General features: G+C 37.4%; 1 protein-coding gene across 5 annotated transcripts; it reads right to left on the reverse strand.

Moving 5' to 3' along the window:
• Positions 1-17,602: 17,602 nt before the first annotated feature.
• On the reverse strand, positions 17,603-59,276 carry Pabp2 (poly(A) binding protein nuclear 1). Of its 5 annotated transcripts, none has more exons than XM_067774398.1 (6): positions 59,121-59,276; positions 42,980-43,209; positions 42,389-42,784; positions 37,320-37,453; positions 37,190-37,257; positions 17,603-18,504 (listed from the first exon to the last, which is right to left on the reverse strand). In XM_067774398.1, the coding sequence occupies exons 2-5, from the start codon at positions 43,076-43,078 to the stop codon at positions 37,215-37,217; spliced, it is 672 nt and encodes a 223-aa protein (XP_067630499.1). In that variant the 5' UTR covers positions 43,079-43,209; positions 59,121-59,276; the 3' UTR covers positions 17,603-18,504; positions 37,190-37,214. The 5 variants fall into 5 exon arrangements, with proteins under 5 accessions (XP_067630499.1, XP_067630500.1, XP_067630498.1 ...); XM_067774399.1 differs by having other exon boundaries at positions 17,603-18,486; positions 37,190-37,254; positions 42,389-42,787; XM_067774397.1 differs by having other exon boundaries at positions 37,190-37,254; positions 42,389-42,787.
• Between the last annotated feature and the right edge of the window lie 1,672 nt (positions 59,277-60,948).

Raw genomic sequence — 60,948 nt, forward strand, 5'->3', positions numbered from 1 at the left:
CCCGCCGGCATACGCCGGTGCTCTTACTTTAAAAAGCTTAGTTTTTCTATTTAAAAAAAATTATATTTAGGAAAGACTTTGTATGAATTTAAGGAAATCAACGTGTTGGCCATTTCGGAAAGATCCGGGTTTTTGCTTCAAAATCTCGCAGATCGTGCAAAAATTTTCAGGAGTAGCTCCTTGCGGAGGGATTGTCCCTCGTTCACTTACTCGAGAGATGTTTCGAGCCTAACCTCGGTCTTTGGAATTGGTACTGCTGCGTCTGCTGAAAAGAAATAGAGATACATAAAATGGTCACACTTTTGTTTGTATATCTCGTGTTAACTCCTAATAATCGTCGCGAAAACAAATTCCTTAAAACTATTTGTGGCTCCTTGGCTGTCACGCACAAAGGCGGCTTACGGTTGCTATTAATGGTCTATTAATACTCATGACTCTTGTGGCAGAGGGCGCCTCCAGTTTTTTCACCTTGAAACGTTAGGGAGTGACTAATCGGCCAAGGATGCCGCCCTCGAAATCATAAGCAGTCTAAGTGGATGTCATTGCGTAATGGGTGAAAATCGGATAATCCTCGGCGCATCTACATAATTAAAATTTTACAGGGACCCTGGATAAAATTTTTAAATGTAGACCAAAGTTTGCAGATATTGTGTTCAGAACATTGATTTCAATAGCCTTCGTTAAATCAAAACGATATTTTAGAATTAAAGTCGACCGATTTTAAGTTGAAAGATGTTAACTGCTGTTTTCCGGCCGTATGATATAAGAGCTCATTATGGATGACCGCGTAGCTTCAGACTAGTTCGACTGTCCATTACATTGGGGTAGTAGCACACACGGTCATTAGTTCGACTGTCTTGGGAAAGCTTTTGTTTCACCACTTTGAGTGTTCTTGCGAAGGACACCGCCTCACCTGGTAAATATATGTACCTACGTATTCACATTTGTACAAGGACCGCAAACTTTAGGAAATGTCAAACCGGGAGTCTTGGCTGTTGAAGGATGAAGTGCGAAAATCAAAATTAACATTTCAGACGCTTTGTATAGTTTCGCAAATAAACAACAGATGTTTGAATGTAAGCCCAAGTGATTTTTCAAACTCTTCTCATACGTACAATAAACAGTCTTAAACGAGTAGAAAATACAGTAACGCGCCGAAGGCCGCCGCCGCGCCGATATTTTTGACATTCGGCGGCGGCGGCGTATATCTCTAATTCACAGCAACTAACAGAGTATACAGACCATTGATCGAATTTTTGTATTAATTTTCTTGTTTACAATAAGCGTCGTAACTTAAACATTTATCAACCGATTTTGATAATCCATTACTTTTCTTACTCCGGATAAATAGTTCATTGAGAATGAATGTAAAAAAATTATTTTTTTTATGATAAAAAAAAAAAAAAAAACAAAATACGATACATAAAAAAGACGTCAAACTGTGAAAAACGGGGCAAAAAATGGTAAATCGTAGATAACGTTTGGAAAATGTCGCAATTTTTTTGTATAAAGTATAAACAAATATATATCAGCTTAAAGCCTGAATCTTCTTCTTTCCGAACCCGTAAAGCCATCGAAAATCGGTTAAAACATGACGACGTTATGATTGTTAGAGTGCGCGCAGTAGACGAAAAACGGTTTTTAGTCAATAACTTGAAAATTTGGGGGTGTTAGACAATTTTGAAACACATTATCATGCTGTACTCGTCAAGGCCTACAACGTACACTAGGTCACTTGAAAAGTGCAAAATCACTGTAGCACTGTGTTATCAATGGGGTTTATGTCAGGTTACTGTGGCAGGCATTCCATGACGTTGATCTGGCTTTCCTTAAACAATCTTTCTGCTGCTTTGTTCGTATATTTCGGGTCGTTGTCTTGCCGGAATGTTCGAACAAATGGCATTTCATCCCTGACATATGACAGCATAATTTCCTTGACCTAATGAATGGGTTCCACGCGTAGCCAAGAAAAGCATTCCCAATAATGATGAAACCTTCATGCTGTTTTTGCTGTATACTTCGAATGGTATTAGGTAGTCGGCTTACATATTGGCGTAACCTATTTCCACCATACATGACAATCTTCGAATTCAAATGTTGATTGACAAATCAACGACTGTACTTTTCTTGGAATGTGGGCACCCAGGTCGTGCTCACGCGGACGCTGACGAACAGTCTCAACGCTTGAAGACAATTTTAAGGCATATTTGATCTCAGTAGCAGCCGCAAAAAACTGCTTTGAGTATCTGACGACGAACTTCAACTTCTCTTACCGACATTACTGGCTTTCTTCGACGCTTTTTGCCACTTGGTTTGCACTTGACGGCATAACGTACCATTGTGCGTGAACAGCCAATGATATTGTGACGAATATTAGCAACACTAAGGGATACTATTGGCGGCCACCGTGGTGTGATGGTAGCGTGCTCCGCCTACCACACCGAGGATCCTGGGTTCAGGCCCCGGGCAAAGCAACATCAAAATTTTAGAAATAAAGTTTTTCAATTAGAAGAAAAATTTTCTAAACAGCGTCGCCCCTCGGCAGTGTCTGACAAGCACTCTGAGTGTATTTCTGTCATGAAAAGCTCTCAGTGAAAAATCATCTGCTTTGCAGATGCCGTTCGGAGTCGGCATAAAACAAGTAGGTCCCCTCCCGACAATTTGTAGGAAAAATTAAAAAAGGAGCACGACGCAAATTGGAAGAGAAGCTGGTATGTACATAAACAAATCAATCATTATGTCTACACATATGTACATACAAGCAGCGGAGAGATATGCACAAACACATGCATATATCTGAGATACTCACAAAAGTATGCAATCATCGGTGGAAGTATTACTCACATATACACGCGAATATGGCTACGCGAGAGGCTATAAACGTGCATCTGTAGTTTACCTATAGCTGGTAACTAAGTAGTAAATTCTAGAAGAAGAAACGCCTAGAAGTATGCGAACGAGACAGCAGAGAGTATAAGAGGAGTGAAAGCTGAGTAAGCAGCAATCAGTTTGATTTAAGCACGCTATCAGTTGCGAAGTATAAGAGTTACTGTGAAGTATTTTCAAAGTAATCTAATAAAGGCCATTTTGCATTATTGAATATTGGAGTTATTTAGTTTAGCGGTACGAACGTTAGCAGAAGGTTGCAAAAAAGCGGAATTGCACTAAATTCGTTACAATAGTTTGCCATCAGCAATCAATTTTCTAATGAGGGCGCGCTGCTCAGGTGTGCAATTCATCTTTCTCGACATTACTGAATAAGGAGTAATGAAAATGTGACCCTTAGTTATAGAATATCAATTAAATAAACTAACCTCACTGTTCCTTTTGAATTTTTCACAAAGATGGTGGCGATATTATTTTTTTACACATTGAGCTTCGATTTTGAAAATGGAATAATCGATTAGTCGTTAAGATCCGATTATTCTAATAAAAATGTAAATAAATCAAATATTCGAAGAGTGTAGTTCGATCAATAATCGCACAAAAATCTAAAATCGAATACTCGGTTAATCAAACTATTACGTACAAATTGGCGGTTGCCAAACTTTCAGTGAAAAAAAACTAGACTGGGACTTCTACTGAACCATATCAACAAAAACCAATAGACTTACTTTTGCAAGAATACATCTTTACCGTCAAAATTAGAAAAATGTCCTGCGGTCTGATAAGCCCTGAATGGTATGTAAAGCGCTAAATAAGCACATTAAGAACACAATCTTCGGCTTTGATGGAAAAGATGTATTTTGGTAACAGCAAGTATGTTTGTTTTTGTTTATAAGGCTCAGTAAAAGTCCCATTCTAGATTTTCTGACTGAAAGTTTGGCACCGGCCAATCTGTACATAATGGTTCCATTCTGTTTTCAGAGGACCAGGGTGAGCTTTGCACTGGTGAATTGCATTCCTTTCATAATTTTTCGATTTCTACCTCGTGTTTTTGTTTTTTTTTTTTTTCGCTGAGGAAGGGACTACTTCCTTTTTGAAACAATTCGCCATACTGCTATCTAATTATCTTTTTTCTTAGACTTATTGAATTCTCATTTTTTGTGCAGTGTTTAGCTTTTCTAATTATATTTTATGATTCAATAATCTATATTATTATTTAAATTTATTTAAAATGCATTAAATACTGTAACGAATTTAGGGAAATTGCGCTTATTTGAAATCTTCTGCTAACGTTCGAATCGCTAAACTGTTGTATAAATCACTCCAATATTCTGTATTGCAAAATGGTCTTTATTAGACTAGTACAATTATACTTCACAATTTCACTTCGCAACTGATAGCGTGTTAAATCAAACTGATTACTGATTACTCAGCTTGCGCTGCTTTTATACTCTCCGTTGCTTCGTTCGCATATTTCTCCGAAGGTCTAGACGTTTCTCTGTATCGTCTCCTTGGTTACCATCTATAAACATGAATATTTGTAGTTTATATTTATCTTGTAGCCATATGCGGGTGTATGTGCGAATAACTACTGCGGCTGATGATTACATGTGTTTGTGAGTACCTCTTCGTTGCCTTGTATGTATGTGTGTATGATTGATTTGTTCATGTACACAAGAGTGGCAGCTTGCTTTATTGTTGTTGTGCCTTTATTTACTAACAACATAGTGATGCTAACATTCGCCACAATACATTATAAGCTTCAACAACGAACTTTTTCGCAACAACAACCTTTAACTGTTATTTTTATAGGGTGGACCATGCCAAGAAAGATATGTATAATGTATAATCACCCCTATTCTGCATTTCGATCACGTTCCCGTTCTACGCTCCGCTTTAATCGAAGTTTGGTATTCTGCATTACGACGGAATCGTAAAGAGAAGAGGAAGAGCAAATGATTTTTCGAAATCAGCTGTTGGTACGGAATGTGTGAACATTGGAACAAAATAAATTAAAGAAAATTTGTAAAAAAACACTGAAAAACGTTTATATTTTATTGTCCACGCCATTTTGTACAAAAAAAAGCAATAGAATATATTGCCGCAGTGTTATATTTTTTGAGTGAAGTGCTTTCGTAATTGTAAGTGTGTTTTTGTCGTTCTTTTGGCCAATTCCCTGCCGTGGCCACCGAGTTTTGTTAAAACGGATTCCTGCACGAATATAGTTGACATTTTCTGAATTTTAAGGATGCTAATTTCATTACACTGGCCTAAATTACTTTATAAATGTTTATTTATTCTTTCCGCAAGGATTGTTTGCGTTTTCGCTTCACCTTCCTCTACGCCGGCAGCTTGCTTTGGCATATAACTGGACCCAACGAACAGACACAAATTATAGCTGTCTATTATAATGGAATCAATAGCCGCGGCGTTATTTGTGGAGTTGGAAAGCAACGCATACGAAAATGGCCAGGCGAGAATGGAAAGGCAAATACTGTGAGATTTGTGTAATCTATTTGAGATGAGTGACGAATTGTAAGAAATTGAACTTAAAAGTGGTAAAGTTTAATGACATATTTTCTTATCTAGGTTCAAAAAAAACTTTCGACTTAACAAGGATGCTTTCAAGTATGTGTTAGATACTTTTCCGGGGCAAATACGTCCAAGGACTTCGACATCGACATGTTGTTTTTGACCTGGAAACATATAAAAAAACAATCATCATCAAGCCTTCTACGTTTCTTAACAAGTTTTACTTACATTTTTGTTAAAATTCTGTTATAAATTAATAAAAAAATAAAAAGAAAATATTTTTCCGCCAACTAATTTGCAACTTAGAAAAACGGAACTACGATCGAAATGCAGAATACAAAAAATCGAACGATTCGAAGTTGGATCGAAAGAGATTGGAACACAGAATACCAAAATTGCCAAATCGAAAAAATTCCAACACAAGTCGAAATGCAGAATAGGGCTGAATGTATAACTTATTCAGTCTATGATTAGAATAATCTTACAGACTAGAATACAAAAGTAAATTAAACAACTTAAAACAAATTATCAACTGAAAACCACAACGAATAACGTAAGTAACATGACTAGCGAAAACAAAAAACAAGTTAAGATTATAGGTACTCTTGCAGAGTTGACTTGAAGATGTTTCTCGACAAAGAAAGTCTGGTTATATAATTGATTTAATGTTTGGCAGCAATTCGTCTTTAATTTTTTTCCATCATTGTATGTTCCGCAGCATGGTTGAACAACCAGGGGAAGTAAGCCGTCAATTGTCTCGCTCTAAATTCTTCTTTGTTCTGTCATTCAGCTATCTGAAATATTTGCACCAATGTTGTCCCGGAAAAGTGTTGTTTTTTGCATTTTTTAGGAGTAAAATATGGTAGTTTTAGTACGATGGACCTTTACTGGATTTAATTACAGAGATTCATTATTTGGGTATCTTTGGTGTTGGCTTCCATAAGTAAGGCTGTGCTAAACTATTACTTTCATATTGTTGATGTTTCCATTATATATGTATGTTTAATTTGTTCCAAAAAAACTTGAAACAGGTCTTTGTTAAAACAAACTATTCTTATTCACGTCATATCCATCTAAGGATTTTCGCTAAAACAATGGATTTATAAACATAGTTACAAAAAATTTCAACTCACTGTTGTTGTTTTGCCCTAAAAAACAGACCACTAAGATAAGCGGAATGTTGCAGTTATGGATTGTAATTTAGAATATATGCATCCGGCTCGATTTCATCAGCATCATCTGGTTCTAAGCCGACTGCCGCGAGGCTATAATGTCCCCTGATATATTTTAGTTAATAATAACTTGGTAACATTAGTAATACATCATGAATTCAACTGATCAAATTTGTATGATATATTAGAAGGACATATGTTTTACTTCCGAATCTTAACGACAAATCAACAGAGCAGATGAAAATAACAATGGATTTTTAGGAATGGAAACACATTTAAAAATATTACGATCACTTCCAAGTGTGACTGTAAAACTTTTCATCAAACCCGAAACCGATTTAAGTGCGCAAGGTTACTGTAGTTCAACTAAATAATGGACAACACCTCTTCCTTTTATGTCCGGTTTTTCGATGAAAGCTTCAACTGCAGTTGTAGTTGAATCAGTTTACTTTAGACGCATTATTGAATTATATTGCGTCATCAGTTTAGGTTTTTTATTTTTATTCGATCACAAAAATAATATAAGCTCGTACTGGTCTTGTGTATCCCCTTTTGCATTGGCGTTAGGTGATGTGCGGAAAAAAAGTTTCTGTAAGAGCTTTCGTATTTATTTTTCTACTCCTATTTTTTCAAAGCTGGTGAAAATGTTACCCTCTTCTGACCGTTTAAAATACATCCCTGCTGTTTCAGATAGCGTACATCTTCTGCCTTTTTTTATTTACTTCACCATGGTTCCGCAGAATTTATCTGTGTCATGTCTCATTTCAGGTAGGTAGGTAGGTGAAATGGCTGCGACCCTGGTCGCCCAAGTAGCTATTTAAAGCCGCTTTAATGCCATGTAACTCGTCTAAAACCTACGGAATGTTACGGTCAATGTATTACAACCAGCGAGAGTTGTTGATAAAATTAAGAATATTCGGGATTGCTATCACAGATAAACCTCTGAGGTCTTCTAGAAACGGGGTTCCAAGGAACCTTAGTCGGGCTCTAGTTAGACCCGGGCATTTACACATAAAGTGTTCTACTGTCTCCCTGACATTTGGATCTTTGCAGCTTCTGCAGTAGTCGTTATACGGAATGCCCATCTTTTCCGCATGCGTAGCTACTGCCCAATGACCGGTGCAGACTGCTATCAGTTTGCGTGTGTTGGCCCTGGATTTGTTCATAAGACTTCTCGTCTTCTTTCCATCATAGTTTGGCCAAATGGATTTTGATATTGCACAGGTGGTGATGTTATTCCACTTTGTGTGTGCTTTCTTCAAGTAGAAGCTTTGGATATTCCCCTTGGCTACTGCTAAGGGTACGCCTACTTCGACACTGGTTATATCCTCGCTCATCTCCGATGAGCCCCTGCGTGCCAGACCGTCGGCCTTCTCTTTACCCTCTATCCCGCTATGACCCGGGGCCCAGATAACGCATAGTTATAGATTGGTGGATAACTGGGATATGAGTCGCTTACAAGCCCACACTAATATTGAGTTAATGTGTGGCGAGGAAAGCGCTTTTATCGCTGCTTGGCTATCCTACAGGATGCAAACTTTACCAGCTCTCCAGTGATTTGCAGGTTTGCCAAATCGCGAGGATTTCTGCTTGAAACACGCTGCAGTGCGATGGGAGTCTGAATGATCTAGGGACTCAGGGTAGATTCCGGCCCCCACTCCCGATTCCATCTTGGAGCCGTCAGTGTAGATTTGGATGTCGTCGACCCTTATGCCCGGGTTTCTCTTCCACTCGTTCCTGCTTGGAATGGCGGTATTACAACCGTACTCAAACTTCAGTTTGTGAGGGTAGTAATCTGTGTCAGTACTACATCTACCAATCTCATTTCAAAAAAATACAATTTTTTTTGCAAAATTGCCGTTGAACAGTGCAAGTTTGATCAGTTGAACTAGTCTATCACGAGAACTCGAAAAACAACGATTAGCTCGAGTCGTTTATAAATTTGATTACCATTTGTTTGTTTGTTTTTGGACGACAAAATAAAATAGAGGCAGAGGTGAATGATTTAAGAAGGGGATCAGCTGCGAACGAGTGCTGGTGGAGAAGAGTTGACAATACCACCAATATCGAAAATAATTTATTTTAGATTATCATTTGTTCCATTGACAAAAAATCCGACCCATCAAACAAAACGTATTCGATTTTTTACTTCATTAGGTATTCAACAAAACAATAATGATATAATAAGAAATTCCATATATAAGGAAGATTGATTAGATTGATTAGATTGATTTGATTGATTGAGATTAAGTTCTTTAATGCACACCTTTTCCAGTTTAAATTCAGAAAATTACAATTCAATTTCAGAATTTCTTATTTAAATTCAGAAATTTACAATTCAAGTTCAGATAATTACGATTCAAGTTCAGAAAATTACAATTCAAGTTCAGGTTTGTCAGGAACTTTTTCTTTCATGCAATGGCAATTAAAGTATGTAAGATGGTAAATGTTAGCGCTAATAATCTGATACAAGGATATGAAGGCTTACTCTCTGTTAAGGAAGCATTGGACTTCTTAAACCATTTAAATCAGTTTTGCTCACATGAAGGAGATAGCGAAGAAAAACCGTCTCCTCTCTTCTTTTTCCTCCTCTCATAAGAGGTCAGTTACAAAAACATCCAGCTATATTCTATGTAAAGGTCACAAGCATTGATCTGCATTGAGTATGACGAAATCAGCGGAGCGTCCAGAATCCCACAAGTAACGTATAAGTACTGTGTGCACAGATCAAGTCTTCATACACCTGCCTCTCGCAACTCTGTGGAAGTCCCCCCCCCCGCCCCCCCCCCCGTCCACTTACTTTCTTGGCCGGAGCGTCCTCATGCACTTGTTGCAAAGACTTATCCACCGTTTGATTTCTTAGCTCGGGATGTACACGCCTTGGAGAAATCTTGGGGTACAGTATATCCAAGCCACTATTGTCAACGAAGCATCAACAATTCCGCAAATAACATATAAGTATTACATTACGTAATATGAATTGGAATAACTTTTGAAGAATAACACCCTACTTATAATTTTCTGAACTTGAAATGCAATTTTCTGAACTTTAATTGTAATTTTCTGAACTTGAATTGTAAATTTCTGAATTTAAATTGGAATTTCTGAACTTGAATTGGAATTACTGATCATGAATTGTAATTTTCTGAACTTAAATTGTAATTTTCTGAACTTGAATTGTAATTTTCTGAACTTGAATTGCAATGTTCTGAACTTGAATTGTAAATTTCTGAACTTACAACTGGAAAGGGTGTAGAAAGCTTAACTAATTATTTCAGTGAAATTGGTATTACATAAACTTCATATATAGATGTATGTATAAGCGAATATGAGATGTAGATAAATGAGAGGAAATAGGTAACGCATCCGGAAGGCTGTTCGCGAAAAGTCTAGACCCTGGGAGAAATAGACTAACGAGGAAACCGAGAGTAGAAAAGCGGCGCAGTCAGTAATGGCTAATCACTTTGATTTTACCACGTTAAAAGTGAAGTACGCGAATACATTGTACAGAACATTTGAGAACATTTATTTGACAGTTCTTAAGATTCGCTACAAAATAGAAAGCTATAAACATTATTTCTTAAGGAAGGTTTTAAAAGTTATTACGAGTGATAGCAGCGTTTCCAGCTTGTAAAGTAAATGAAAACAAAAATCGATTCACACCTAGCTCTGCTTATAGCAAGGACTCTGTCAACACCGTAAGGAATATTTGTTTTTGTTTTATCGGCCTATTGATTATTGTTTTTTTAATTTTTCCATAATTGAAAATTTTTATTTTGTTTTTGGAATAGTAAGTAGAAAATTTTTCAGACAACCTGCCATAGCTGCGCAGATAGATCCATTTCGAAGGGTGCTAAGCTTTCATCATCAGTACGCTTTAGGCACGCTGCGCTAACCATTTAGCTATACAGCGGTAGTTTGATTGACTGACAAATTTGAATGAAATGAAAATTTTCTACTTACTATTCCAAAAACAAAATAAAATTTTTCAAAAAATTTTCTACTTACTATTCCAAAAACAAAATAAAATTTTTCAAAAATTTTCTACTTACTATTCCAAAAACAAAATAAAATTTTTCAATTATAGAAAAATTAAAAAAACGATAATCATTACAAAAAATTATTGTTCTGGCCCATGATTCAATTACTAGAGGTTTGTTCTTCAATGATGAAAGGTCTTTGACACTCCCAAATTGAAAAATCTGGACGGGTTGCTTTTACGAAGTAAGGAAAACGGTGAATAATTCAATCCCCTTCAGTGAAAATGTAGTTGACAAGTATCTTTAGTAGTATATTAGGTTAGGTTGGGTGGTAGCTTCCCTGATAGAGGAAGCTCACTTGAACAACATGACGGTCCGTTGTGATACCACATATAATAAACTAAACTAACGGTGACGTAGATATAACTACTTAGAGAATCGTTGGGTAGCAACGATAAAGTTCCGAATGATCCCGATCTCAACCTTGGATAGCTCCTCGGGAGATCCAAGTGAGTCACGACCGAAATACTTTCGCCTAGTTCTGGCAAAAGCTGGGCAGTCAAGCATAAAGTGATTTGGTGATTCCACCTCATCATCCTCCATACAGCTGCAGCAGGATGGAGTTTCCAATATATTGAGACGTACCGCATGGATACCCATGGGACAGTGCCCTGTCAAAACCCCAATGACCATTGATAGGTGAGCCTTAGTGAACCCAATTATTTCAGCAGACCTCCTGCCATCCACTTTCGGCCAGAAAGATCTTGATATCCTACAAGACGTAGTGTCCGCCCAACGTTTGCTGAGCTTACTCGAGACCCAGCTATGGAAGAGCAATCCACAGGTGGCTAGCGGAATCCCGAAATCCCTACAGCCATCTTCATCCGGTTCAGTTGTACCGATTCGGGCTAAGAGATCCGCTTGACAGTTACCCGGAATATCACTATGGCCCGGGACCCAGATAATCTTAATTGTAAAATAATTCGATGCAATCGCAAGTGTGGTCAGGCACTCCCAGACCACCCTCGATCGCACTGTAGTTGAGCTCAAGGCCTTTATAGCCGCTTGGCTATCAGAGTAGATGTTAAATTCCCTAACCGTAGTAGCGCTGGATAGCATTTCATCCACCGCATCCTTAATCGCAGCAACTTCCGCTTGGAATACACTGCAGTGATCAGCCAACTTAAACTTGCGGCTTACATTTAGCTCTTGACAAAAGACCCCCCCGCCAACCTTTCCGTCCAACTTCGACCCATCCGTGAACAAGTTAACCGGTCCCATGCCCCAGATAATTCCTCTTCTCCACTCCTCCCTCGGGGGAATGACTGGGGTGAAGGTTGTATAGGGAGCGGCCACCGGCATGCAATAGTCCGTCCTGTCCGGGATAAAGTCGAAACTAGTAAGAAGGCTAGAGTGTCCGAAATCAGAAAGCATATAACCCATATCACGAAGCCTGACCAACGACCGGGCCGCGGCTGCCTTTCCCGCAATATCTACTGGATGTATATTCAGCATGACATTCAGTGCCAGGTAGGTGTTGTTCTCATAGCGCCACTGATACCGATAAGCGCCGTCCGTTGCACTGACACTAGCATTTTGGAGGTGCTCGCCGTGTCCAGTGCTTTCCACCAGACCAGCACCCCATATAGCAGAATCGGTTTGACCACCATCTCATAAAGCCAGTGTACTACTCCTGGCGAGAGCCCCCATCTCTTTCCGATAGCCCCCCCTGCAGCAGTACAAGGCAACCGCGGCCTTCCTGGCCCTATCTTCCACATTGGGCCTCCAGGACAGCTTCTTGTCCAGAACAATTCCCAAATATTTAATGCCCCTATTACGGTATACAACTCAACTTAGTTGGGTTGTAATTAAAACAACTCAACTTTCAGACAACTCAACGCCTGTTTGGTATTACGAATTACAACTTATTTGAGTTGAAGTTGAATTGGTGCTGCCAACTTAAAAAAGTGATGATTTGACAGATAAATGAACAGTTGATCAATTTATGGCGAAAATTTAAGCATTTGCAAAAGTGATTTTGTTATTACAGATATTATATGATATGAAATCTATTTTATAATGGCGAAAATGTTGGTGATTAACATGTCGCGAATACGGAAAACATTCGCGTGATCATACCAATCCCTTGGAACTACCAAGCACCAAGTAAGAAACTGTTTAAGTGACAAATGATGAGCTTCAAATAAAGTTATTTTGCAGATTTGAAAGGAAGCATTTTACTCATTACTACACAAAATTAAGGACCATTTCCATAAACGCTTTCGGGGAAAGGATTTACCCCTATTTTAAAATTATGCGCCACAATCAGATTCCTTGCTGATGGCAGCTATCAAATATGCTGTGGAAATGATTTTGGTGTTGGACTGGTTATTATTGATGAGCATATTTGTGCGAAGTGGATTAAAACCCAAACAGCAAAAATTGTATTTTACTCTAAAACATGATGCCCAGGAGTAGTGATTAGTATCAATGGGACTCACGTTCGCATAATTTCACCTACATCCGAACTGCGGCCAGCGGAATGTCGCTCCATAAATTCAAAAAGTTATTCAATGTAATCCTTCGTTTAAACGTTGTTTTTTCAATAAATGTGCACAAAATTGTTGATTATTGTTTGGTTAAAAAATATTTAACTACCGGATCTAAATTTTTTGTTTTTTTTGGTAACATTTTATGAGCCCGTGCACCATCTAACTCTTATCAAAGGTGGTATCAAAAGACGCGTTTCGATCTCAGTTTTTAGGATTCGAAAGCGGAAATTAAAATATTTATTTCTGTCGCAAAATATTTACAAAAACCCACAAAATGGCCCAGAGAGGGTCCGAAATATGAGACCCGATCCAATTTTTTTTTTGCATAGAAGACCTTTCTGTGTTGGCGGCCTTTGGCCGCGATTAGTAAAAATAACCCTGGGTGCATCCAACACCTTTCTGCATTAGTGTGTACAAAAAATTGGCAAAATACAACCATATGAAAATTTGAACCGAAATGATATGATAGAAATTTAATTTTTAATTTTTGTTTCCGGATTCTTAAATCGGAGGTCGAAACGCGTCTTTTGATACCAACTTTGAAAATTTTTGTTAAAAACTAGGTGGTGAACTGTCTCTAAACGTTACATTTTTTCAAAACAACTGCAAAATTGTATAAGACAACTGCCAGTAATCAGTTGTAAGATTTTGACGTCTTTGACAACTACACTAACACAAGGTTGTAAACGGTAATGCCACAAAAAGTTGTTAGACTAGACAACTCAACCGATATTTTTTTTGACAGATTGAGTTGTAATCTGTAATACCAAATTGCGAAATTTCAACTCAACCAGAGTTGAGTTGTAAACGGTAATAGATGCATAACCCTGTCAGTAAGTACCAACGGTACCCCTCCAATCGAAGGAGTTCTGAAGTTGGGTATCTTATATCTCCTTGTAAAAAGAACCAATTCTGTTTTTCCCGAGTTGACCGCCACTCCACATGATTCAGCCCACCTAGCCACAGTATCCAGGTATCCCTGCAGAACATCGCGCAGGTGCCCAGAAATTTGCCCCTGACTAGGATAGCGAGGTCATCTGCATAGGCAACCACCCGACAGCCATTGGCTTCCAGCTCCACAAGAAGCTCGTTGACTACCACAACCCAGAGCAGAGGAGATAGGACACCTCCCTGTGACGTGCCCCTGCACACCTTCCTCCTTATTATGGCTCCTCCCCACTCCGCTGCGACAATTCTGCCGCATAGAAGTTTGCTAATAAATTCAACCAGAGCCGCTTCGACTCCTAAACCCACCAGAGCTCTTTCGATTGCCCCCGGTAGAACATTGTTAAAAGCCCCCTCGATGTCTAGAAAGGCACCCAGAGCATACTCTTTATGTTCTAGAGACCCCTCTATTTGCTTTACAATCGAATGGAGAGCCGTTTCCGTCGATCTGCCTTTGCAGTACGCATGCTGTGAAGCTGACAGTAACCCCCCAGGTATCCTTTCTCGTAGGTACAGGTCAATCAGCCGCTCAAACGTCTTAAGAAGAAACGACGAGAGACTGATTGGCCTGAAATCCTTAGGTGACACATGAGAGCCCCTGCCGGCCTTCGGAATGAAGATGACCCTAACCGTGTGCCACGACTTAGGGATATAGTTAAGCCTGAGGCAGTTAGTGTAGATGATGGCCAACCAGCGGCAGGAAATCCCTAAAGACCTTTGAAGTTGCGCAGGAATGATGCCATCCGGACCGGGTGACTTATAGGGCTTGAACGAATTTATAGCCCAGGATATTTGACTTTCCCGTAGTGGGATGGCAGGCATTTCTGCATGGCCAGCAACCGCCGACCACGCAAGCGAAGATCCCTGCGCAACTGGGACATCGGGAAAATGATTGTCCAGTAAAAGTCTCAGGGACTCCTCGCTACTCATCGACCAGTCCCCACCATCATCTCTCAGATACCCCCGAGGGGCGGGATTCCTAGAGAGTATTTTTCTAAGCCTCGCGGATTCATTGCAGCCCTCTACGTTTTCGCAGAAGCTTCGCCATGAATCTCGCTTGGCTAACCTTATTTCATATTTATAAATCCCCAGACTCACCTTATAGAGCTCCCAGTCCGAGGGTAGTTTACTCCTCCTGGCTCTATTAAAGAGCCGCCTACTGGACGCTCTTAGGTCGTCAAGGGAATCAGACCACCAGGGCGGCTTGCCCTTCCCCCTGTAAGTTTTCAGTGGGCAGGACTGTTGAAAGGCGCTATTGCTTGCCAGTAGTATATTACTAGTGATAATAAATTTGTAAATGCCAATAGGTTTTGGGAGAAATAATTAATTTTCTACTAAATATTTCGTGAACTGATAAAGTTATGTTGGTTTGGTCATTCTTTCAGAAATTGTTTGAAGAATGCCGTGCGTTAGAATTTTATTCAAAAATGCGCTATCTCAAAATTTGTTTCCAAAACTCCTTACGTGAGCATAAGTTTAATGCATTTTGTCATAAGAGGGAGTTAATGAAAAGCATTCTGAGATGAAGCGTTCTTCAATCTAACTCTAATATAGGGCGGTTGTGTGACAAATCCTGAATTGGGAAATTTTTGAAAACTATTTTGAGATAGCATGATTTTGAACAGGCAGCCGACATGGGGTGATACGCTACTCAGCAGCCGCAATGAACTGACAAATATAAAAGAAAATGGCTGATTGTCTTAGAACTCTATATTCCTACTTTGACTTTGACAGAAGAGTTAAGCTTTTGTGCGGTCCTGCTACAGAGGAAGTATTCACCTTTTTATTCTGAAATTTCGGCAAGCTCTTTTTCGTTAAGTATTCATGGAAGCGTTCCGGATAAACCGTGAATTTAGAATATTCGGAATACGTTCATTTGATACTACCTCACGAGGTCCGAATATGCATAATATTCCAAATATAAACCGATTCCCAAAATTCTTAAATGGAGACGAATGTTCCGAACATACGGAATTAATAGAAGTGTCAAAAGACGCGTATTGACCTCGATAACAAGAATTCGAAGGCGGAAATAAAAATTTTAGATCGTTCAAAAGATATTGACGAAAACCCGAAAAATTACCCCGGGGTGCGTTGGCGGCCTTCAGGTGAGCTTATAAAAAATTACCCTGGCCGGTCCACCACTGAGGTGGGATCAAAATTAAATGCGTGTAAAATTCCTTCGTACAAAAAATCTTTTTCAGTGCACAAAAACATTCCAACAACTAAATGAAAATTGCCACCTTCATCTGAAAAAATATCTCCGGACAGAGATACAATTTTTCTTTTCCCCCTTAGGATTATTGTTGTCAAGGTCACCTCTCTCGACCGTTTTGGACGCGTATTAGCAGTATTCTCCTGTTCTAGAATTTTACCTGAATAAGTTAACATGCCCAATGAGTACATTGCGTTATGGCATCTCCATTATTTACTAATGACATTTTTACGTGAATCGAAAGTGCACGATTCCTTGGTGCCCGTACTTTTCATAAAACTTATATTCAGCCACACTAATAGATCATGGCATAGTTAATAAATTCATCATAAAATTAAAAAAATGTTCTTAGGAACTATGGAATTCAGTACTTATCGGGTATTTGTAAACTAATTGCTTCCTATTTCTACTACTAAAATTTTTCGAAAAATCGCAAAGAAACATCACAGTTAACGATGTCAATTCGATTTGGGAGTAAAATGGCTGCAATTGTCAAACAATTTGTCCGTCGAGCAAACCTCTTGTGATTGAATCATGGTTCTGGCCTTGAGCTCGTTTCAAACCTTGAGTAAGGAATATTTTTTAAATTTTTTCAGCTATTCTAAAATTAACAAAATCATTCAATCAAAACGAGCTTAATTAAAAGAGCTTCGCATATCGTTAGCTTAATTCAGAAAAACTCTAATCAACAAATTTCAAATTCTACAGGGGAAGCAAAATACATTTTGTTTCCATATTCACTGTAGGTAGAAAGTGCTATAAATTCTTAGTTTTTTTAATTACATCTTCAGATTTTAAGCGAGGGTGTCTTTTTATATATCACATCAAAATATTTGAAAACGTAGTTTCGAAAAATCTGTTGGTTAGGGCGGCTTTGTTAAATTAAGCCAACGATATGTATAGCTACATAAAACCGCAATTTTACAGATAAATGTTGACGGAACATATTGGCAACAATTATTCTAGTCTATATTGTTATTGTTATTATTAAATGGCGATTTTGGTCGTTCCAGTTGTAAGAGACATCATCAGTAGTAACGAACACCATCAGTCATAAATTTTTAGCAATAAATGACGTCACTTGAACACTATTTGAGCATGTCGTTTCAAATACTCTTAAGGCCAAGCTTCTAACGAAAGAAATAACTTTACTCCGGTGCATTTAAGTAATCTTTATCCATTGGCATAACATGGCCTAGCCAGCAAAGCCATTCGGCCTATTTCATTTTGTTCATATCTGCGTAAATAAATTAAATAGTTTGATCATCAATGCAATTCATAACAAACCTGTTAATTTTCAATTCCAAATAAAAACCAAAGTTCCAAATAATTATTTATTTAGGGTTTATTTTTCTCAAATGCATTTTTCTTCTTTCTAGAAGTAAAGTTCATTCAAATGTTCATTATATATATTAAATTTTAATATATTTTTTCCTAAAAATTTTATGCTTTTTGCTATTTTGGTGCCGCTTCTTTTTACTGCCTTAACTTTTTTATATTTTCGTTTTCAATTTCCCTTATTTTTTGTTCATTGTGGATGTTTTTGCGCATGTATTCATTTTTTTAGTATTATCTTCTTTGTTCAAATATTTTCTTATGTGACTTGCATTCTTTTTTTCATCTTTTCACTATATGCCGTTTTCTTATTTTATTATTTTGATATCTTCTTATTTTCATCTTTCTGCTTTATCTTTTCTTATTTTCTTCTTTTGTTTTTTCTTCTTTTCTATTTTCGAATATTCTTCTCTAGTTTTATGATCTTTTATTTTCTTGTTTTCATATTTTCTTCTTTTATCTGCTTTATCGGCTTCTTTTATTTTGCCACTGTTCTTGCAAGTGTACTTTCCTTTTTTTTTGTACATCGTTAATAATTTTTTGAATGGGAAAATAAAACAGTTTAACGGGGTTGTTGTGTTGCTGTTCAAAAAACATTATAACAGATGAAAAATTTAAAGTCCAACTTTTTTAGTTCGCCTATTTCGTGGTCTACTCTTTGGCAGTATGTGTGTTTATTTTAGCATTTTTTATCCAACTTTTTTACATCTTTTTTTAAATTTTTTCTCAATGAACTATTTTCCTTTTTTGTAGTTTTATCTCATTTGGATGCTTCATTTGATCATTAAATATTTTTTTGTCATCATTATTTAAAAGAAGCTTGGTAACGAACGGTATGGTACGTATAATGTTTTTTGAAATCATTTTTTCTATATTGTAAAAAAAATCTGAAATCAAATTTTTTGTGTTAAAAATAGTTTTTGCAAATAATGAAATTCATAGGTGCAACTTTTTAAGTAAAAAAGGTAAAGTATAATGAAATGTTAATGAATTGATGTAACAGAAACATATTTTACCAGACCTGTTAAATTTGAATTAGCATTAGTAATCAATTAATTAGATGCTTATTTTAATGGCCAATGATTATTTCAATTGTTTTCCGAAAAAAGCAATTACTAATTGTTATGTTCCACTTTAATTATTATTCAAACAGTCTGGCAACAACACCAGAGTACTAGCGAGTTTTGCATATTGCTTCACATCCGGTACTTTTACCTTCCTTAGAGTTAAATAGATAGAATAATAAAGAAGATTGAAGAATAACGCGTGCATATTTATTTCAAGTGAAATTACATCACAACACTAATTGATTACCATTGGAAAAAATCAAAAAAAATCATGATTTTTTCCGATTATTGAAAAAAATCAAAAATAATCAAAACATATATATAATACTCCTATATTGCTAATAGAAAATGCTCGCAATGTGTTTTGGATGCGAAATCAAAGCAAGACAGCCTATACAATTTTTGCGATTGTAGCAGCATGAGTGTGACAAGGAAAAACTGAAATTTTGGTACATTCGATTATTGCATACAAAAACAAAAACATGTAAATAGCAATATATCGGCACTCTGATGTTGGGGAATATACTTAGCTGTTTGTAGCAATATAGAAGTATTACATACATATATGAATCAAAATGATTATTTTTGATTTTTTCGATTATTTGTGATTTTTTGATTTTTTTTATTTCTTTGGATTTTTTTTTTATTTTTTCGATTTTTTTGATTTTTTTCCGCTTTGTTGAAAGAAAAATTTTCATTTGTTGCATGCACGGGATAATTTCTACATACAAGTACATTTTAGGATTTAATAGTAAATCGTAAGCGCTTATCGAGGCGAATATATGCATGCAACATATAGGGCGAACAGTATATGAGCGTTGATTGAAATATATTCTCCGGTAAGTATACACACATGTGCATATTTTACTCACTCATTATATAAAATAATGTGGGATCGAAAACGGCGGTTTTTCTAATTACCCAGACAATATGTAAAAAAATGTTGGATTCTGTAGTAGTACGAATAGGGTTAATGTAATATCAAGATGTAATAGAGTAACGTTGGCATTGCCAACAGTACAAAATGATATGTCAAGTATAACATTAAGCACTGTTTGGTTTTCACGACGGCACCATTTTGAGATAATAAAGACGGGCATTCGTTGAAAACTGCTAAAAGCGACCGGTTGTATTTTTTACTTGGTGCGTGCTTACGTTTGTTTCGCTTTGATTGTATCTTTTTCTGCTTGCTTATTGCATCAGAAGTGGTCTTCGAAACCACCATCCTACATTTAAACATAATTTAAAACGGAAAATATGAATAAAGACGCTATTAGTGCGGAAAAATACTCGCTGATGCAGCTGAAAGCGTGGTGCACAGCGGTAGGAATTAACGCCAGCGGTGCAAAGGCATCACTCGCAGCAAGACTCAGCGATTTATCGGCTGAAGCCAGAGGATTGTGCCCAGGAACTTCGAAAAAAGAAATGATGGCGTAGACATCGGAGCAAGCGGCGGAAACTACATCAATCAAACAAACGACGACGGGGTCGCAAACAGAACACGGCCTGAAGGTTTAATGTGGCCACATAAATCGTTCCCGAGATGGTCGGGCTAGCACCTTAATGGTGCTATGGTACCGGAGCGTACCGGAATTGTATCCGACAAAGGCCATCACATCGATGACACTCCCCAAAACCTTCGGGGAGCAACCTTATCGCTACAACAACAACAACAACAACAACAACAACAACAACAGGTCGCAAACAGCAGCAGCGATAATAATGACGACGACGCAGATGGCGCAGGCAATGACAACGGCATACAATGCACCGCAAATGGTAACTGTGATCGGCCCAGCGAAAATATTTTGTGCGTTCATAACGGGACATTGGGTATACCGGTAGCCAATGAAGCCGAAGTACAGCACTCTACAATTGAAGACAGCGCGTCCGAAATAAATCAACGCGAAACAATTAAATTAAAAATATTGGAAAAAAAATCGAACTCCTAAAATTGCAATTGAGCTTCGAGAAAGAAAAGGCTAGTATGGCAACTACTTCTACGTACAGCGCGGCACCGGTAATACCATTACAAACATTAAAAGAGCTGATCACAGACTACGATGGCGGAGAAGGTTTCGACGTGTGGCTATCTCAGCTGCGACATACCCAAGACGCATTGAAGGTAAATAACGAAGCGTTAGGTGTCGTCCTGCGGTTAAAATTAAAAGGCGCAGCACTAACATGGTATAACTCCAACAAAATGTTTACCAAAACTACGCACTAGACACTTGACGAGATGTCAGCAGTTTTCGCCAATAAAGCAAGTACGCTTGACGCACGCCGTAAGTTCGAAAAACGCCACTGGAAAGTCGGTTAAACATTTTTATGCTACGTAAATGAAAAATGCCTGCTGAGCAGTTCATTTAGCCTTAGAGATAAAGAATTTGTCGCATACCTAATTGATGGTATACCAGATTGGCAGCTTCAAGTACATGCAAATGTAAGTAAATTGCAAAACAGCAAATAAACTAGTGGCATCTTTCCGCACAGTCGAACTACGTCAGCGCAAACCAGCAAATCAGGAAAGAACGAAATGCTATAACTGCAACGGTTTCGGACATTTGTCAAAAGATTGCCCAAAACCCAGGCGGGAAACGGGAACGTGCTTCGTATGCGGTGAACGTGGTCATTTTGCGTCGGACTGCAACAAAAAGCAGTCGAAAAGTAACTATGTAAGTGTACTTAATATAGATATTGTAGCAAAACCTAACGTTAACTTAAATATATAGTGCCTGTTAGATTCGGGAAGCCCAGTCAGTTTAATAAAAAACAGTATCATCCCGTCAAGTGTTGAAAAAGGAGAAGTAAAAGAAACATATTTTGGAGTTAATAAGTCTATATTAAAAACTTTTGGAAAAGTGAATTGTCATGTTAAGTTTGCAAATAAAAGTATATTTACGGAAATGATTGTTGTTCATGACGAGGCGATTAGTTATTCAGCCATATTAGGCAGACATTTTTTGGATGATAGTAAACCTAAACTTATGATAAAAGGTGTAGAATTTTCTAAGTTAGGCGAAGTCGAGGGTGTTGAAAGCCATGCATCAACGGTTAGCGACGAAAACAAAGGTCATGCGAATAATAAAGATAAGGAAATTTTAGCCGTAGATATGCACGAAGTGAATGAGACTGAATTAAGAGTAGGTGAAGCCGTCAGCCACAGAGATAATAAATCCCTTCAAGCGTTGTTCTGTAGTGAATACCTACATACAAGTAGGCCAGTCGAACCAAAAGTTAGAAAAGAAATTAGGTTAGTACTAGAAGGCAATAAGCCGTTTAGTTGTTAGCATAGAAGACTTTCCTATAACGAAAAGGCAGAATTACAAAAAATTATAGATGAATATTTAAAAAAAGGTTATATTCGCCCCAGCGAATCGGAGTTTGTTTCACCAATAGTACTAGTCAAGAAGAAGACGGGAGAACTTCGAATGTGCGTTGACTATAGGAAATTGAACAAGGTTGCTGCAAAAGATAGCTACCCAATTCCGCCGATAGACGATCTACTACTAGATAGGCTAGTAAATAAAAAGTTGTTCACGAAACTAGATTTTAAGAACGGGTTTTCCATGTTTTCGTTGAGGGAAACTCTGTGAAATATACGTCATTCACAACACCATTGGGCCAGTTCGAATTTCTAAGGATGCCCTTTGGGTTAAGAAACGCCCCTGCGGCTTTTAGTTGGGAGAAGCTCTTGGAGTCAGTGGAACAATCAATGAATAATACAATACATAAGGCAACTAAATAATGCCCTAGTATGCTATTGTTCGGGATAATGCAAAGAGGTAAAATTAAAGATACGGTTAGAGAAAATGTGTTAGAAACCACCCTACCGTCAGAATATAGGGACATAGAAAATATTAGAAATAAAGCAGAAATAGCTCAGAACAAAGCCCAATCCTACAATAAGGAGTATGCAGATGCTATTCGGCAGAGGCCACGAAAATTCGACCCAGGAGACTATGTAATGATTTCTAACATTAGTTTACAAGTAGGAGCATCAAGCAAACTTATACCAAAGTTCAAGGGACCATATAAAATAACTAGGGTGTTGGAGAACGACCGCTATGAAGTAGAAGATGTAGAGGGCTTTCACCAAACCCAAATTCCCTATAAAGGAGTGTGGACAGTATCGAATCTAAAACCATGGCTTAATTGTAAAGAAAAATAATAAATAAAGAAAAAAAAAACTTGTAAATAACATAAACGCATGCTTATGTTTGTCTATAAAATTTTAATGTACCATTATGTTGTATATGTATGTACAGTTATGTTCATATTAATAGCAGTGCTTTCTGAGAACTCTAATAAAGTGGATTTATCTAAAGTAAATCAAACCAATTTAAAAACGTTTGCGTTATGTAATAACGCATTAAGGCTAATTATATTAAGAACAAACAATTTTTTTCTACCTCACGCCAAGTTGTTGTAAATTTGAAAAAGATTACACAAGTGTCAGAAAAGAATGTTCATAAAAATAGCAGTTTGAAAAGATTTTTATTAAAAAGTCATTATAACTAAAGATATATAGTGAATTAACTCAAAAGACACAAATAGTTGACTAATATTTCGTTGTATAACCCCCCATTTCGGATGACGGCGGCACATCTACGAGGCACGGAGTCCACTAAGCGCTTACATCGGTCCACTGGTATATTTGCCCAAGCTGATTGCACTACTTCGCACAATAACTTCGCATTGAACCGTTTTTTTTTTTCATCAACGGCGAGCTTTATATCCCCCCACAAGTTTTCAATGGGGTTCAAGTCCGGGGATTGAGCTGGCCACTCCATTACTGCAATTTTGTTCTCCCCAAAGAAATCCTTTGCTCGCTTGCTCGTATGTTTTGGGTCGTTGTTATCCTGTTGGAAAACCTATTTTAGGATTTCCTCTTATTGGAAGCGAAATTGAAGACCCACACCACTTTTGACAAAACGCCACTTGAAAAACAGACTACAATTTGCTGGAAACCATATGTAAGCTGGCCGGTTTCAAAATGGCGAAATATTTTATGGACAGATGAAAGTAAGGTGGTACTTTTAATTCCAAATGTCGGCGGCAGTATGTAAGAAGACCAGAAAATACAGCTAATTGGCCTTAGTTTACAATAAAGACAATAAAACATGGAGGAGCAAAAATAATGGTTTGGGGCTGTTTTTCATACCATGGTGTGGGTCCAATATATAACATTGATGGTATCATGGATCAGCACAAATATGTGGAAATCCTTCAAGATGTTATGCTACCGTATGTAGAAGAGGAAATGTAAGCGCTTAGTGGACTCCATGCCTCGTAGATGTGCCGCCGTCATCCGAAATGGGGGTTATACAACGAAATATTAGTCAACTATTTGTGTTTTTTGAGTTAATTCACTATATATCTTTAGTTATAATGACTTTTTAATAAAAATGTTTTCAAGCTGCTATTTTTATGAACATTCTTTTCTGACACTTGTGTAATCTTTTTCAAATTTACAACTTGGCGTGGTGTAGAAGAAACATTTTTTCCTCTTAACATAATTAGCCTTAATGCGTTATTTCATAACACAAACGTTTTTAAATTTGGTTTGATTTACTTTAGATAAATCCACTTTATTAGGGTTCTAAGAAAGCACTGCTATTAATAGCTGTATTTCGTTGTATTCAAAAATAGGGCACTATTGTGAACGAGCGAATGAAATGAACATACACGAATGTGCAGATAAACAAAAATAACAAAATAACAGTGTGGCGGCAGGGTGACATCCATACAAACAAACACACGCATTTCATGTATTTTGTTTTTGTAATTCTCTGGTTGAGTGTCAAAAACATACTGCGCTAAAAGTAGAAATGTCATAGCAGCGAAAAAAAGTAACAATTAGCTGATAAACCTCCACCATCTGTATGGTTTTGGCATAATGAAACTGTTTAGCTAGTTGAAGCGTTTTTTCCAAACTCACTTGAAAAAAAACGCCTAATATGAACATATGTAACTGTACATATATTCCATGTATTTAAAAAAAAAAAAAAAAAAGAGACCAGATACGCACGCATTTCTTTATATTCATAAGTTTTCAATGTTTCATGTTCTAAATACATATGTACTTAATACTTTGTTTACTCGATCTAGAATCAGGGGATTCTATTTTGCAGGATGGCCGAGTTGCAGTAGTACGAATAGGGTTAATGTAATATCAAGATGTAATAGATTAACGTTGGCATTGCCAACAGTACAAAATGATATGTCAAGTATAACATTAAGCACTGTTTGTTTTTCACGACGACACCATTTTGAGATAATAAAGACGGGCATTCGTTGAAAACTGCTAAAAAGCGACCGGTTGCATTTTTTACTTCGTGCGTGCTTACGTTTGTTTCGCTTTGATTGTATCTTTTTCTGCTTGCTTATTGCAATTCATACATAGGTTGGCGTCCAAAAGCTTTCATTTAGCAACGATCCTTTATGGTTTCATCCTTAAGTCTATCCAATTTTGTATATCCAAAATATATATATGTATATACACTATTTCGGATTACGTTATGGCTATGCACTGATTATTTTGTACATACGAGTACTTTGGAGGTTGTACCGGTATATCGTGAGCGCTTATCTAGGCATATGGGTACATATGTATGTATGTACATACCCACCTACAAATTAATGTGTCAATAAGTGTTTCCGATGAATACCTGGGGAGTGCGTATTGTTTTATGACAAAACAATATGCGCAAACAATATGTATGAGTAATACTACTTAGGTTGATAGCTTCACTTCCAACTGGAGCGATCCTCTAAGTTGTCATTCATCATCATGATCAGTTGTCTAACAAAATGTTGTTATATCCCAGATAAACTTATTAACATATGTCCATGTACATTAGGTTGAAACTTGTTTTTTAATTTCTTATGATTACGTCTAGAATCTATAAAATTTTATGGTTTACGAAGTGAGCCATATTGTTAGTACTAACAATGGAAATTCCAAACACATTTGTTTGCCTATCATACATTATTTTTTTCGACATGGTTGGACATTTTTCAAGAATATATATACATATATACTCGTATACATTTTAAAAGTCTATAACAGCGGTCGACTGCTAATACGTGTTCTAAAAGACTTAGCTTGACCTCAGTATTAATAATCCGAAGGCGAAAAACAAAAATTTTGAGGTGTTCTAAATATACTAACGAACAAAATGCTTATTTATGATAAAGCTCTCTAAATTGGACGAAGAACACTCACATAGTGGCGATGATATGAAACCAATATTACTAAAATAAAGCGAACAATATGATAAACTTTGATGACAAAACAATCAGTGCATAGCCATAACTTAATCCAAAATAGCGAATATATTAATTTTAGATACAAAATACAAAACAAAATTAGCTTGACTTAAGGATGAAACCATTATTATTTTATATAATGTATGGAATAATGCGCATGTGTATACACTTACCTGAGAATATGCTTGAATCAACGCTCATATACCATTCGCCCTATATATTGCATGTATATATTCGCCTCGATAAGCGCTTACGATTTACTATTAAATCCTAAAATGTACTTGTATGTAGAAATTATCCCGTGCATTCAACAAACGAGAATTTTTCTTTCAACAAAGCGGAAAAATAATCAAACAAATTTTTAAAAAATTAAAAAAAATCAAAAATAATCAAAAGTAATGATGATGAATAATGATTTTCGATTACTTTTGATTATTTCAATTTTTTTTTTTTTGATATATTTCAATAATCGTAAAAAATTATGATTTTTTTTTTTTTTTTTTGATTATTTTTTTAATCAATTGAAAAGTAATCATTAAAAATAGAAAATAATGACAAGTAATCATTAAATGGCGTTTAAAGAAAATAATCAATGGAACGGCTAATCATTACCATTAGTAATCATTATTTAACAGGTTTTTACATACTATTTTGGAAAATTTGCTATTTAAAGCAAAAAAAAAAATAGAAATCTTTATGAGGGGTCTATTTATCTGGACTTTTTCCAAACACTGCGAGTTTTCTGTTATCGAGAGCACAATATTTCGACTGTAAGCAAGTGTATTTCAGAATCTACGATTGTTCCTCGGAAACAATAAAATATATCTCAGAATAGTCATTTGTTAAACCTGTAAATTCTATCTTGGATGGTTATTAAAACACGAGAAATGTTCGGGTTAATTATTTCACCACTTTATTTTTCAGTGCTCAATATCGAATGATGAACCGGCAGTCCACCATCTTCTTTTTTACAAACCATTTATTGTACCTGAGTTGCAGTTCCGAAGACAAGCACTAAATTAACTATAAATATTAGGGTGGAGTGAATTTTTTTTCGAAATCGCTTTTGGCTGACTTCCAGAAAGTTGCCTTTCTAGACCAGAAATAAGGCTGAAAATTTTTATTTCACTCATCGTATGTTTAGAGGTGCCCCAACGCAACTAAACTTTGAAAAAGACGTTAGGTACAAATTTATAATTTTTTCTTTTTTTTGTCATTGATTTACTTTCGCTTGTTGTTCTCATTGATTTCAAAGCCTACTGATTTTCATGGCCTACTATATGCCTGTAAAACTCTTACTTATACACTTGATTAGAAAGATACTATTATCAACAAAAAACTGTAAAACACCATTTAAAATTTGTCGTTTTTAGTTATAATATGTAATTTTACTAAAGTTATGTATATTAAAAAAGAAATAAAATAAATATGTAAATAATGAGCTTTGTAAAATCGCGATTATTTTGCTCAACTTCTTGGTGCTGGGGGCACCTGAAAACGCCATCCTACGAAAATAATATTTGGTGGTTTTGGTTAACTCTTATAAAGACAACTTTTCATTCCTAGGCCATTACACAAAAAAAAATCCATAGGGTATCACTCCACCCTAATAAATATATAGATAACATACTTGATAGTGTTATCAATAGGGCTGGGACTATCCGCATATTCGGATATCCGGATATCAACACGCATATCCGTTGACACGGATAAAATCCGGACGGCATGGATATCCGGTTAATATTCGTGTGTGAAACTATCCCGATATCCGGATTTATGAAGATCCGGTTAATAACCGTATTTTTAGATATCCATTGAAAGCAAAAAATTAATGTACCATATATGTTTATTTAACATTAATAACAACAAATTCGTGGGGCATTTAAATCAATTAACAGTGAATACAAAAAAGGCTCGTATTGAGAAATATGTAATACTTGTTTAACTATTTTCTTCTTGTTCTGGCGTAAGAAAACAAGTGCCGATATCATTTCCCGACTCGAAACAATTTCGTGTTGGACGAACTACATTTCTATCACTTGAAAATACACTTTCAGAAGCTGTTGAAGTGACAGGTACCGCAAGATATCTTTTGGCGATTTTCGACAGATTGGGATATATTTTTTCATGGTTTTGCCACCAATTGCTGGCACTGAGATTGTTGTTTATTGTGGTTCTTCGAATAAGTAGCGCTGAAACTCGTTGTTGTTGTTGTCTTCCTCCCTTGTGTCACTGTCATTATCATTTAGTATATCCATGGCCGTGAGATCACTGTTTTCCGGAGCTTCTTCTTGGGCATTCATATCAGCAGTACCCATTTTATTGCACATTTTTTCCACATGATTTTTTATTTTGTTACGAAAAGCATCGGTCTCGACGTGCTTCAACTGTTTGGAACTCGGATCAAGACAACTGAATACTGATATTTTCCAGAGATTGATCTTCAATGTTTTCAAAAGAAAAACCTCTTCTCTTTTCCTACTACTTTTTCTTAGAATGTTTTTGCCATCCTCGTATGACTGTTTTTAAATTTCAGATGCTTATTAATAATTTTATGAATGATGGGTTTCACTTTAGAAATTGTAATCTCGCTGTCACTGCTAAGCACATTTGTAGCAATTTCGGAAGGGGTGAGTAAATCTATTAGAACATCAACTGCATCCCAGTCACTGCCGAAATTGCGATATTTTGAGCGTCCTTGTTGTTGAAAATTGAACGATCAGCAATTACTGCAAAAATAGAAGATCTAAGCTCTTTAACTCTTTCCAACATAAAAAGACCTGAATTCCATCTAGTTGGACAACTATGGATTAGTTGTTTAACTGTCTTTTCAGTTTGTATTAAATGTTACGCGGGAGCATATGTACGTTTACTAGAATAATTGAAACTCATCACCAGTTTCGAAACCCTTCACAACATTCCGGTAGTTTCATTCCTAAATTAACACTCAATTAAAGTGTATGTGCACTGCATGGATGACTGGCTATGTCAGGGCTCAAACCCCGAACAGCATATTGTAACGAATGTTAGCAGCACTGAGCGATGCTATCGTCTCTAAGCCGATGCTAACCAGTGACGTGAATGCACATCAATAATTCAATCATTATGTATCTACATAAACGAATAAATAATTGCGTCTACACATATGTACGTATACGAACATCTGAGCGGCAATGCACAAATACATGCATATATCTTATCTGAGTTGTCACAAGAGAGAGCAATAATTTGTGCACGTAGTTGTGGCTGGCGATTTTGTAGCCGAACTAACTAGTAACTTCTGGAAATCGAAGAGCCTAGAAGTATGCAGCGTAAACTATAAAAGCGGGGCAGGCGAGTAAGAAGTAATTCAGTTTGATTTGAGTTGTCAAGCAGTTTGATTAAGACGATATCTAGCGAGCAATAGCAGTGTTATTTTGAATAGTAGAGTTTCATTAAGCTATCAATCAGTGTGGTTATTAAGCAAGCTATTCGTTGCAGTTTGTTATTGTGAAGTACTTTAATAAAGGCCATTTTGCATTATTACAAATTGGAGTTATTTATTCAACAGTTTAGTGATTCGAACTTAGCAGAGGATTGCAAATAAGAGGATTTGCAAGCAAATTCGTTACAATATGTTATATTTTTCGCGTTGTCGTGTACAATAGTTGTGACTTTTTCTTTGATATCCCATTCTTCCATGCCATCTCAAAGCGAGTCTTCTAAATTCTCAGCTGTGTGGCTTTCAGTCATTTCTTCGGTGAGCAACTTAAAAGAGCGAGGAGTCCAATTAGAATCTAAATAATGCGCTGTAAGTCCCATATAGGATCGGGTGGCTCTTGATGTCCAGCAATCAGTGGTCAAAGCTATATCAGATGCTGAACTGAGATTTTTCTTCTCGAATCGATCACATTCCACCAATGAAATAGGCAATAAGTCAACAGCAATAATATTAGCCAAGGCTTGTGTTATTATCTCTTGACATTCTTTGGACATAGATATACTTATTGCGAACAGTTTGAGCTACGCGTAATGTTCGAACTTTCTTCATTGGGGGTTCTGAACATTCCGAATTGTGATCAAAATTACTTTGTGATGAACTCGGCTTATATTCTGGCGCAGATTCTGGTAGAAAAGCTGCATCCATACCGTTCTCTTAAAGAGGGAAAAACCGATAGTGGCTCCATAGACTTTATGTCGATCATGTGTTTTGTAGCGTTTTTTTTTTTCAAAATATAAACAAATGGCACTGTTCTTATTTTCACTTTTTTGGAAATGATACCAAATCTTGCTGACCATTTTAGCACTCATTATTAGTTTAAATTGACGCTTTGTGAAATTGTTGATGTTTGTAAAATTGTAGCTTTTTAATTTTTGACGTTAATTTAATAATCTACAAACATATTTTGTAAATAATTTTTCGATGTTTGCTTCGTTCAATTCTCATATGCAGATATTCATCTTTTATATTCCAATATCCGGACATACGGATATCCGGATTTTCCATTTACGAATCCGGATATCCGAATATCCGGATTTTTTGCTTAGCTATCCGATTATTCGAATATCCGGTTTATCTGGATAGTTGAAAAATCCGGATGCAGTTCACAGCCCTAGTTATCAAGTATATTTACATTCTATATATAAGTTCACAATGAATGTTGAGGAAGATGAGCTATAGTAGTTTTAAATTTGGTACCAACTGGCACATAGCTTGAAGATAATAAATTCTAAAGATTTAATTACTCTGATGATTGTCGCAGTCTCTTTTTCAAGTTTTGATTAATCAGTAAGTTGATCCAAATAAGATATCTTTTGCCCCAACAACGCCTGTCGAATTCAACATAAGGCTGGAACTATTTTATGTTGTTCTAAACATTTCCAAGGTTAGCAGGAACTGTTTAAAATAAGGATCTTGTAAGACAATGCTTTTGCCATCAGGTAAATCTATAAGTTCCGATTTTTTTAAGCAAACGTTCCCATTTACATCATCAACCTCTTTCTACTTGATGAGCCTACCTCTTCACGGTTGGTCTACATAAATATTTGCTCTTGGGACCGTATATGGTCAATCCCAAATTTTCGTATTGTTAGTTTCCCAGATACTCATCCGTATCTTCATGATATTTTTCCAAATTGTCAGTCGTCTCATGGACGTGAACGGCCTGTTTCCATATTTCTTAGTTGTGGACAATGTGATACTCTGAAGATCCTGTCATTCCGCGTTCCGTTGATCAAAACCTTCTTTTTTCCTCTAAAAAGCTTTGTTGTTCTGATGCAGTGAAATAATTCCCTTGGAATTAACGCCAAAGAATTGCAAGTAATGACAACGGGCCATATTTCATGTATAAAAAGAAAATAACGACTGTCGACAAAAGGAAATACAGACCGCAGGCGTTACTTCATGTTTCAGAACAGCATTAGTGTAGTATTTGGTACGATACTAAAAAAAAAAACAATATTGCGACTCCATTTTGTGCTATTTACTTCACCTGTCTGTTTTATTGCATCATGGCCGTTTGCTAGGAAACGAGGCAACTTTGTACAAATATTCATATTTGATTATAGAAAATTTTTCATTTGAATAAAAATTTTATTATGTACAAAATTTGTTTGAACGTTTTCTGTTTTCCTCTTGAACATTGACACGGGCTTGGTTTATTTTATTATTGTTGACCGTCTCTTTTCATTGGATCCCAGAAGTGTAAGTACTCAAGACATTTTCTGGTGGATTTTCAAAGCATTGTTGTCTCCTTGCCTATGCCGTTCATATGGACACTTACCCCTATTCAGCTTCTCTATTTTAGTCTTTTTTAATATGCTTATCCAAATGTCAAAAAGGTGTAATTAAAAAAAAATTACAATATATGTATGACTTTTATGCCTCACAAATGGCTCCGAAAAAGTTCAAAATCGAGTCCGTAAGGAGTCCAACGTTACGAATATCGTATATGGAAATAGGCTCGGACGACCAGCGCAAGAAGGGAATAGCATTAATATTGGACTCGTAAATGAGCTCATAAAGAGCGTAAGCGCTCCCATCTTGGGTTCCTTTTTGATTCATTTATGACTCCGAATATTTGCTGGATTAATTCCATTTTTTAGCCAACGACATGCGTCTACAGCTTAACAGCTTGGTCGCTGTATTGCAACTACTCTGCATTTCTTAGGGTTTCTAAAAGTAGAATTTTGCGTTCTGAAATAAATTTTACCTTTCCCAAGTTTAAATAACTATTTTGAAGCACATTTTACAGCTTCTGAAGTGCAACTGTTTATTCTGAAATTATATGGTTTATAAGAACTGGGCCCGTGTCGTGTTACGATCCGTGATAGAAAACTATTTTTGAAATCACAAAAGCTCTAATATGATGAATCGGAGTAATAACATATGTGAGATGGGACAAATCCTATTCGTAATATCCATAATTGATTGCCATTTAAAAAAAAGTTTAACCGTTAAATATCTAAAGCTTAAGTGAAACTGGGGCCGAAACGTGACATACGATCCGTGATCGAATGGCGTTTTTTAAATCACTTTAGCTCCGAAATGGTGCATTGGATTAATGAAATATGTGAACTAGGGACAATGCGTACTCACAAAATCCATAATATATTATTTTTTTTTTCAAAAATATTTGGATATCCTTATTTTTATCGCTTGTGTTAAACCCCTTTTCGATCCGTGATCGTATGTTAGGATTCCATAGCTGATTTTCGATCCGTGATAAAACACGATACGGGTCCTCATCTACATATTTTGTTGAGCTCAAAGGCCGTTTTTTTTAATAAAAAACTTGAAAACGTTTTTATTTAAATTTAAATTATTTTCCATATTTCGTCTTCAAACAGACCTTAAGATTTCTGATGACTAGTTCAGACTGAGGGTGCCAGAGGGTGGTGTCCTATCCCCACTTTTGTTTAACTTCTACATATCGCCACCAGGAGTTACTATCGTTTCCTACGCCGATGATCAAGATCTACATTTTGGTGAGAATGCCGCCGCAATTGTACCGAAAATCCAGAGCCGTAATAAAATCCTCAAATCTCTTGCTGCCAGTACTTGGGGAAAAGATAAAGAAACGCTCATTACCACTTACAAAGCAATTGGAAAGCCGATTGCATGCTACGCGTCCCCAAGTCTAAAGACCACTCACTGGAAGAAGCTACAGGCCTGCCAAAATACTGCCCTCAGAACCGCCACGGGTTGTCTTCTTATATCCCCAGAACACCATCTACATGATGAGGCGAGAATACTCCCCATCAGGGAGAGAAATGAGATGCTAACCGAACAGTTCCTGTTGAATACCCAGAAACCTGGGCTTCCGAACAGACATCTGATTGACGAGCCAACACCGCCCAGGGGCTTAAGGAGTATTCTCCGTAAGCATTATAGGAAATACGGCACCTGAGAGCTCAGCCGTATGAAGCCAAAAAACACAAGCAGGTCCTCAGCGAACTCTACAAACAGGCGTCGGACCTTTATGCCAGGAATTGCCCGGTGAATCCGGTACTCAAAGAACAGTACCCGAAACTTGCGGAAGAGGAACGCATACTCCCCAAGGAAACGCGAGTCACTCTAGCTCAACTCCGATCTGGATACCTGAACAGGTTAAACTTTTACCTATCCAGAATCAACCCCGACATACAAAATGTATGCCCCGCTTGCAATGTGTCCCACATGACACCAACCATCTCTTTTAATTGTAATGTGGAACCAACGCCTCTAACCCCCCCCTCTCATTACGGTCCACCCCTGTCGAAACTGCAAGATTCCTTGGACTCCCGTTAGAGGACATATTTTGAAGTGTGTTTATTTAAAAACCGGCGTTTGAACTCAACATGTACTAACGGCCAAAAACCAAATAAATAATTTTCCAATTTTTGATGTACAACTTAATTAGTATTCTGAAGTACATTTCATTATATCAGAAAAACGCCTGAAAAGGTATAGTGAGAAATAACATACAAAGTCGTTGGATATTTTTTCTACAGATTTCGTACTCTAGACTGAAGACATACCTACAGCTTTCATTCACTAAGCCATTATCATGGTGGAATCACAGACCTTATCAGTGATTTTTTTTTTAAGGAAATTTTTTTTGAAAATTATTATGATAATTTGTCTTCAAGGCCGAGTTTGTTATTTTTGTAAATGTATACTTTACAAGTTATTTTTGGAAACGGTTTACCGGGCTACTTATTAATCAATATGTATTTCACGTGTCATCACCATAATGCAATAATAAAAGTGATGTCAATAATAAATAGCCTCACTTTTTCGAATCTGTTGTTTGAAATATAAATATCAATTTTGCAAATCCTGTGGCCAAATCGTAACATCCGTGATTATATGGCCCGTCATGTGAAAACGTTTCGGAACATAACATACGTTATCGTACTACTTAAATCGTACTCTGCATGATAATATACATACATAAGTGAACGAGTTATTGAACGTGGATGGATCATTTTTTGGTATTTTTACAACCAGTTCGACGTTTTTGTATCTACCAAATATCAGAGCATACATAACAAGAAACGTCAGTTCGTATGTTTGATATCAAACACTCGCTACAAAAGTTTGGGGTTACTGACAGTTGCTTCCTACTTTTCGTTTTAATTTTCGCCGCATGTCAAAACACTAGAGCAGTGTTGCCAGAACTTCTTTGTATAAAAAAGGATATATGTACAAAAATTAAAGGCTAAAAGAAGCGAAATAAAATTTTTTAAAGCTAAGAATAAAAGTTAAAGGCAACTTTTCAAGAGTTTTACTAATTTTTTTCATAAAAACCATAAGCTCTGCAAAAAATGCGATTAGTCTAGGATGAATGTTTTAAAGATTAATTGAGGTTGGTTTAGTCAACGATTGCATATGCACAAACAAAAGGAAGCAGTCAAACTACCTAGCATTTTTCTTTTGAATGTAGTGTATGAATGCAGTTAAAATATTTGTCGATTAGTGACAAGCAAAATGGTAAAGGAAACGGTTACTCAAAATGCATAATTCAAGTTTTGGGTTTATTTTATGCTGCTTCTCCTATATTTCTGTCAATTGAACCTACATTTGTGCATCGTTGCAAGCACAAAAATTTTTTAATTTCAATGACGTAAAAATACATGGAGGAATAAACAGATGGAAAGTTATATGACTGTAGATGTCTCCGTTAATAAAAATGGGGTTTTGGACCCCAACTCCGGATTTTGAGGGCGTATATGATCCAAGTATGCAGATTTTGTATACTAGACTAGACCTAAAACTTGAGGTATATCTTGAAAATAATATATTTTCAATGTCATATAGTGTTGTTAATTGAGTAAACATTGTCGCGTTCGTTAATCTACGAGCATCAGCCTCTCGTCTAAGGAATGTAAAATTTCGCCAAAGCTTCGGGAAGATTCTCATAAAATACATGAAAATGTCCCGTCAGGAACCCAGACTTGCCCATACACATAAATAAGTCTCAAGATATTTCAATATCACAGTGCTATTCATCATCTGATGTATGAGAATTAATGAGATTATTTCTTATAACAAAGCCGTGGCAGCATACAAATCGTGGCATAACAAAATCGGGGCAATATTTCGTACAGAATAAAAAAGGGGTACAAACTCAGCCATTTTGCAGACAGGTCACCTAGTTCAAGTCAATTCGCCTGAATGCACTAAATGTAAAATTTTGTTTTCAATTAATTTTTTCGCTGGTCATCTTATTGGCTCCCATCAATGGCAAGCTTTATAAAATTACCGAGGCAAACGTGATTTTGAAATAAGTTTTTAATTCAGTGTTGGTATCACTTTTATTAGGCTCTAATTGAGTTACTAAAATCTATGAAAAAATTTGTTTTTTAATCGATCGAAACAGTTAACCACCAAAAATAGACCTCTCGTTCTGATAAGTCCGTTGTTTCACCAATTACATGTATACAAAATTTGTTTTTTGGAAAATCCGACATTACGTCTTTATGTGCCGGAATTGCCTTTGTTCTGCTGCTATTAAATGATTGAACGATTTTTGAATCTGTGCAGTAGTGAAAAGGACAAAAATATCAAAATCGTGGCTACTTCCTTAAAAAGCACCAAAATTGACAAAAAGGTACCAGCGCACCAAACGAAGTCCGAACTGGTAACCGTGGTTTTCGCCGTGTTTTTGCGGACAGCCTTAAAAAGATATGTCAGTAACCACAATCTAAATCAGCGAGTAGTTTGGGTTCGAAGCAAACATGTTAAGTGATGTCTCTTGTTAATTTATGCTCTTTGGTATCTACTATGACTGTAAAATATGTTCGAACGTTTTTTTTGGTCCTAAAAAGAGCAATTCATACAAAATAGATCGAGAGGTAGCACGTAACTTTCTTTCGTATCGTATTCGATTCGTGATCGTATGTAAAGAGATCAGCACCAATTTCCAAATTGTCAGACTTTGTTTTGAGGTGCAGGTAAAACTTTTTTGGTATTAATCGATAGGTGAGACAACCCGAAGTGGAAATAAAAAAACTGTTTCAGTATTTAAAATTAAAAACCATCCCAACCCGTAAAAAATTCCATTAGCTAAAGATTTTGGGAAAATGGATTTTCTTACAGAAAAAAAGGCAATATTTAAAAAAATCCCCGTTCATGTTGACTCCTCGAAGTTTCTAAAACTTAAATTTCAAAGGCATCTGACCCTTACTTGTGATTTAAGTTCTTTTATACAATTTCGAAAATTTGTCCATACCAATAAGGCGCACCTCAATGTATATATATATATATATATATATATATATATATATATATACGAATTAGTTTGAGCCTATTCTAAACAGATCGCCTAATGGCTTCCGGTTGTGTTTATTATCACTCGAAAGCATAATTCATATATGTATGTAATACTCCTATATTGCTAGTAAAATGAGTTTTGAATTCGAAATCAAAAAAGACAACCTACAAAATTTTTGTGATTGTAGCAGCCTAAGTGTGGCAGGAAAAAAATATTTTTTTACGCTTTTACGCTTATTGAATACAAAAACAATTTAACAGCAATATAGCGGTACTCAGATGTTTGTGATTGTGCCCAGCCTGTAGTAGCAATATAGAAGTATTACATACATATATGGCAACTATTTTTCAACATTAACCTTACATCAGTAAGGTTGTCTTTCTATTATTCTAATATAAAGCTCAGTTATTGGTTTTATTATGAGTAATGGAGTTAGCTGCCAATTAGTTTTGGGAAATTATTTTAAAAAAATAATAAAACAAATTATTTCAGCTTACCTTAGAAATAAGAATAAAACATTAATCAGTACGGTGCGTAGTAATTTGCACGTCCGCGATAACCCCTTCTGGAACAAAAGCAGTAAATTAGTGAATTAAATGAGTTAATTATTATTTTCAGCAAGCTTACATTGGACGACGTGAGCCACGGAAAGACGTATGACAGCAAGCACGTGAAATACGTGCTCCTCGACCACGGAAACTGCCGCGTGCAAAACGATTTGTCGTCGAGAGTCCAGGGCGATTAGTGCGCTTTGACATGACCTACAATAAACATCGTTACATACAATTATTACAACAAATTCATATATCTAACTTTATTTAGGCATATTCAAAGAAATTATGCCAGAAACAAAAATGATTGTCGATGCACAAATAGCACTTTTTTTTTTTTTGGGTTTGTTGGGGGATTCCAGATTAATCCTTGTTGTACGACAAGTTACTACTCGATAAGTAGTTGACGTGTAGTGTGATTTTAAAGTATTTACTTTAATTTTTGTTGTTTAGTGATTTATTCAGTACTACTCGACAAGTAAAAATTGAACTTATTGTACTATACTACCGTCCATAGTAAAGTGTATAAATGAAATGGGAGAAATTTGATTAAAATTAATTAAAAGTAAACATCAAATTTAAAACCAAGTTTTATCTTTCACTGGAAATTGCAAAATAAGTACTTGTTTAGTTATTGAGTAAATTATAATCAGGGCTTCAAAACGGTTCGAACCGAACCGGTTCCTGAACCGAACCACCCGCTATTTTGGGGCTTTGAACCGAACCACAAACCGAACCGTTCTGAAAACCATTCAAAAAAAATGGTTCGGTTCGTTCAAAATAAAGTTTAAGCAAAAATCACTTATTTAATTCACCACTTTGCTTGAAAATACAACTCTAAGATAAAATTGCATACATGGCAACGCCGTGAGTTGTCACTTTTGATAGTAATAGCGTCTGTTTGCGCCTGTGGTCAAAAGCTTGTGAAAAAATAAACAAATTTACGAAATGAGTTTAAAACCCCGTGCATAACAACTTTGTATATGAAAGAGCTTTTTCATTTTTCATTTTAACATAGTCCGAACTATAACACAAACCCCACACATATGTATAATTATAAAAATTTTAAAGTGAAATTCATCAAATGTTTATCAATTTTCGAAACTTTTTATTAACAGCTTTTAGAATAGTTCTGAATGTGCAGTCTTGAAGTTCATTCAATCGTAGTGAAATAGTGTGCAAATTTTAAGTAGATGAGAATTGCCGTTAATTTTTCAAAAAAAATTTACCCGAGGGTGTTGTCCATATTTATTTATTTATTTATTAGTATACAAATTTAACAATTAATCAGACTAAATATTGTACGGATTACCGATAAATTAAAGAAGCATACAAATTGAAAAAAATTATATTATAAAATATGTATATACACTATTAAATCAGTTGTCGGGATGGACTGTGATGCCGAGCAACGGGGATTGCTTATTAGTGCTGTCGGAATGGACGTGATATCGAGCAGCTGATGTATATTTGACACATAACAAGTAGGGCTGCGATGTGTGGGAGGTTGGAAAGGACGTGATTCCAAGCCACCCGCCCAAAGTTACTGAAGCTGGTGATAAGACGTGATTTCGAGCAGCTGATGTATATTTGACACACAACAAGCAGGGCTGCGATGTGTGGGAGGTTGGAAAGGACGTGATTCCAACGACGCCAAAGTCCCTTTGGCTCGGTTCACGCAACCTTCTATGTGCAATTTAAAGTCGAGTTTAGGGTCCATCGTAACCCCAAGGTCTACAAAACTAATGACTTGGTTAATTGTGTAATCATCAATCATGTACTCGTAGGATTGGTATGATTTCCTTGTAAAGCACATGAACTTGCACTTCGGCAGGTTCAGTGACATTACATTTACACTATACCATACGACTAGGCTATTCAGATCCGATTGTAGATTTGATCTGTACACAGGTGAGCGGATAGGCATAATAAGTTTGAAATCATCAGCGGATAGGCATAATAAGTTTGAAATCATCAGCGTACATTAGCGGCTTGCAGTACTTCAAAACATTTGGAAGGTCGTTAATGAACAGCAGAAACAGCACTGGACCAAGGTGGCTGCCTTGAGGAACACCAGAAGGGATTCAAGGGGTTGTGATGCTTGGCGTTTTATTTATGGTAAAACTATTAAGGGGGATGATAAACAGTCCATTTCTGCTTGGCGAGGTGATGTTTAATGTCCCTTTTAGGCCCTCTCGGTATTTCCAACCGCTATATTTAAATACATGTAGATCGAATTTTCAAATGCATGAACCTCTTCGTTGTCTGTGTCAAGATTTCAATAATCACTGCAATAGTATTGATACTTGCGACACACTTTACAGTATAAAAAAATATATACTCACTGCCTTGAACTCATAACTGTTTCAAAATCACATGTTAAACTAAATCGGTTACCTGCTCCAGTTACTTTGGGCGGGTGGCTTGGAATCACGTCCTTTCCAACTTCCCACACATCGCAGCCCTACTCATTGTGTGTTAAATATACATCAGCTGCTCGAAATCACGTCCATTCCGACAGCACTAATAATCAATAGTTACTTTGGGCGGGTGGCTTGGAATCACGTCCTTTCCAACCTCCCACACATCACTGCCCTACTCATTGTGTGTTAATATACATCAGCTGCTGGAAATCACGTCCATTCCGACAGCACTAATAATCAATAGTTACTTTGGGCGGGTGGCTTGGAATCACGTCCTTTCCAACCTCCCACACATCGCAGCCCTTCTATTGTGTGTTAAACATACATCAGCTGCTCGAAATCACGTCCATTCCGTCAGCACTGATAATCAATTCCGTTGCTCGGCATCACAGTCCATCCCGACAACTGATTCAATAATATATGTATATACATATTTTATAATATAATTTTGCTCACTATGTATACTTGTTAATTTTACACTGTAATCCGCATTTATGTTCATTCATTAATTCATATTTAGTCTGATTGATTGTAAAATTTGTAGACTAACAAATAAATAAATAAATAAATAAATATATAGCTTCTCCAACCTAATTGTCAACCTCACCTTCGAGCGGCGAATCCCGTTTCACTAACAGACGAGGCTCTGGCGACCCCAAGCTCCTCATGGAACTTGGGGGTGGGGAGGGAGGGATGGCCTGAAGGTTTAATGTGGCCATATAAATCGTTCCCGAGATGGTCGGGCCAGCACCTTAATGGTGCTGTGTTACCGGAGCGTGTCGGATCTGTATCCGACAAAGGACCATCACATCGATAACACTCCCCAAAGCCTTCGGGGAGTAACCTAATCGCTACAACAACAACAACAACAGGAACACCAGAAGTAACATTTATAGCTTCTGACCTACAGTTATTAAATATAACTGTTTGGTTTCTATTCATCAAGTATGAGGATATTTAAGATAGAAACTGAGGCGGGAAGCCAAAACGATCGAGTTTGAACAGCAGAAGCGAATGGGAAACTTTATCAAAACCTTTACTAAAATAAGTATAAATTACATCAATTTCGCTATTAGCCTTAAATCCGTTCTGCACATGAGTTGTAAACTCAAGCAAGTTAGTCACGGTTGATTTGCCCGAGCAAAAACCATGTTGAGACAAGTCAATGATTGAGGATACCCTATGATCTAGTTGCTTTGTGACGATCAATTCAAAGAGTTTAGGTATAGCACTAAGCTTTGCTATTCCTCGGCAATTTGAAACACATGATCTATTCCCACTTTTGTAAAGTGGTATTATAAAAGACTCCGTCCACTTCCTGGGAAATATCGCTTTCTTTAGGGATGCGTTAAAAAGACATGTAAGAGGTTTATACAGGAATTCAGCACGCGTTTTTAGCTCAAGAGATAGAATTTATCTCCCATATAAAAACAAATTTTGTTCATGCGGTGTATGGAAAAAAATCGGAACACCCTCTTGAAACTTGCACATTATTACACTACAGTTAGATTAAAAATATGACTACTTTCTATGTGCAGAATATATGCGTTGTAGATATTCCCTATAGGTATAGTCATGCATTCTACCATTTTCGGGCCTTACATTTTATAATAATCAACAAACCGTTTTGATAAGTTTTATAAATAAATACATACATGGATTCGATCTCAATAAATTTGTATGCTTAGTAGGTACATATCGATGGTTGGTTGCACACAGTTCCGAAGTGACGAATTTCAAAGCTTGTATACTATCAAAACTTAGTATTAAACGTTTGAACCACTTGAACCGAAACGGTTCGGCGATTCAGAGGTAGCCAACCGAACCCCTTCCATTTTCGAGGCGGTTGGCAGCCCTGATAATAATTACAGAAATGTACCCACCCAGCATTTTTTGAAATTATTAATCATATTTGAGTCTTTCGGGTCACCAGCATGATCAAAAGAAGCATATATGCGCTAATTTTCTGATCAGAAAAAGACTCCCTCGTCGGGAAAAAATGGTAGCCCACGCGCGACTACACTTGGTGAGCCTCTTTTAACCCATATTTCTAATCAGTATTTAGTCTTTTTCGAGTCATATTTACCATCATTTATGAGTCTTGTGGGAATAATTTTAACTTTGTTTTAAAGCTTTTGCGATCAAAAGAAGACTCGAATCGACTGCCTCTTATGAGTGAAATATGATTTATTGAAAAAGCAACAACAAAATGTAAAGCAGACAAAAATTGTTTACTCAATCATATTTCGATCCCCAATGTGATCAATTTGTGATAGCTTTACATTTTGTTGTTGCTTTTTCATTAAATCATATTTCACTCATAAGAGGGTCGATTTTGAGTCTTCTTTTGATTGCAGAATTGATTAAACAGTTTTTAGTCGTCAAAAGGAGTCGAAAATGTCTCATGGTGGTGATTTATACCTTAATCAATCTTCCATATGCTATGTGGGTATTAGCATTAAAGTTCCTAAAAGTTCTACATTTCTTTTTCTGTCGTTTTTACTTTGTAATGTTATTTAGGCAATTCACAAGATCTCCTATTCCCCGTATGTGTTATGTTTAGATTAAAATTTATATTAGAGGCAACTCAAATCTTAAAATTTTATATGAATACGACACTTTTGTAAATTGCCCAATTGCTTTCAATTATATGAAAATTAGAAATAGGCACATTGTTGATTGTGGCATAACGACGTAAATATATAATTACAAGTATACACACCTTAATTTGCCGGCCTCTGAACAGTGTCTCATTCATAGCCAGTGCAGTCTCAACAAATTCTTTTGAGCCAAATTCAATATAAGCGAACCCTTTAGGATGGCCATCAGCTTTATTGCATAAAATGGTAACGCGGTTGATTGTACCACAACCATGAAAATGTGATTCTAATTCCTCGGCTGACGCACCATAATCAACGTTGCCAACGTATACAGAACGTGTATCAATTTCTTGTTTCTCTTCAAGCGATAATGGCACGGTAGCTAAACCTGTTGTCGAACCGGCCATTTGTTTATCCACTTCAGACTGCATTTGTTTAATTTTTTCTGCCTCCTCTTCCATTTCCTTAACACGAGCCTTAATTGCCTCTAGTTCAGGATCGATTTGCATATTGGCTTCCTCCTTTCCAAAAAGCAAAGTATGACAGAAAATATAGAAAACATACGAACACTTAAAGTGATGCTTGTTTAATTCATTCGTCCCTCATTACACAGAGACCAACCCTCGAAAAGCTTAGCAGTGCAGTTTCTCAGTTTTTTTTTGTCTACGTTTACCAAGCCAGTATGTGATTAAGCAACATTTTCAGATACTTACCTCGTTTTCGTTCATTAGTTCTGTTTCGTGCTCGCAATTTGCCTCGTCCAGATTGTCCAGTAGTTGATCTTCGTTCAGCGATAAATCTTCGTCTGCCATTTTAGTAATCGATAATTGAAAATTTCGACCAAGTACCAGGGAAAACACTTCAGTAGTCCACAAATTCTCTTTTTTCCTATGCAGATGCAGAAATTTCTCTCACGATTTGAACGTTGCTGTTTTGTTAAAATCTGTACAGAATTTATGTATTCATTTTAGTTTTCTCAGTTTGACAAGTAATGAAGGGTTACCAGACCAAATTGGTCGCACAACTTATTATAATTCATTAAGGCCCCGTCACATAAGTTGTTTTTCATATAGAATCGTTTAACAATCTTATGCATTATGTAGATTGCGCGCGTTTTTATGGAGAATGGCAGATCGAGGGACATTAACGCAATTTGACATGAAAAGTAGCCATCTTCCAAATTTTGTTGCAAGCAAAGCATAAGAATTTGACATTTGATTTGACTAATGGTGTTTTCACACTTTGCAAGTGAAATTATTTTTCCCACTTGTTGATACTTTTCTAAAATGTTTCATACACTTTTTTGCTTATTTGATAAACATTGCCGCTCATAGAAAAGCCGCGCAGTGCTGCTACCGCTATGTGAATTGTTCGTTAAGATTGCATGCAAATATTATTTTGCCGCGTAGTTTAGTGTGCTTAGCTGAAGGATATTCTTTGGATGTATTCTTATGGAGTAATTTACACCTACAGGCAGCAGCACTGCGCAGCGCGGCCATGAACGGCAATGTTGATGAAATAGGAAAAAAGTGAAGCGCCGCTGCCGCTACATGACGCGCCGTTTAAAGTGACCCACGATTCCATTACAAAATGTTTGTTCTCTAATAATGGCAGAGCTTTAAAACTCCCAAATTTAAAAATCAGGATCTCTTGCTTTTGCGAAATACGGAAAATGGGGAATAATTCCATCCCCCTACTTTTAGTAGTATATTAATAATGATACTAATTAAGGTTTTGGGGAAATTGTTCATTTTTATACTCAGCGTGCTTTGCACACAGAGTATATTAACTTTGACTGGATAACGGTTGGCTGTACTGGTATAAAGGAATCGAGATAGATATAGACTTCCATATATCAAAATCAACAGTATCGAAAAAAAATTTGATTGAGCCATGCCCGTCCGTCCGTCTGTCCGTTAACACGATAACTTGAGTAAATATTGAGATATCTTCACCAAATTTGGTACACGAGCTTATCTGGACCCAGAATAGATTGGTATTGAAAATTAGCGAAATCGGATGATAACCACGCCCATTTTTTATATATATAACCTTTTGGAAACACACAAAAAACCTTATTATTTAGTAAATAATACAGCTAGAATGTTGAAATTTGACGTGTGGACTGATATCGAGACTCTTGACAAAAAATTGAAAAATGTTGTTTAAATTTTTGTTTAAAATAAGCTATATCTTTGCCAAAAAGAGCTTTATATCAATGGTATTTCATTTCCCAAGTGGATGTACAACAATAACATTAATACAAGGAATAAACACAATTTCAAACTGCCTTTACTCAGAACTGAAATAGATCAGCAAAATATTTTTTATAACGGTCTAAAAAGTTTCAATGAACTGCCTATAGATATAAAAAGTTGTAATGAAATCGTAGCTTTTAAAGCAAAAATTTCTGAATATTGTAAAACCTTAGCAATAAGATAGTAAATTGTAATATAATTTAATTTATGAATTAGGCTTTTTTGCCGTAATAAATAAATGAAATGAAATAAATAGGAAAACTTCAAATTTTAAAAAATGGGCGTGACACCGCCCCTTTTATGACTAAGCAATTTTCTATGTTTCGGGAGCCATAACTCGAAGAAAAATCAACGGATCGTAATAAAATTGGGTACACAAATTTTCCCTATAGCAGGAAATATTTCTGGTAAAAATGGACTGGATCGGTTAAAGACCACGGCCAGTTAGATATAAAACAAGTTTAAAAGAGTCGTAGACTGGAATAATAAGCTATAACTTAGAAAAAATAGTTTTGAATCAATGACATTTCACTCATCAAGTTTTACTGTAAAAGGAAATGGGGAGACATTTTTCTTTTAAACGGGCGGTGCCACGTATTATGTAGAAAAGTAATTTATCTGAAATGAAATGTACAATTGAGGCTATAATGTTCGGTTACACCCGAACTTAGACACTTTACTTGTTACTAAATATTTTGAGAAATGTTAAAAAGTTATGTTGCTTTGATCATACTTTCAGAATTTATTTGAGGTACGCCGAACTTTACAATTTTATTCGGAAAAACACTTCTCAAATTTTGTTTCAAAAACTTCCTATCTGAGCATAAATTCAATGCATTTTGACGTGCGATAGGTCGATTATGAAAAATATTCTAAGATAAGGCGTTCAACAACCTAATTCTGATATTGGGCGCTTTTTATACAAACCCCGAAATGGGGAAGTTTTGAAAAATATTTTGAGATAGGGCGATTTCAAACCGGCATCGATAGAGGATACATCACTCAGCAATCTTGGCCTTGACCTATTTATCTTTAGTTATTTATTCTGAAACTTCGAAAAGCTTTTCCGTTTAAGTATTCATGTAATCGTTCCGAATAAACTGTTAAGTTGGAATGCTCAGAACACGCTCGTTTGATACTCATCACGAGGTTCGAATATAAATATTCCAAATATTAGGCTTTTCGACAACCATGTGCCAGTGAATCTCAAAGCTCCTACACACAATAATACCCCTTGGTTTAGTGTCAATCTAAAACACTTAATTCACCAGCGTAACCTTGCTTACTCACGATGGAAAAGATACAAAACCATGGAGGCTCACAACTGCTTCAAAGCAGCTAGGATCGCTGTAAACAAAGCCATTAGGTTAGCTAAGCAGAAATTTTATAATAACAAGTTTAGTGCTGCTTTGAGTTCGAAGGAAACCTGGAAGTCTATTAAAGATATTGGTATCGGAAAATCCAAATGCGATATTTCTGTCCTCCCTGATGTAGACATTAACGAGATAAATAAAAATTTTGTACATCTGCCAATCTCAACTGACAATATATGTGCTGACAATTATTGTATTCGCGCTAATGTCGATTTTGGTCCTCTTGAGTTTGCTAGTGTCGATGATTGTGATGTCGTTCAAGCCATTCTTTCAGTAAAGTCTAATGCTATGGGGTTCGATGGTATATGTCCGAAATTTTTAAAAATAATTCTTCCTAAAGTCCTTCCTCACTTAACCTACTTGGTTAACTCTGTGCTGACGTCCTGTGTATTTCCCAAATGTTGGAAAGTTGCTAAGGTAATCCTAATCCCCAAGCAAAACAAGGAGTATAGACCTATAGCTATTCTGCCTTTCCTTTCCAAGGTCGTCGAACGAATTTTGCACTGCCAGATAAATACTTATGTGCAGGATAATAACCTTCTCACAGATTCCCAGTCTGGATTCAGGTCAAATCGTAGCTGTAAAACGGCGCTCCTATCGGTGATAGAGGATATTCGACACCAAGTTGACACAAATTTTACTGCTTTCCTAACTCTTCTCGACCATTCAAAAGCGTTTGACTCGGTCGACCACACCGTTCTCTGAAGAAGCTGGACAACCTATTTAAGTTCTCCAACTGTGCAACAGCCCTAATCAGATCGTATTTGGCCGACCGAACTCAGGCAGCAAGTGTTGGTAGCAGAAAGTCTGACTTCGTCAGTGTTTTAAGAGTCGTCCCACAAGGCTCAATCCTTGGTCCCCTGTTATTTGTTTTGTATATAAACAATTTGCCTGGTGTTCTCAAGTATTGTAATATTCACATTTATGCTGATGACGTACAATTGTATATGTGCTGTCGTAGTGATCGTACCAGTTCATGTATTAATAACTTAAATTACGATTTGTGTCAAATTGGTACGTGGGCTTCTATGAACGGCTTATGTCTTAACCCTTAACCCGACACAAGAGGAAGCTGGAAAAAACACCGCCATCAGAACTGTCCCGGGATGTCTCAGTATGACGTCAGAACATCATTTTCACAATGAGGCTGGACAAACAGTTCCAGCTGAGCACTCAGAAACCTGGGTATCGTAACGAACAGCTGATTATGCCATCTCCATTATTTATTAAGGTCATATTTACGTGAATCGATTTACTGGTCGAGTTTTTGACGTTGAACGATGAATTTTTTTTGTGGTTTAGTTTTCGTATGTTCAGGGGTTTACGAAAGTGCACGATTCCTTAGTGTCTGTACTTTTCATAAAACCTATGTTCAGCCACTCTAATAGACATGGCATAGTTAATAAACTCTTCAGAAAATTTAAAAAAATGTTCTAAGGAATTATGCACTTCAGCACTTATCGGGTATTTGTAGACTGATTGCTTCCTATTTATACTACTAATATTTTCGAAAAATCGCAAAGAAACAACACAACGAATGTCAATTCGATTTGGGTGCAAACTGGCTGCAATTGTCAAAAAATTTGTCAGTCGAACAAACCTGTTGTGACTGAATCATGCTCTGGTAGCATGTAATGACATCATTCCAGCTAAAATCAAACGGTTAAGATGGCTAGCTATATCAAAGTGATTTTACCTCATATACTTATACCATGCTTTAAAACCCTGGCTTTTAGCCGTATCCATATCAGTAAACAACAGATGATCCAACCAACCTTATAGAAAGCAATGTAATTGGTCAATGGTTTCATACCATAACACCCTAGCTATAACCATACCATACCAACCACTGCAAACTTGCGTCTTGCACATCATCAGCTTAGCTTTCGAAAATTGCATAGCACTACCACCGCTCTAAACGCCATCAACATACAGGTAAATTGAGGATTGAACCAAAAATCCCACCACAGAACAGTACTCGTAGCGCTACTTATCAAAAGCTTTTGATTAGTCAACCACGGCACGTTACTGCAAAACTTGGAAAGATCCTCCATCCAAGTCTCAAATGGTGGACCACAAATTATCTCTCGGGACGCAGGCATCGGTTCAATCCACGAATATTACATCTAAACCCAGAAAAATTAAGAAAGGGGTACCACAGCGTAGTGTCCTATCCCCGCTTCTGTATAACTTTACAACTCGAAGCTCCCTTCGCCCCCAGAAGGAAACACTATTGTATACTACGACGATGACGCTTCCCAAGGCAGTCGGTTCTATGTACCGGAGCGACTCGGGATTTTTCCCGACCACGGACTGTCATTTCAGTGTGACCCCATTTAATTTGTTTCGTCCCTCCCACAAATTGTCATCCTCCCAGCAGCTCCTTGCAGCAGGACTGCTACATATTCTCTTACTCCGGGAAGGTATCGAACCCAATCCGGGTCCGTCTCCTGACCCCGGTCCTGAGAAATGGTTTTGCTGCATTTGCCAGAAAAGAATCTTTTTAGGACGGTCATACTCTGTTCAGTGTGTCTCGTGCAAGGGATGGTTGCATCGGACAGGGTGTTCTGGGCTTGATCCCAAAATCCGACGTCCACGTAACTTTTATAAATCCTTTTGTGGCTCCTTGATGCTCACGCCCAAGGGCGTCCCGTAGTCTACGCCTAAGCGTATCCCCACTACCTTCCAGCAGCTTCGCTGCTCAGCAAGCCACAACAAGTACCCGCTGCTGCTCGCGCCCCACGGCGCCAACAACTCAAACAGCTGATACCACTCATAACTACTACCTTCGTAGTAGAGCTGGTAGCAATGCTGAGCATCAGCCCCTGCCCCCGTCTTCTTCTCCCCCCTCTTTTCTGGCAGCAATCGTGCAGGTCAGGGAAACAGACTCTTAGTCCCTGCCTCCGTTTGCACCGTCTGCCAGCACAGAATATATAGGTTTGCGACATCCGCTCAATGCAGCTCCTGCCTTGGGTGGTGCCACTTTCCTAGATGTTCTGGTCTCCGCGACGGCAACCCCTCGACGGGTTTCATCGCGCCATGTTGCCAGGTCGCAAACCCAAATCATCCGGGTACCCCAATGCTTGCCAAAGGGCGCCCAGTCCCAAGGCCACAACAGCAATTGCGTCCTGGCCTTCCACAACCTAGGCGTAGTCACCCGTCACTTACCCCTAGAGTGGCGGCGTCACCCCTCATGCACTTCAGAATTCTGCAGTTCAACTGTAATGGACTAACTGGGAAGATTACGGAGATAGTCGATTTCATGAAGCGGCACAACATCCGCATTGCTGCGATTCAAGAGACTAAACTCACAGCAAGATCTGCATTGCAGACCTGCTCTGGTTATAATGTCCACAGGAAAGACCGCGAGTGCGGAAATGGAGGCGGCCTCGCGTTTATTATACACCACTCTGTGCAATATCATATATTTGATCCTGGCATCGACCGCAGGGACAATGTCTTAGAACGTCAAGGCCTATCTGTCCGGTCAGGCGATGCAAATCTAGAAATCATCAACATCTACATCCCTCCTGTCACCTGTTGTCCCATTGGATACCGCCCTAATATCGATGCCTTACTCACTGGCAACAATCGCATTATCTTAGGCGATTTCATTGCACATCACGACCTATGGCATTCAAACTTGCGGGCGGACAGTAGGGGTGAGATGTTGGCGGATCAAATAGACGAAACGACGTTCTGCACAATAAACGGAGACGCCCCCACACGTATGGTAGGAAGCTGTCATAGCTCGCCAGATATCTCAATCGTGAGCGCAGAACTCGTAAACTGCGTCAACTGGCAGCCGATGGTAACATTGGCATCCGACCACCTGCCCATACTTATTTCGTTCGAGCGTACCGCCGACTTCATCGTCACCGAAAAACGCACTTTCATAAACTTCAAAAAAGGAAAGTGGGAAGAATATAAATCCGCAACAGACAGCAGCTTTGCTGCCCTCCCTATCCCGACTGATGGCCGCCAAGGGGAGCGTGCCTTCCGTAAGGTCATTGAATCCGCCTCGGCACATTTCATTCCCGACGGGAGAATTCCCGAAATCCGGCCCCACTTCCCGGCGGAGGCCGCGAGCTTAGCGAGGGAACGCGACCTTATAAGACAGCTTGATCCAGGCGACCCCCAAATAAGGGATATAAACCAACGCATCAGATTGCTTGTGGACGAACACAAGCGGGCGAAATGGGAAGAGCACCTAAGAGGTTGTAACCTCTCTACCGGTGTAGGTAAACTTTGGTCCACCGTAAAGTCCCTATCCAATCCGACTAAGCACAAAGACAAAGTTTCCATCGCCTTTGGCGATAAGGTGCTGTCGGATGCGAAAAAATGCGCGAGCGCTTTCTGCCGACAATATATAATGCATCCTACGGTCGACAAAGATAGACGGAGAGCCAATAGACACGCACATAAACACAAACTCAGCGCGTCACCAATTACCATCACCGCTAGAGAGGTTGAGGACGCCATTGGTCGCGCTAAACCATCCAAAGCAGTGGGCCCAGACGGCATAGCCATGCCGATGCTGAAAAACCTAGGGAAAGAGGGTTTCAAATATTTAGCGCATGTCTTCAACCTGTCTCTTTCCACCTTTGTCATACCCGAGAAATGGAAAATGGCCAAGGTGGTCCCGCTACTAAAGCCTGGGAAACCAGCTAACGTAGGTGAGTCATATCGTCCGATATCTCTCCTATCGCCAGTGGCAAAGACGCTTGAAGCCATTTTGCTCCCTTATTTCCAAGCACATTTGCAGCTAGCCCCTCATCAGCATGGCTTCAGAAAACTCCATAGCACTACCTCCGCGCTAAATGTCATTAGCACCCAGATAAATTGCGGTTTGAATCAATATCCCCACCATATAACAGTACTCGTAGCGTTAGACCTATCAAAAGCTTTTGATACGGTCAACCATGGCTCGTTACTGCAAGACCTGGAAGGGTCTACCCTTCCCCCATGTCTTAAAAGGTGGACCGCAAATTATCTGGGTGGTCGGCAGGCATCGGTGCAATTCAGAAACGAAACATCAAAACAAAGGAGAATTAAACAAGGGGTGCCACAGGGTGGTGTCCTATCCCCGCTTTTGTTTAATTTCTACATATCTGTGGAATTTTGACAAAACAACTTATTTCAAATCTGACAACTTTTCAGTAGAGCTAAATATGTGATTTGAATAAAACTGAAAGATATTTAATGCAAAGTATACAGCGGATATAATAAAAGGAAATTTGCCCCGCATTTTAAAATGTATTTCTTAATTTTTAATTCAGTACTTTTCTTTAAAATGCCTTTAAAATTATATATGTTGTTTTGTCAAAATTTTTTTATGTAAAACTTATACTTATTTCAATTAAGTTGTTTTGTCAAAACTATTTTCTACATAAAATAGATAAAAATTTCCACCTATTTCAAAATAGGTTGTTTTGTAAGACTTAGCCAAGCAAACAAGTGTGAAATAAGGTGAAACGTAAAAAACACATAGTATATTTTTATGGAAATCCAAAACTTTTATGAATAGTTACATATGCATTTATTTAAAATATTAAATTTTATTATAATTATCAAAATCTCATTATTCATTTTCTTCGATTTCATCAATATCTGAGTCTACTTCCACTTCGCAATCGCCTTCAACTTTTAAATTTTTGTAGTAACAGTGGAACTCTGTGTTTATAAAAGGTAACACATCCAACCAGTCTTTCTTCTTGCTGGAAGAAATAGCCAGGGGTCCTGCGTAGCAATTATTTAACGAAAAATCCAAACTTTTTCGTCGTCTTTGATTAATATTTAACTCCTTGAATCTTTCATTACAGTCAACGGAATTCTTATAATGCAATACGCCTTGTGTAGACTTTTTATACCGCAAACAGCGTATATTTTTCTATTCGAATTTCTCGCCTGTGGGAAAACATAATTTAAAAGTGAATAAATGAATTATATATTTATACATATCATCAAAAGATTAAAATGCTGCCTCCGGGTTTGAAAACTTCTCTTTATGACTATTTCCAAAAGAAATTTTTGCAGTGTGCTGCTTATTCCATTTTTTAAATCCATTTTTGACAACTTGTGAAACCGGGGAAAATATTTTCTACTATAACTTATGATAATATAATGAGATAGGGTCTTCTCGAAACGCCTGCAGACCTAAAATGATTTTTCACTCAGACTTTGATAAAATAATGTATGTGTGTACCTGAGCTATTTGTTGTTTTCCAATTAGAGTTATTTTTTAACAAGCCGGAAAAATCAAAGAAGTCGTTTTGTTTTAGTTCGTGAATGATATACTTTTTGTTCGCAGCTGCGATAAGGTTTGCCCAATCATGTGGATGTTGGATAGATCCTGAAGAATTTTTTTCTTTTTTTCGATTTGGGCATATACTGTGTCACATTCCATATGGGTGTGATCAACTACAAGAAATTTGTGGTCAATAGTTTCAATAGTTGTGCTTTTTAAAACAATTTTGAACATTGCACAGATATTGGCATTGCGATTTTGCCCAGGGCATAAGTCACTATATAAAATAATGTGTTTGACCATCGGAGGTACCTTTGAAACGCATTTAAAAATACACGACCCTATATCATTTGATTCCCTCTTTGCGATTGTCTCATTCCAAATGAAACAATGGGCTTTCTTTGTAGATCCCTCATGCATTGTGAAAATATATGTCTATAACGGACGCTTGTAAAAAAACACCGTGGAGTCGGCAAACATTGTTGTAAATCCATTGAAAACATCATGACAGTTTTGTCGGCTACAGAAAGTTGTTTATCGGCTTTCTTACAGCTTTAGGCAAAGTCTGCTTGGTCGTGATGCTCTTTTTATAGTGACTTAAGACTAGATTTTTCTTCGGCGTCCAAAGAATTTTGTATTTGCAACATAAACTTCTCGCAAGTGTTGCACAAATCAAGCTGCGGCTTTTTGAGTTTGATATTCAAAGAACGAAAATTTTCACAATATTTCGATTTTGAAACTGGATCATCAAATTATTCCGCATACAGATTGTATAACTTCGAAATATTGAGATCACTTTGGAAGTACATGTTGGTGTGTCTACGGCTATAATGACTTTGATATTTTGGTATGCTGCTTATGTGCTCCAAAACTTCATTATGATTTTCAATTGAGAGTTTGTGTGATGGAGTGTGTTTTCCGCGGCGATCTCCCTTAATAAGTCCACCACACTCCAGCTGAACTTTGTATTTGTTTACTCTTTTGATCACTTGTTCGGTTTCCCCAAATATTTTTAAGAAACACATTTTACATACCCGATGTCTTGCGGAACTGATCTCAAAGTGATACAAATAGTTATATTTGCGATCGCGAGGATTTGCTGATTTTCGAAAAGTTTCAGAATTTTTCGCCTCAACTTCAATTAAACTTGATACAAATTGTCGGCGTTTAGTGTAGTCCCCCAAACTCCAATAATTTTTAAAAAGGGTTTTCTGCTGGTCAAAGTTTAGTTTTAAGTGACAGTTCCTGCGGCATTTTTTTAACCTTTCAATTTGTTTAGCTGGCATTTTTTTATTTTTATTAGTATAGGACTCTTTACCCAAATTTTTGTTTTGCTTATTAAGTTTTTTGATTTCCTTCATTCTTGGGGGAGAATCATTTTCTTCGGGTAGATCCCAATTAGTACTATAACTTGCGACTACTGATCTGTCTTCGATATTCTCCGAAGTAGAACTCAAATTCGACAGAGTAGATGGTATATAATCCGAGCAAAGAAAATCTGTGTCATAAAAAATATCTTCATTACCACAAGATTCTGGACTTTCTGTATCACTTTCACTGTTTTTTCGTATTTTTTTGTTGCACGTTATATGAATTTAGTATATCAATAACACCAGTATCAAAAGATGTCATTGCCTCATTAGGTGGTGGCTCTAACACTAATCCATCATCATGAAAATATGGCTTTGACACACTTTGTTTCTGATAAATTAACTAGATTTGTATTTTTAGACACTTTCCTAGCCATATCTGCCATCTGGCGTCCCGTTTGCATATTTAGTTTTAATGGTTTTATTGTAACCGAAATCACTTATTTTTGAAATTTTTTCAATACAGCATTTGGCAAAAGCACTTATTTATAGATAAAAAATATATTGAACACTCTTTTCACTTTTACAAAAGCACGTATTTCAAAATAAGATGTCTTGTTTTTTCAAAATTACCCCGATACTAATTTCACAAAACAAACTATTTCAATATAAGTTGCCAAAAAAATTAATTGTAATTTGACATAACAATTTATTTGGAAAAAGGGTGCTTTTTGAAATATGATTTTTATTTTCATGGCCGCCTTAAATCGAAATAAGTTGTTATAGAAAAACTACAATGATTACAATTATTTGAAGTTTTTCGAATTTTTCGACTTAACTGAGAAAAGTTGTTTTCACCGACGCAGTTTAGAAAAAAAATGAGTTAAGTTGATTTTTCGGATACTGTAACTTTCTAACTAAACATCATATAAATAAACCAGTAAGACCAAAATATGCATACCAATTGACAAAATTACATGCAATTAATATCTAAAATATTTCCTATCTTGAGATAAGTTGTTTTGTCAAAACTCCACAGATATCTAAGCTACCTTCACCACCGGAAGGAGTCACAATCGTTTCCTACGCTGATGACTGCACAATAATTGCCACAGGCCCAGGCCCAGAGATCGATGAGTTATGCAATAAAATAAACGGCTATCTTCCTGATCTCTCCAGTTTTTTCGCCTCGCGAAACCTGGCATTGTCACCGACTAAATCTTCCGCGACCTTATTTACAACATGGACGTCCCAAATGTCGACCATATTGAACATCCACGTCGATGGCACTACGCTACCGACTGTCCTACACCCCAAAATCTTGGGTGTGACGTTTGATCAGGATCTACATTTTGGTGCGCACGCAACCGCAATTGTTCCAAGAATTCAGAGCCGTAATAAAATCCTCAAATCCCTTGCTGGCAGTACCTGGGGAAAAGATAAAGAAACGCTCTTGACCACATACAAAGCAATTAGCCAGCCGATTACGTGCTACGCGTCACCCATATGGTCGCCAAGCCTAAAAACCACCCACTGGAAGAAACTACAGGCCTGCCAAAATACTGCTCTCAGAATCGCCACGGGCTGTCTTCTTATGTCCCCAGAACACCATCTGCATAATGAGGCGAGAATACTCCCCATCAGGGAGAGAAATGAGATGCTGACCAAACAGTTTCTGTTGAATACCCAGAAACCTGGGCATCCCAACAGACATCTGATTGACGAACCAGCACCGCCTAGGGGCCTAAGGAGTCATCTCCGTAAGCATTTTGAGGAAATACGGCACCTGAGAACCCAGCCGTATGAAGCGGAAAAACACAAGCAGGTCCTTGGTGAACTCCATAGACAGGCGTCGGACCTTTATGTCGGGAATTGCCCGGTGAATCCAGTACTTGAAGAAAAATATCCAGAACTCGCAGAAGAGGAACGCATACTCCCCAGGGAAACGCGTGTCACTCTTGCTCAACTTCGTTCTGGATACTGTAACAGGTTAAACTCTTACCTATCCAGAATCAACCCCGACATACAAAATGTATGCCCTGCTTGCAATGTGTCCCCACATGACACCAACCATCTCTTTAATTGTAATGTGGAACCAACGCCTCTAACACCCCTTTCCTTATGGTCCACCCCTGTTGAAACGGCAAGTTTCCTTGGACTCCCGTTAGAGGATATTGATGACAATTTGTGATCGGTCGCGGCTATTAGGTGGGGCGAGCATTGCTACAACAACAACAACAACGATGACTGCACTATATGTATATAATAGCTACAGGTCCCGATGAGCTATGTCATAAAATAAACAATTATTTTCCTCATCTCTTCAGTTTTTTTGGCTCGCGAAAGAATGTAACACATAAAGGTGTTCTGGACGTCACACTCCCTGTTACGGTGCGGTCCGGGAATATTTTTCGGTTGCTTGTGAATATAGACGCACACCATTTTTTTCTTTTAAACCACGGATTATTGATACAGAGGTCAAGGCGCGTCTTTTTACACCTGTCCACATTTGAACGCGTATTAGTATAACAGTCGACTTCTGTTGTAAGGTATTAAGGTAATAGTCTAGTTGAGGGGTCGACTGCTAATGCGCTACCAAAAATATCGAGAGAGGTGTCAAACGACGCGTCTTGACATCAGTATTAATAATCCGAAGGCGGAAAATAAAAATGTTAACTCGTTCAAAAGATATTAACGAAAAACCGAAAAAAGACCCGCGGGTACCTCCGAAACCGGGGGTGGGATCCATAGTATTTTTGGGCAGAACACCTGTCTGAGTTGGCGGCCTTCGGCCGCGCTTATAAAAAATAACCCTGGGCTACGCCATGCCAAGTGCACAATTTTTTTGGTGGGTACAACACAACAACAACCACATGAAAATCGCCAACTTCAACTGCAAATATCTCCGCCATCGGATTATTGTTCTCGAGATTAATACGCGTCTTTTGACACATCTCTGGATAATTTTAGCAGCGTATTAGCAGTCGACCCCTCAACTAGACTATTACCGGGATTAAAGCGCAATTCATAGCTCCCGCAACCCTATCGTCCACCTCACCAACGCGAGGGGAATCCCGTTACGAATATGTATGTATCATACTCAAGTTCTTCATGGGGGTGGGGGAAGTAAGGCCCTAGAAGATTCAATGTGGTAAATCGTTCCAGAGATGGGTCGGGCTAGTATCTAAATTATGCTTGTTACCAGAACGTACCGAACTATGTCCGGCAAAGGACCATCAGCATCGATAACACGGCAGCGATTTAGTTTAGCAACCCCCGAGTTCGGGGCTTAACTTGGTATCAAATGAAAGAGGGAGTTCTCCCGATCACAAATATATATTTTTTAAAGTGCGCAAACTCTATACAACTTTTATATGTGTATACGTATATATATTTTATGACATTACAAATCTTTGCTGCCACATCTATAAAACGGAACAAATGCAGAATCGAAAAATAACTTATAAAAATACCTTTCATCTGATGTATATATATCTTCAACTTTTCTAGTCTTTATTTACCAAAAATTAGAAAATGCTCTTTTTTGCATTCGTGAACGAGCTGATATTACCTTATAACTCTTATGTTTATTGTTATGTTAGCCGGTCCAACACCCGCTGCGCCATGCACAGTAATTCTGCGTACAACACCTTTCTGCATAGGCGGCCTTCGGCCGCGCTTATAAAAAATAACCCTGGGCTACGCCATGCCAAGTACGGATGTGTGGTATAACCGTGGCGTTATTGATTTAATAAAAACATTTATAATAAGTAAAAACAATACAAAAATGAAATGTGAAATATACAAAAATGCAATTTAAGTTTATCGTTGCCTATTTATATAGATATGTATGTGGATTAAAGTTTTAAAAGATATGTAAATTGTAATTCCAAGTGCTATAGAAATTTGCTAAATTTGCAAACTTTAACAACAAATAACTTTTACAACAACTAAGGCATGACGTAGGTGAATGCGTTTATAACCATTTCAACTACCGTAGGAGTGCGGGTTCGACTCCCACTCCCGGGAGAAAAGGCTTTGAAGAGATTTACAAGGTATAATCGAAACAGCTGTCGCCTTGTCCGTCCTGATGTCACGTTGTTTAAATTTTTCCCAAATTATTAAATAAATTATAAAATTAACAAATTGCTTCAAATAAATGTTTTCATACATTTAAAAAAAGCAATACGGGCAATCCCCGATTAAATCATACAAACAGACAAAATTGGTTAATCCGTTGTAGTTCTATAAATAGAACAAAAACAGCAACAAAACCAAAGTTTCTTTGAAAACCGCCGTACCAAGCATAGCTTTAACACATAATTGCATACGAAGTATGCATGTGTAAAAAGATTAAAATATGCAAAAAAGGAGGCAATTGGGAAAAAACTTTACAACAACTAAGGCATGACGTAGCTGAATGCGTTTATGACCATTTCAACTATCGTAGGAGTGCGGGTTCCACTCCCGGGAGAAAAGGCTTTGAAGAGATTTACAAGGTATAATTGAAACAGCTGTCGCCTTGTCCGTCCTGATGTCACGTTGTTTAAATTTTTCCCAAATTATTAAATAAAAAATAACTTTTAAATTATCAGTTTGCGCACTTTAGAATATATATATTTGTGATCGGGAGAACTCCCTCTTTCATTTGATACCAAGTTTTACCCCGAACTCGGGGGGGAGCTATTCTAAAATTGTCCCGATAACACTCCCCAAAACCTACGGGTCTGTGTAAATTATAATAAATTTGGTAATAGTCTAGTTGAGGGGTCGACTGCTAATACACTACCAAATATCGAGAGAGGTGTCAAACGACGCGTCTTGATATCAGTATTAATAATCCGAAGGCGGAAAATAAAAATTTTAACGCGTTCAAAAGATATTAACAAAAAACCGAAAAAAGACCCGCGGGTACCTCCGAAACCGGGGGTCGGATCCATAGAATTTTTGCGCAGAACACCTTTCTGCGTTGGCGGCCTTCGGGCGCGCTTATAAAAAATAACCCTGGGCTACGCCATGCCAAGTCCGGGTGTGTGGTATAACCGTGGCTACCGCCACGGTGATGCACACTTTTTTTTTGTGGGTACTAACACAACAACAACCACATGGAAATCGCCAACTTCAACGGCAAATATCTCCAGACAGAGATAAAATTTTTCTTTCCCGCCTTCGGATTATTGTTCTCGAGATTAATACGCGTCTTTTGACACCTCACTCGATATTTTTGGTAGCGTATTAGCAGTCGACCCCTCAACTAGACTATTACCAAAATATATATATTTGTGATCGAGAGAACTCCCTCTTTCATTTGATAACAGGTTTTACCCCGAACTCGGGGGGTGCTATTCTAAAATTTTCCCGATAACACTCCCCAAAACCTACGGGTCTGTGTAAATTATAATAAATTTTTTTTTAGTTAGCGGGAATAGAAATTTAGTGCACTAAGCCCAAGAATGATTCGGCCTGATCAATCATGAACGCACTGGCAGCCTCTTTTAGACGTCCCATCCTCAATGAATTCGTCAGCCATTTTTTTCTCTACGCAAATACATGCACACGTGCAAACATAAGGGGAAATTTCAATGTGAAGCTGGTAAGCTTTTTTTACATTTATATACAGCTTTTGAAATTTATAATTTCTTCTATACACATGTCTCAACACTCACCCGCTGTTGTGATGTATCCAAGCGCACTTATTGTTAGTCAAATATTTAACTAACAGATTATTGGCAAATTAAAAATTTGTACCACCGCCTTCCGGCATTGATTCTACAGGAAATTTTATGACATGAAAAATCAAACGTCAAAGTGAAACACATGGCGGAAGCATACTAGGTGGCAGCATGGGCACATAACTACAAACATAAATAAAACTTCCATGTATTTTTGTAAAACGATGGACTAATGTCAAAATCGTACTACGCCGGAAGTTGATATATCAAATCATATGAAAAAAGTACAAATCAGCTTTCACCGTGCTTCTACCTTGTATAGTTCAGCAATGCTCAATCATATCCCTCATGTTCCAATGGTACATGAACCACATACGAATAGAGATTTAAGGGCCAATTAATGGTGACTTAAAACCATATAACCATAAGATAAAACAGCGACCGAACCTTCCTTATGGAAATCAATGTAATCGATTAATCGTGCCATACCATAAAGCTAACGCCATAACCATAACATAGCCAACCAATTGTTTTTGATTTCCTGCCATACCCATAACCTAAAAATATTTGAGTTGGTGAATTTAATAACTTTTTGTAAATTTGGTAAAAGTCTAGTTGAGGGGTCGACTGCTAATACGTTACCAACTATACTAAGAGAGGTGTCAAAAGACGCCTATTAATCTCGAGAACAATAATCCGAAGGCGGAAAGGAAAAATTTCATCTCTGTCCGGAGATATTTGAATTTTGTTATGGTCTGCTGTTATGGTCTACGGTTACGGTCCACTTGGGAGCGTTTTCGTGCGAACACACCTAGCGACTGGGGATGGGGCGAAAGTTGCGATACAAAGGTATCGAAAAAGAAGAAAGAAAAGACTGACGATCACTAGCGAAAAATGCCAAGAGTTTCCGGCCGTAGAAACACCAAGAAGGAGTAAAAAAATTTAGAAAAGAAAAGAAAAAGATAGCCAAGAGTTTTCCGGCCGGGAAAAAACGCAAGAATTAGCTTTTACTTGCGCGGTTAATCGGAAATTTTTATAAAACCAAAAAGGTTTATCGTAAAACTAGTCCCATAAGGCGTTATACCAACGAGAAGATTTGTGATTTGCTTCAGCCTAAATTTTAAATTTAAATTTTATGCGACCATACCAAAAGATCGTATAACATCTAGGACACAACTTCAACACCAAAGGCGTCAAGCTCAGAGACTGCTTCATTAGCACTATTGCTTACCTCAATGTACGTCCCCAACTATATTCAACTCATCGCAAAACACCCTCGTTGTGCTGTGCACATATTCAAGCGAGTATTGTTGAAGAGCCAAAAGACTGCAACGAGGAATCGCAGGCCGATTCCTTTACCCAACTACTAAAAGAACAAACAGGTGAATGCCCAGAAACTAGGAAGAGTCGATAGCACAAAGTACCGACACAGTCCATTCCGACAAACCTGGTTTCTACTCGTCTGTTTTGGGTGGTAATAAACCTTACGACGGTTGTGTTGTGGTGACACAAGCTCCACGTATAGAATATCCAGTTGAAGTAGGTCGGCGTTTCACAGTCACACCTAGGGAGGAAAGTTCTAGCGATACCGATTCGGATTCGGACGGCACTAAACTAATTAGTGCTGAGAACCCTTGTTATCCGAAGATAAACCCCTTTCTCTATGTTTACGAAGTACACTACCACCTTTGGAAAAGCGTCCGACACCACCTCCGCCTCCAGGGCCTGCAGTAATCCGCAGCGTAAACAACGAACGCTAAAATTAGCACCAAGTCATCCAGATCGTAAAGGTCAACACGAAGTTTTATGGCCACCAGGTTGA

Source organism: Eurosta solidaginis, chromosome 3, assembly GCF_040869045.1.
Source record: "Eurosta solidaginis isolate ZX-2024a chromosome 3, ASM4086904v1, whole genome shotgun sequence".
In the NCBI taxonomy this organism is placed as follows: Eukaryota; Metazoa; Arthropoda; class Insecta; order Diptera; family Tephritidae; genus Eurosta; species Eurosta solidaginis.

Coding starts and splice junctions, on each gene's coding strand:
- Pabp2 (XM_067774396.1), bottom strand. CDS start 43,078: ATGGCAGACGAAGATTTATCGCTGAACGAAGATCAACTACTGGACAAT. Junction 42,788..42,979: donor AACTAATGAACGAAAACGAG/GTAAGTATCTGA, acceptor CTTTTTGGAAAG/GAGGAAGCCAATATGCAAAT. Junction 37,258..37,319: donor CGTGGCTCACGTCGTCCAAT/GTAAGCTTGCTG, acceptor CTTTTGTTCCAG/AAGGGGTTATCGCGGACGTG.